Raw genomic sequence first — 69,687 nt, forward strand, 5'->3', positions numbered from 1 at the left:
TAACCAAATTTGATACTAAGATAAAAGTATACCAAAGTTTGACCAAAATTTGCAATCAAGACCGATCCTCTATACAAGGCCGGACCAACCTTAGATATACGGTCGGACCGTCCTACAAGCCGGACAGCCGGTTTGACGTTTGGCATAATGGCGGACTGATCTTAGGTATGTCTAGTTGAATCGATGGACAAACTTCTGAGTTTACGTCTAATTTAAATATTTCTTATATTTTTGTTGTTTAAGATCAGGATTTCTTGAGTCCTAGTTGATTTCTAAGCCTAATAAAATGTAGAGAAAACCATGTAGATGCAAGATCATCCCCTCCTATAAACATACTGGCTAAGGCCAATTGAAACAACCAACATTCAATCCTCAAAATCAATCTATTATCCCTACCTCTATATTCTACTTCTCCCTCCTTCTTGCTTCCTCTATGCGATATATTTACCACCCAATCCCCTAACTGCTCATTGTCTCTTATCTCTATGGCGTTTGAGGACATCCTATAGCTAGCTGAACTGCCGAGCTCATGATTATCCTGGTGAGGTCCCTCCTAGGTGTTCATTCGGTGGCATCTACGTACGTCGCCCTACACCAACACACGTCTACGTGTGACCGTGTACCACTATGGTTACACATAATGTGCTCAACATGTGGCAATACTATTTAATGAAGAAAGTACGAATTTCCCCCCTTAAACTATAGCGGTCGACCGAATTACACCCAGAACCAAAAAACCGACATTATTCACCCCTAACTATGCAAACCGGACAAATAACCCCCCGACTCAATCTGTAGTGGTTTTGGTCCTACGTGGCAGTCCAGTCAGCATTATTTTAAAAAAAACGGTGGGCCCCACTTGTTAGTTTCTCACCCTATCTTCTCTCTCTCTCTCCAATCCCTCTCCTCACTTCCATCACCAATTTTCCCTCACCTTACCTCTAGCAACCACCGGCGGTGGTGAGCTGAGGACGGTGACGCGTGGGGACGGAGCCAGCAGGGAGTGGCGGAGGGGGACTAAGGACAGCGGCGCGTGGGGGCGGAGCATGATAGGGGCGGCAGAGGGGGGCCGAGGACGGTGGCGCACGGGGGCGGAGCCACCTAGGGCGGCAGAGGGGGGCCGAGGACAATGGCGGGTGGGGGTGGAGCCACCTGGGGCACTGCCGATGGTGGTTCCGGCTTCTACAGCCACGCGACAGCGGGTCTTCGTTGCAGGAGGAGAGGAGCAGCAAGTGACGAGTGAGACGAGGGTGGCGAGATGGGACACAACCTCGGCTTCCATCGAGGCGCAGAAGGGGGGGCGTGGCAGCAGGGGGACACGGGTGTCGCCTCCTCCTTCTAATGCGGTGGCTGGCGGCCGCCCGAGCGCCGCCGCCGTGGTGTACGAGGAGGAGATTGAAGATTACGACGACGAGCTCGGGTGCGGCTGCTACAGCGGTGGTGGTGGGGGACTCAGAGCGGAAGGTGGAAGAGGTTTTGTTGTCGAAGGGTCTAATTCGGTCGACTGCGATAGTTCAGAGATATAATTCACACCTTTTCTTTATTTAATTAACGCCAACAGTTCCATCGCGGCTGACGCCTACACTATACGTATCATTGAGAGCAAGTATAATAGGAGGCTGTAAACCGATTAAATACTGAGGTGGAGGAGAGAAGAGAGGAGAAGCGGGCTGTAAACTTACAGCCAGCTTGGACATGCTAGAACCAAAAACCCTGTGAGAGAGACAAGTGGGCCATGTATTAATTTTAAAGAGTTAACTATTATATGGGTGGGTCGAGAAAAGACTACAAATAACCTTACAGCTAATAAGACGGTTGTATTATTAATCTTGCTCTGATGCTTTGACTTGAAATGGATGGCGTGGCCACGAACGAAAAAAAAGGGGTGTCGTTGCTGCTGCTGCTGCCGCCATGCACGCATGCCTGCACTGCAGTGCATGTGCATGCAAAGGATGGAAACAAGTACGAGGGGCACATGGAAGAAAATCGGCCAAGAGATACGTTTACCCCCTTCACAGCTGCCTGCCTTAGCCACTCACTCGCCCATGCATATGCATGCATGCACGCACGCTGATAAAGATATCAACGAAACGGAGGGAGAGATCATGCCGATGAGCATGCACTCACGCGACCAAGTACAGCGCCTGCCGGCAGGCTTTGTTCATCACTTGGACTCCAACGTAAACGCTCGTAACACGCGGACCCTAGCTTGTCCCTATAAAAATACATACGCACCCTCTATTTCTATTTCTATAAGTTTATATTTCGTTCCATAAAAAAAATCAACTTCTAACTGTGAATCTAAATATATATATGCTACACCTAGATTCATAGCTAGAAATTGTTTTTTTATGGGATGAAGAGAGTACGAAATAAGATTGGACCGGTATATTTTAAGATTGAACATGGTTACCATGAGCGCATCACTATTAACTACCCCTACAAAAATAACTAGTCGTAGATACCAAAGCACAGGTTCCAGTTGAGCTATACTTTCTTTATGATCTTCCTTGTTGATATACTACCTCTATTTTTTTAACGTACGATTCTGTTAATTTCATACATCTATCATTCGTCTTATTAATTAAAAACATTATATAAACATTAATTATTTTATTGTAGCTTGTTTTATCGTAACTTTACTTTAAGCAATTAAGATTTGCATTGTTTTTCATATTATGAATTATCATATTCATGTTTAAAAGTTAACAACTTAAAAAAAACGACGAGTTTCATCCATTGGTTGGAAATTAACTTACGTAGAACTACTATACAGCTAGAGCTTGGCGCCTTCTCGAGCTTTTTTCCCGTGCTGGCTAGCTGATCTATCGCTTTTAGGTTGATCGATCGGTCGATCAATCTCGGCCGTCGATCGCACACTGACGGCCGTGGAGCGCCCGTGGACTCTGCCTCGGGATCCGGAGCCTGCCCAACCTGCCCAAAGTGGTAAACTCCATGGCCTGTTGCTCGCTAGCTTTCACAAAAGCTTGGAGAGGCAATACTTTAATACAGTGGTAAGTAAAATTAATAATACTATACTAGCTTCAATAGTATAGTCCACTACTACCTTCAAATTATCTATATCCAATGTAATAGCCAATTCATACAATAGTTGCTTACTATACTATTATACCTGGTCCCACCTGTCATACACACATTATATTTTAGAGTCCGTGCTGCAGCGGGCTACAGATCTGTAGCCCGCTGCTATTATCTCTCTTTCTTTATCTCTTTAAAATTTATTTATAGCTGGCTTATAGCCTTCTATTGTACCTGCTCTTAGAAGAGAGGGATTAGTTTAACGACGTGAAGTGGGGGCGCCGACCCTGCATTGCATTGCATGCGTGCACGCACGCAGTGAGTGCAGGTTGCTTGCATTGCATGGGACGAGTAGGAGGAACTTTCGCCTTATCCACGTACTCACCCCGTCCCTAAAAAACAAATCTAAAGCTGAATATGATACATTTTAATACAATAAATTTAGATATAGATATGCTCACATCTTATACTAGATTAGTTGTTTATGGGACGATAAAGGAGTATCTTGTAACCACATGATCATGTTTATATAAACTACTCTCTCTGTCCTTTAAAAAAAACCAACCTAGAACTTAAATAGGACATAATCTAATACAACGAATCTGGACAGACGTTTATACAAACATTTATAAAGATTTATCGAATTAAATTATATATACCACATCCTATTCTATATTATATAAAAATAATATCGTGATTGTACGGATCCACAACGACCAAAGTCCATATTTTAGTAGTATAAGGGGGTGTTTGGGAACTAGGGACTAAATTTAGTCCCTCTCACAAAAGTATAAGTCTCTATGGTAGGGACTTATGTTTTTGTGAGAGGGACTAAAAGTTTAGCCCCACTTTAGTTCCTCCAACCAAACACCACCTAAGACATTACTTTTGAAATTTTCCCGACAAGGCCATTGATCATCATGATCGCACCCACACAACATTACCTACCTGTGTCGCAGAAATAATTTGGACCCGGCCCTGCAATTGCATGCATGGCCATGCATACTATACTCGTAACAGTTGTTCTATATAGACAGTTGGATTATTACTACTCCTATATATAAAGATGGTGAACCAGTACACTTGTACTACACACGGATGCTAGCTTGGCATAAGCAATTAATTAGTAATAGCATCAGGCGCATCAACTAGCTAGCGTCCATATATAGTATCCAATTAGGCAATTGATCTACACGTACGGTCCAGATAATTAATCCGAGAGATAGATCAGCTATATATAGAGAGAGAGCACTGCGTCCAAGATTGATGATGGCATGGGCTCGGTTCTCTGTTAGAAATCAGATCTCACCTTCAAAATTAATTCAAATATGGAATTCAACTCACCATTGTCAATTTCTGGTTGGCTAGCTATGTGGCAATTGACATTGATCGATCAGTTCGTCAAATCTAGCTATAATATTAATCCAACAAAAACAGTTTAATTAAGAGTAAACTATGCCAATGGCACATGAACTTACACGATGGATGCAAATCCAATACCCGACGCAAAATGCGTGTGTGTGAAGGCCGAAATAGAATATGCTATGGAAACTCTTTTCATAGACAATCACAAATCTGGTTTCCCTTAATTAGGGCCTTCACAATGCAATGATGTGGCGTTCAGCCCCACACCCTCAAACCGAATATTCGACGACACTAGAGCAATATGCGTCGCCAAATAAAGTTCGCGGAGCCAAACGCAGCCACTCGGTTTTTGCTTCGCTCAAGGGGGCTCTCACCAGGGAGAACGGTTGGGTGGCCAACGTTGTGGGCTGGGTGGTTTCCGCTGTTCTCAACAATTTTTAGACCGGTCTAAGGCCACATGTATGCATTGCGGACATGGTATCCAATAGAGTACCTAGGGCTACATGGCACTCCAGGTCCGGCCAGCCGGTGGCTTGCACTGCTATCGCCCTTATGGCTGAGCAACTGGCTTCGAAAATGATGACCATTTTCGTAGGTATACTTACCTCTAGGTGGTTAGCTTAGTCGCTTTTTGAAATTAAGCATGTCGTAGCCACCTAACAAAACCATTTCTGTAGTAGTTGCACCATCATCGCTAATGGTGAAGCAGACACTGATAAGTATAACATGTGACAAGGGTATTAGGAAGGAATGATTTGGTTTTTGATAAATCACCATCCATCTCATATATGCAGGTAATTTTCAGGGCAACATATTGGCTCCGATACTGGGCGCAACTACAAAAGTTTGAAGAAGACAAAGAGTTTATAAAAATTGCATGTTGCAAGCTTGAGACAATAGTTATGCAACTTTTGTCAATTATAGTTGGAGATTCACAAATAGATTTCAATAATGTGTTCTTCTTATTTTAGTTTAGTTACTTATTTTGTTCATTGGGTGTTTTCAATAATTTGTTGAACTACACTCTTGTTTGAGTGCTATTCTGTAATAATTGGCTGTAGCTCTCTTGAGTAAATGCCGGAATGTTATATTCCATTATCTTAAAAAAAGGTATTAGGCATATTATATATTTGAAAATGACTCTAGATACTTGGTTTATATTTTGTCTTTTCTTTATTTTATATCCCTGGTTTTTTTTTATTTTTAAACAACATCCTTTTATACCTTATGTCTGAATGAACATGTAATGCCTAAGGCAGCAAGATCAACCATGATGTACTATCTTGTTCTTGGTTCACACATACTATGCAAGTTTATACACCAAAAATGAATGTCTTGCATATTTGGGTACTAAATTACACCTACCTATCAAGTTTGTATTCGCACGTACTACATAAGTTTGTACACCAAAAATGAATGTTTACATGTTCCAATACTAAATTACGCCTACTTCGTATACCACTAATGCAATTTACTTTTTATAGATTCACAGAATTGGTGTGCTTCAATTAATTTCTACAAAGAACAGAACAGAAAACCCTATATATCTTCCAAAGCAGAGCTAGCAATTATGACAAAATTGACGTGAAGGAACTTTGCGATTAATTTTTAAAATTAACTAGTAAACATAAAAAAATAAGTTCAAGACATTAATTTGAATAATAACAATAACGGCGCACAATTAAATCAATTTAAAAGCTAGCTGTTTGTGTGTAGTGGATCGGAGGGAAAAGCCATCAAATAGTATACATCCATGGATTGGAGCGATATGCTTCCCTTTAGTACATACTCCCTCCCTACTCGTAAAGAAAGTCGTTTTGGACAGCGACACGGTCTCCAAAACACAACTTTAACTTCTTGTTTCTATGAAAATATTTATTGAAAAGTGATATATGTATACTTTTATAAAAGTATTTTTCAAGACAAATCTATTCATATAATTTTTACATTTTCAAACTCAACAGTTTAGGTTTGACTTAAAGATTGTCCTAAACAACTTCCTTTACGAGTATGGAGGGAGTATATACGAAGAGATGAACAGGGCTGTTTGTTCCCAAAAGAAGCTATAGAAGGTATAGCATCCACGATCGACCAGCAGGGGCCAGGGGGAGACAAATTAAAGTGCATCACCGGCCGTGATGTGTAAAACACTTGAGATGTTCCAAATTGACTGGCGATTTGCATGGTGAATGCCATCAAAAGTATAGGCTCTCTCTCACTTGTTTCAGGTATTTGTCCCAAGACATATTAGAGATAGCCCCATGTATATCAGTATATATATATCTGGGCATGTTAGCTTTTCGTAGAAAATAATGAATAAGTTGGAAATATTCTTTTCGAGGACTTGGGAAAGTTTAATTAGTAATTGGACACATGCTTGCACGTATACTGTGTCATGTGCTAGCTTGTTCAAAGGGCACACTAACTCATGGCCTGGAGGCAGCAGACAGACTAATTTGAAGTGATCCACAAGGATGGTTAGTTATAGTAGTATACTACTTCCTTCGTTTCACAATGTAAAACTTTCTAGTATTGCTCATATTCATATAAATGTTAATGAATCCAAACACTATATATGTCTAGATTCATTAATATCTATATGAATGTGAGCAATGCTAGAAAGTCTTACATTATGAAACGGAGGGAGTAACTAATTAAGCTGCTCGTATGAACTGCCACTGATTCCTCCATCCTGTAGTATAAAACAACAAAAACTAAGCCAACCAGAGGGGGTGAATGGTTGTACCCGAAAACTAAAACTTTTAGCGGAATTAAAAGTTACCCTCAATTCGATGACACGTGGTCTGACCGAAGTATATGCACCGATCTAACAGCCTGGAAGCAGTCGGTCTGACCGAGCTAGTCGCTCCAGTTTGACCGCCGAAATGAACCGCTGTCGTCTGTAGCTGCCGCCAGCCTGACCGCCGTTACCCCGCCGGTCTGACCGGTTCGATGCCGTCGGTCTGACCGGTGGTGGATCGCCGAACCCAAGCAAACAAAAATCAAAGATCTTTCAAAGTAGATTGTAACTTTATTACTTCTCTATGTGTTAACAAAGTGCAACAACAACACTCCTCACCAAAATCTCGACTAAACTCAAAACCCTAACTTATCTCTCAACACAACTCCTCTAAAACGATACCGGTAAGCCACACCCTTCCTTTCTATTTATACCCGAGGTAGGCATCCTAAAGCCACGAACCAAACTTGTACAAGAAGTCATAATCCCCTAGGAAACAAGAATCTAACTTTACAAACTCCAATAGTACCAAATTTGGACTTCTTCCAAATTCGACTCCGCATCCCATACGCACATAATATCTCCATCGTTTGCCATATGAAATCTTCACCAACCACGTGCATTGATCTTTACCCTAAGCATCCCGCATGATATCCTGATCGTCCAGACGTCATCTTCTCCCAAGTTGACTCCCGATCCATCACTGGCCACCTACACATGCATTAACCAAGAAACCATATTCCGAGCACAAGCTATCTCCAACTTGACTCATTGTTAGTAAACAACAGTATTACATACGCATAGTATCCATCTACAAGTCATAAACATAAATTATCCACGGATATCTAACAAATCAACCCGAAACCGAAACCGACACAGAGTCGGCCGGTTAGATCGCGGGCTGACCGATAACTAGCCCTTGCCCGGTCTGACTGGTCCAAACATCCAACAGTCCCTGTTCATCACCTGCAAATCCAATCATCTCTAAAACCACTTTACCAATAATCTCCAAATATTAAACCAATAATCTCAGATGCCAATTGTTCATCACAAAATAAGAATCAAACACAAGTAGATAATCCCTATTATTGATTCATGGCTGACACAAGAAACTTCCAGATGGACCATTATTTTAAAAATGGGAAACAACTTCAAGCAGAATATATAATATACATATATGTGCTAACAGTACGTACAAGGTTCTATTATAATATTCACTCTTTTTTTGACAGTGATTATAATATTCAATCTTGACCTACAAAGCGGCTCATCAAGCTGTAGTTCACGGCAGAAAATTAATAAAAGCAAAAGTAATCCTTTTCTATATAATTGCCCCCACGAAATTACGAAAACACCCTTGGCCCCTGCACCATATAGACCCCCCACCTGCTCTCGCCGCAGAGCTCGCCAACCCTAAACAATCAAAGCAAACTCTCACAAATCACGCATTAATTTCACACACAGATCATCAGTTGCATCCATCGCAATGCAGTACGGCGCGGCGGCGGCGGAGCAGGCGTGGTACATGCCGGCGGCGGCGATGGTGGTGGCAGCGGCGGCGGAGACGGCGGCGGAGCGGGTGGAGAGGCTGGCGTCGGAGAGCGCGGTGGTGGTGTTCAGCGTGAGCAGCTGCTGCATGTGCCACGCCGTGAAGCGCCTCTTCTGCGGCATGGGCGTGCACCCGGCGGTGCACGAGCTGGACCTCGACCCGCGCGGCCGCGACCTGGAGCGCGCCCTGGCGCGCCTCGTCGGCGCCGGCGGCGCCGCCGCTGCCGCCGTGCCCGTCGTGTTCATCGGCGGCAAGCTGGTCGGCGCCATGGACCGCGTCATGGCCGCGCACATCAACGGCTCCCTCGTGCCGCTGCTCAAGGAGGCCGGCGCGCTCTGGCTTTAGTATAGCTCTAGCGCCGCCGTCGCTGCCGCGTCGGTCGCCGGAGTTATCGCCGCCGGTGGCCGTCGTCGTTGTAGGGGTAGCTAGGTTGATACATCCACAGAGAGTTTGTGCGAGTGTGTGTGTGTGTGTGAGAGAGAGAGAGGTCGGTGTTTTTTTTTTGCTGCACTACGCCTCCGCCATGAGTGTGCGTGTGAGAGAGCTAGCTAGTTAATTAGTGCATGCCTGCACGCTTACACCTAGTGTACTGCTTATTTTCATTTATTTTCTTCGATTCTATCAGCTTGGCTTGATTTGATTTTCTCTATTAATTTCATGTTCTTTTCTGACTTCGATCAGTTATTCTTATTCAGTGCCAATGTATGCATGTGATATATGGTAAAATTTTTGGCTAATTTATTACATTTTGGATTTCATATATACATGTAGTTTTTATAGACTTCCATTAATTGATTATGGAATCTATTTGATTAATTTCTATTCCATATTTCAAATAGAGAAGGGACATATGCATGGGAATTCGTCTCATAACGTTAAGTTTATTTTATTTAACACATTTACAACTTATTAGCTGTGTCTTTTGACAGAGACCGTAAATATGACGAACCATTTCAGTTATTAAATTCCCTGCATTAGTATTATATAATTTTAATTTCTGCTGCTAACTGTACTGGTAGCTAGGACTGATCATATCTGGATTTTTCACATTTTGATCCTTTTAAAAAACTTATTTCACAAATAGACCCCTGAAAAAACTTATCTCAGAAATGGTCCTTTTTGGGGCGCCAGAGTGGCTGGCGCCGTCATCCAACGGGACGGCGCCAGCCTCTCTGGCGCCGTCCTCCTGCCACCGTGGCGCACGCGAACCGACGTGGCAGGAGGAGGGCGCCAGCCATGCTGGCGCCGCCCTAGGGAGGAGGGCGCCAGCATGGCTGGCGCCGCCGCCTCCATTCATGTTTCTCTGTATGGAGTTGCAACGGTGTCATTTTTATTTTATTTTTTCGGATGTTTTTTCACACTCAGGATCACGATACAACCAACCACAAAAAAAAATTAAACTCGAACTACCACTTAGCAAAGTCTGAAAATATCTAGCATACCACTTAGTCTACTTTGCACCTTCACTAAAATTAGACCATAACTCCTTTAGTAAAACCCTTTGATCAGCATGTTAAACATAATGCACTCTACCACTATATGAAATTACTTAATCTAATTCAAAATATAACCACATAAAATGACATATATAAGTTAAACAGAACATAGAGATGCAATTTTTTTATTTTTATTTCATTTTTTTTGATATTTTTTTCACACTTAGGAGAACATAGGAACCAACCGTATAAAAAATAAACTCAAACGGACAAAATATGTGACATGTAGAATTTTCCAAAACTCTACCGAAACGGACAAAATATGCCATCTATTAAAATAGGCGTAACTTTCTCATACGGACTCGGAATCAGGCAAATAATATATGCACGGACATCTACAGAAAAAGTTACATCCGATTCTCCCCCGCTTTGCCGGGTTCGGCGATATTAAAACCTCCAAATTCCGCTTGCAAGATTGTGTTTTCGAGGAGAGAAGTTTTTCGGTGGAGCTTTGGAAAATTCCACATGCCACATATTTCGTCCGTTTGAGTTTATTTTTTACGTGGTTGGTTCCTGTGAGTTCCTAAGTGTGAAAAAAATATCAAAAAAATAAAATAAAAATAAAAAAGTTGCACATCTCTCTCCTCTGCACTAGTTCGGAGAGAGGAGAGGAGAGGAAAAATTCTACATGTCACATATTACGTCTATTTGAGTTCAATTTTTCTATGGTTGGTTCTTGTGTGTCCCTAAGCGTGCAAAAAATATCAAACAAATAAAACAAAAATAAAAAATTTCGGGGGGGGAGGGCGCCAGCCACTCTGGCGCACTCCCCCTAGCCACCTCAGCATCGCCCCGCCACGTCGGCGGTGGGACGACGCCAAAGAGGCGGCGCCGTCCTGTTGAACGACGGCGCCAGTCACTCTGGCGCCCCAAAAAGGATCATTTTTGGGATAAGTTTTTCTAGGGATCTACTTGCGAAATAAGTTTTTCAAAAGGACCAAAATGTGAAAAATCCACCTGATCATATGTTATTATGTTAATACTAGTCCACTTAACAAATGTAGCATGTACCATGTAGCACATATATAAATCAAGGCGAAATGAAGCTTAACCACTAATGTGTCGTTGAGCTGATTTTTTATAAGGGCAAGTGGGGCTTGTTGCTGGGTGTGGTCGGTGCATGCCTTGCTTGCTCGAGAGCTCGGAGAGTGCAGTTTCGGCCGGGGGCCAAGGTAGAGAAAGAGAGCTATACTAAGCTCAGCTCCTTTTTGAGGCAGCAGCATGCAGATGCAGGCATCTTTTTTGCATGAGAGCTAGAGCTGTATCTTTATTTTGTGCTTTGCTCGAGACAACTAACTTTACACTGTTTGCAATATTGCTTCCCTCCCTTTGCATGTCTGCCTGCCCCCTGCTCACTGCTAGCTGCTGGCTCTTGTTGCTTAATTATAGCTTAAGCCCTTATTAACTTAATTAGTTAATTGCCTTCTTTACTAAAGTGTACAGTTGGGCTCATCTAAGAGCAGGTACAATAGCAGGCTATTAGTCAGCTATAAACATATTTTAATGACATAAACGATGAGAGAGAAAAGCAGCGGGCTACAGATTTGTAGCCAACTATAGCACGGACTCCAAGACACAATTTGTGTATGACAGGTGGGACCATATATTAATAGTATGGTAAGTAACTATTGTATGAATTAGCTATTAGATTGGCTATTGGTGAATTGGAGTTAGAAGTGGGCTATACTGAACTCTCTTATTCTGAAGACCAAGATGGTACGGATACCAACAATCTATGCCTGAGGAGGAATTAGAGGCCGGCCAATTGCTAGATAGGCTCGATAGGTCAGGTTCTTCTTTTATTCACGAAAGGCACACCTGTATGCGCGCGCACACCATTGCACATGCAACCTGCACATATGCTTGTATTATTCAAAGAGACGAAAACTAGCGGTAGGTTGAAAACCTCGCTAAAATCCAATTGAAAACGTACCCACATGTCTCTATATATGGATGTATTCAAAGCTATCATGTTTTACAAATTACTTTTCAAAAAAAATAATGATTGGGAGTCTTTTACCAACATAATATTTTCTTATGTATTAGTCATCTAAAGTGGCACAAATAATTGGTTAAAATTGCATGTGATATTTTAAAAATGACACTTTAATAAACTTTATAACACCTTTTATTTTTTATTTCCATATGTTAACCCAGACAATGTGCATGTACATATATGTTTCCTATATTAGAATATTTGATGTTTGTGTAGGATCTACCAAATGCTATGTTTCAAAAAAAAAAAACTTCTGATCGGTGTCGATGTTAATTTAATGGGTTAAAAATTTTATGAGTAAATTTCACAAAATTATAGATACTGTGATCAAACAATAGCAAAACTACATATTCAAGATGTTGTGTCATAAAGTTATAAACTTGGCACTAAATGTATCACAAAGTTTATAATACCCCCATCATAAATCTACAGTTCAACGATAAATTTAGTATTAGATATGTAGTTTTGAGATATAACGACTTAAGTTCTGTAATAGTTTGATCAAAGTATCTCTAAATGTGCAAAATTTACTTAAATTTTGTTGATAGATAAAATAAAAATCGGTTGCTTGCTTGATGCATGGATGACCCCATAGATTAAAAATGTGATTTTTCTTTACATGTGGGCTAGCTTGTTAACTTTGTATGATCCCCTGATAGGAATAAGTCCACTTTGACTCCCACAATTACAAGTGCAATCTGATTCATATCCCTTAACCAAAATAAAGATATTTTGACCCCTCAAAAATGACACCTCCAGTGGTTTTGAAGGTGGTTTTCGCTGACGTGTCGAATTGACTTGTCTCTGAGTGTGACATGTCATTACAATAATAAAAATAACATGTAGGACCGTTTCCTCTGTACTCCTCGTTTCTGGTCTCTCTCTCTCTCTCTCTGTGTGTGTGTGTGTGTGGCCAGAATGACAATGACGCCAACAAGCTAGAGCGGGGCAAGGGCGGTCGACGGCTTTGGCAGGCACGGAGCTAGGTTGCCGGCATGACCCGAGGAGGAGCCGTCTCCCACTAAGGAGTCCAAGCGGCGGTGATGGTCGAGGAGAGGGATCCGCGACGGGGCTCCACCCAAGACGGAGCGGTGGCCTCGAGGTGCAGCGAAGGCGTGCCCTCGAGACCGAGCAGCGGTCGACACTGATCTACGGCTCATTGTCCCTCGAGGCGCACTGATGGCACAACTTGAGGTGGAGCGGCGGCGGCTCGGCCTTGAGGGAAGGGAGCTCGTCAAAGCCCCTGAGCCGGAGCAAATTAAATCCACTCACCCTACTGGCAGGGCGGCGGAAGGTTGAGGAGATGGTGTGCCCACATCGCCGACCACACAATGAAGTGGTCGGAGAAGAGGAAGAAGGACCCAATCACCCACGGGATCGCAACATTCCCTACCACGAAGTCCGGCGCCGCCGCTGCCACCGCGAAGCACACCACCACCGACCCCTTCGCTCCCTCAACCATCTTTGCTCGCCACCGAAATCCCCTTCGCCCCCATCTCGCCGCAATCCCCTTAGTTTGCCCATCGCTGCTCACCACCCTACTAGCTACTGAGTCGTCCGCTCACCGGCAGTCTGGCGCCGGATCTCGTTCACAGAATTGATGGAAAACTCGTGGAGGCGAGCAAGCAGCGGAGGGTGTCGATGGTGCCGCTGAACCAGGGGCGTCGTGTGGGAAAAGGAGGTAAGGAGGAGAGCATAAAGAGGAGATAACACTGACACGTGGGACCCACATGCTGACTCAGCTGGTTTGACCATATCAATGTGCTACGTCAGTAAAAACCGCTCTCAAAACAGCTGAGGGAGTCAAATTACACTGGTTTCAATAGTTGGAGGGTTAAGATATATGGTATTGTGGTTGGAGGATACGAATTAAATTGGAGCTATATTTGAGGGAGTCAAAGTCGACTTATTATTCCCTGATATATACACGACATAGGCCCACGCTGGATAGACCTGCCCTAGTCAACCAGGCCTGGCCTGCTACCAATATATGGCCCAGAAAGGCCTGGCCTGCTTGTCGGCTTGTGTAACCTGGAAGTTCAGAAATAAATTAAGTTCGATACCTCTTATGTTGTTCCTTTTTTTTTTCTCTTTCTTTCTTATTATCCTAGAGTTTGACTAGGACTGTTATATGACTTTGACTAAATGTTATAACTGGCGTAATTGTTACACACATTTTTTTTCTCGCAAAAGAAGAACTAATTGTTACCGAGAGTACTAAAAGATCATTGTATTGTGATTTTTTTTTCTTGCGCACAAGATCAGAGAGAAGGTAATTAACAATCCCGTCACTAGAGAAAAGAAGGAAAGCTATGGCACATGTATAATTTTTTATGTCTCTCTTTTTCCTATAAGATCTAGTACTCCTTATTAGGCCTCTCACAGTGCAAGCTATGGGGCCCGTACCCCTAGCCCAAAAAATTGGCCCAAAGACACCCACCCCACAGTGCAAGCACCCATATATGCGTGGCTTAATTGGATGAAAGTACTGGTAAAGGTATCAAGCCCACAGTGGGCGTGACCCTACCACGAGGACACGGGGGGAGCGCAACGAAATTATTTCCTCATCTACCCCTTCGCCTTCTCGGCTTCTCCTCCCTCTCCTCCGTCGTCGACTCCTCGTGCTCTCCTCCCTCTCCTCCCTCGCGGCGGACGCCGGGGATGCCGCCGCCGTGCGCCTCGCCGTTGACCGCGCCGCCCGCGCCGCTCGCTTCTCCTCCGGCGCGGACTCGGGAGTGGCGGGGGCAGCTGGAGTGGATAATGCGGCGCCAGCGGGCGGCCGGCGGTGGGAGCGGACGGCTTCTCCACCTCCACCTCCAGCGCTGCCACGCCTCCTCGCCTCCCACGCCGCGGCGGCGCGGCCTCCTCCCCGTCGACCGCGTCGGCTTGTCCCTGTCGACCGTGAGCTCGCCTCCTTCCTTCACGCGGCGGCGGCGAGGAGGAGGAGGTGGTGGTGGGGGAGTAGATCCGGCGGGTGGCCACCAGATCTGCCTTTCCCGACTGCGGGGCGGCGAGGGTGGCAGGAACAGACGGCGGCGAGGACGAAGCGGCCGGCAGCGAGCCTGAGGGCGACGGGGAGATGACTCCGATGCCACTAAGCTCGGGCTACGACACGCCGATGGAGCCCGGGCTTGGAGGTGGCGGGGTTCCCTGGGCGTTCTGGCGGCCGACGGCGTGGTCCTCGTCGGCGAGGTCCTCTTGTATGATTCCTCTTTGTGTTCTTGTGTGATTCCTCTTGTGTTCTTGTGTGATTTCTCTCGTGTTCTTGTGTGATTCCACTCGTGTTCTTGTACTGTGATTCCTCTCGTGTTCTTGTGTGATTCCTCTTGTACGATTCCACTCGTGTTCTTGTGTGATTCCTCTCGTGTTCTTGAGTAGTCCTCGTCGGCGTGGTCCTCTTGTGTGATTCCTCCTGCAACATCGGGCACGGGAGCAGCGAAATCGGTGGCGGGAGGAGGGGATTTGGGCGCGACTTCTTGCCGATTTTTCTAGGGCGAATAGGGGATTTCGCAAGGGGAATCCCGCGCGAGAGAACGGGGAGCGAGGGAACAACTCCCACAGCGCGCGCGCCTCGCGTCGATTCCTCCGCGCCCCCCCCTTTTCCAAGCAAGGTATTGCGCCCCCTAGTTTGGTCACGAGCGCCCTAGTTGAGGCGCGAGTCCGAGCGACACGGCGGCAAAAAACCAACGTGGCACAACTAAGACGCGGTCCAGCTAGACGCACTGTGAGAGGCCTTATGAGTGACGATGCCTCCATGCTCAAGTCATGACAGGTAACTAAGTTCTTTCTTCAGTTGGAAGTAATTCACACATGCTGATGCACTCTGCACTTCGGCACATGTATGTACATATAAATCAATGACAAAAAGATGTTTGCTGTTAATTTTAGGTAAAAACAGCCAGAACCACATAATAAGAACAAGATATAGTTCGGCGTCTGATCTAATTAAATTAGGTGGTCAAACTGTTTCAATCGATGAAAGATGACACATTGACTAAAACGAAGTGAAAGAAAAATTATTGAAGCATTGAAACGTTTTCTTTATAAAATAAGAAACAAATCCAATATATAAACTGCAAACATGATGAAACACTTAAAGAAAACATAATGCCGATCGTATTTCTGAGACAAACATACTAAAAATGGTTAGCAAGAGAACAAGGTGAGCCAAAATATCATTAGTGTACTAATATTTGTTAGAAAAAGAAAACGATAGGCAAACAAACGATAAAAAACAATATATCAATCACAGAAGACACGAGATTTAATATGAAAAATCCTCCCAAAGCAAGAGAGAAAAAACCACAAACGCTAGCCAGCAAAATACCTTCACTATATCAGGTGAGGTTACAACGCCGCACGGCGGCTTACGAGAGGTATATATATGGTGGAACACCGGAACCCAAAAAGAGATGACGGCCCAAGCCTCCGGCGACGGGCCTCCGCTTCACTCTGACAGAAGCTGACCTTTATTAAGTGCAAATAAATTTAAATCACAACTCAATAATATTTATAATTATATATAGCTAACTATCATATGTGAATGTTATTACCTACAGGTTACTGATGATATCACGATGGTTCTACTTATTAGCCTTTTTCTAATATCGTTTGAGAGGTTATTCCGACTTTACTCATTCTAATTAATTACAATTAACGCTTCTAATCACCTACCACAACATGTGAATACTACTACCCACATCTCTTTCTGCGCGCTTTCTTTACCACCCTCACACCCACGGTTTTCTTCACCTACGAGCACGTACAACCTTACCCAACCATAACTTACCCCTATAAAAAAAATATCCTCCTCCTCCTGATATTAAAAATATATATTTCCGTATCTTTCTCATAACTACAAATTATCTGATTCAGATTTCTTCCCCCGTTTTCTTTTCACTAACTAGATCGGTCTCTTCGAATATAGGGATTTTTAGAGGATTTTCAAAAGAATACTGTAGATATGAAATATTTTCTTTCATGTTGTTCGGTTGAATCAACCCAAAGGAAAATCTGAGCAAAAATTACTTTTCGATGGAATTAATAGGGAAACAAAGGAAAATTCTCATCCACTCCTACTTCATTTTTCTATTTCCCACGTTTTTCCTTTGTTTATCCAAACACGTGTTTACCAATCCTAGCTACATAATTTCTGTGTTTTTAGTCCTCTATTTTACACATATATTCCTATCATATTTCTATGATTTTTCTATTCCCGTGTTTTTACAATCCTGTGATCCAAATAAACCTTAAATGTTATACTACTTCTGTTCTCTAGTAGATAACGTTGTTAATCTTTAGACACACATCCGACCATTCATCTTTTTTCAAATTTTTTGTGTAAACACATAAGATATAAATCATACTTAAAATACTTCTAACGTTAAACAACTCGCAACAAAAATAAACGATGATTACGTAATTTTCATTTAACAAAACTAATTGTCAAACTTATATCAGAAATCAACAGCGTCATCTACTTCCTCTGTTTCAGGTTATAAGACGTTTTGACTTTGGTCAAAGCCAAATAGTTTTAAGTTTAACTAAGTTTTATAGACAAATAGTAATACTTATAATACTAAATTAGTTTCATCAAATCAAAAAATGAATATATTTTCATAATAAATTTGTCTTGGGTCAAAAATGCTACTACTTTTTTCTACAAACTTAATTAAACTTAAAGCAGTTTGACTTCGATCAAAGTCAAAACATCTTATAACCTGAAATGGAGGGATATAAAATATTAGAATCACACGACATTAATTATTAATAATTATATAAAAAAATATAATCCCCCTCCTTTGAAATGACAACGAAGTCCTACCCTCTCTAGCAGTGGTAGTAGTAGTACTTGCCCTCCCTCCTCTTCTTCTTACCAACCCCGACTCCCCCGAGAAGCAAAGCCTCCCTCGTTGAGGCGACCACGAGCTCCCCCCCAAGACCACGGCGCCCCCGCAGGCGGCGTCCACCACCACCACCACCTCGATCCGCGCCGCCGCCGCTGGTGGGGAAGGCAGCTAGCCGGCGAACGCGCGCGGAGGAGAGGTGGAGGGGAAATGCGGGTTCGTCTCGGCGCCGCGGGGCGGAGCCGGAGGTGATTCTGTTTTCTTGGCGAGGCGGAGGCGGAGGTGGAGGCGATGGGTTGCTTCCCGTGCTTCGATTCGAGGATGGGGGAGGAGGAGGAGGAGGAGCTGTACTACGGGAAGGGGGGAGCGCGCGGCGGAGGCAATGGGGGTGGCGCTTTGTCGGCTGCTGCTGCGGCGGCGTCGTCGTCCTCCGGCGTCGGCGGCGGTGGGTGGGAGGGGACGTCTACGGCGGCGCCGCGCGTCGAGAAGATCTCCGCAGGTGCGTTCCGTGCGTGCGTGCGTGCGTCGGGCCGAGCCGTGTGTGAATCGGTCGCCGCCGCCCCCCCCCCCCCACCCCATTCGGGTTGGTAGGATCGGATCCGCGCGTGCTCGCTCTTGGCTTGATACTTTGATGCTCTGCTAGTACTCTGTTACTTCTCCTCCTCTTGGTTGGTCACGAACTCGCGATGAACTGGTTGGTACTTGGTTGATCCTCGTGATGGGATTGAGAGAGAGAAGAAAAAAAAAAGAAGACGACATTGAAAATAGCTTTGGTTTTGTGAGCCCTTTAGATCTCCGAGAAATAGCGAGGGGAGAAACAACAAACACGAATCTTCGGACGAACTCTGCAACCTTTTTAGTTTTAGTATAGCTCATTGGATTGGATTGTATATATATGTACGCGCAATTCTTGTTTCAATGTTTAAGTCTATTATTAGTCGCTTTTAAAAAGCCATGATTTGTGTGGGATTATGTGCAGGGGCTAGGGGGAGAGGCAATGCCACCGTGAAGAAGGAGCTCTCGGCTCTCAAGGATGCCAATGGCAATGTCATCTCCGCGCAGACGTTCACCTTCCGCCAGCTCGCCGCGGCGACGAGGAACTTCAGGGAGGAGTGCTTCATTGGGGAAGGAGGGTTTGGGCGCGTTTACAAGGGCCGGTTGGACGGCACTGGCCAGGTAAAAACTCATCTTTTTTTATTTATTTATTTTTGTTGGCTCTGACGCTTTCTTGCTAAATTGCTGTAGAGGTAGTGGTACTGAATTTGCTTGGTTGTACCGAAACACGTCATTGATTTGTCTAGGACATTCAAGAAAATCAGTGTTTGCACTTGAGTGAGAGGGATCCCCACAAGGGAAAAAAAAGTCCATGCCGTTCAATCATACTAGCAGATCCAATTTATGTTGGCCTCAATTGTGAATAGTGTTTAAACTGTTCATAGGCCCTTCTGTTCATTGAAATTGAATTGAACAAGATGGATCACATGAAACAGCTGATGCATGCCCTTTTTTAATTTAATATTAAATATTATAAATCAGAATTCACAAAATTATGAGATTAGGTGCAGCACTTAGCTGAAAACTTTGATGCATCCCTTCTGCAGATTGTTGCTATAAAACAGCTCAATAGGGATGGTACTCAAGGAAACAAAGAATTTCTAGTGGAGGTTCTCATGCTTAGTTTGCTGCATCATCAAAACCTTGTTAATTTGGTTGGTTATTGCGCCGATGGAGATCAACGCCTTCTTGTGTACGAGTACATGCCCCTCGGATCATTGGAAGATCATTTGCATGGTAAGACTGTTCTTTGTTTATTTATGTTGCTCTGGTGCATAGTAATGCCTCTGTACAAGTACTGCACAAATCTGTGCTACCTGTTGTTTCTCACATGTTTATTGGAGCAGGTTGTCAATCTGCCATGCTGTCTGTCCCGCATCTGTCTGTTATTTCATTTTGTCCATGTGCATAGTTCTTCCTATGGTTGTGAGACATTTTCTCTCCCAGCTCCAAAGTCCTTTTGTCCATGCGATTGTGCATAATGTGCAGTGTCCAGTAGGTTTTTCTCCATGATAGAGTGTGCCCCTTTTGGGGGTCCATAGGATTTATAACTACCCCTCATACTAGAGCATTTTACCTAACTGCAGTTCCCAATCTTTTTCTTTTTCTGGTGCTGCCTAATTATAGTAGGGTGAACTGTTCATATTTGTACATTTATTCTCCAGACAGTGTACCGTAAAATCAACTTTTTGAGACATGTTTCACAGCATAATGTTCTTTTCTTGGTAATTCTCCAGTAGAGCAAATCAGGAAACTTTATCTTTTTTTCTGTTTTGACTATTCAAAGTTGGATGCCATTCGTATGTATGCATTTTTAGCAGCAAAAGTTGCTGGTGCCCAGAGGACCCATTGCCCCCCTTTAACGAAATCCGACTAGTCCAACATGATGCAGTGTAATTTCAAAATAAATCATAAATGCAGACATAAAGTGTGTAAACCTACACTTCTTTAATTTCAAGTTCATTTTAGATGCTAAGATATTAAAAGAAAGGGACAAACAATACTGTTATTGCATGATGAACCCTACTGTGCTGAGCGTTTGTCTGTTTTGTATCTTGACATATAGGGCAATTTGAAATTGAATTTTTGCAGCTTTTGAAACTTTGTCTGCTATTATGTGATTTATTTTGGAATATTTGAAACATCGCGTCATGTTGTATTTGCAAAGTGGAACGCCAGGTCCCTTGGGCATCAAAACTGGCTAACTTTAGTATTGGTGATGTATCCAAAAAGTCCAAACCACCCATTTGCCTTTTATAACATGCATGTCTTTTTCAGAGGCAGTAAAGAATTTAACCTTCAAATTTTAATTTTCTTCAGGTTAACTATGTTACCTAACTGATGGCTGTTAGCTTTCCCGCCAAGATAGTAGCTTGAAATGGAATTGGAGCAATTATTAGGTGTACAAGTCTGCTCACTTATGGACCAACACATTCAACTAATAAAGTCCATGTTTCCCACATATTAGTCCATATTGGTATGAAATTATAAACCGAACTAAAGTAACATGGGTCAATGGGTACCCGTGGGTCGGCACGCTTGGCAAATGAACAGACAAAATAGTAACCCTGGTACGCTTTGGGCAATATTGTGCCCATAAAGTACATTGTTGAACTATAACATTTCTACAGGTCTAGCTATGTAACAGTATGCTGCGTATATTTTCTTTTGGAATAGTACCCCTGTGAATCTGTGATCCATGTGTTGAGTCAGTGTTAATAAAAGGGACCAGAATTTTTTAACAAGTGTTGCAAGTAGGCGCGGACCCAGGATTGGCCCAAGGCCTGGGCCAGTCTATTGTAAGTTGGGCCTTGCATGGACATTACATAGTGGAAAAAAATCCCAGTCATAATGGGCCTCCAATCCTAGGCACGCCCCTGGTTGCAAGTAGAGTTCAGTAGGTTTTCAAACATTCTGCAAAATATGTGTTTGTATGATACCTTTCAGACCTTATTCCAAGTGATTGTGCATGTGTAGTAATACCTTGAGCAGTGAAAATATTTTTTTAACCTACTGAATTAATTTTCACTTGTGGAAAATACCTGATGCAGATCTCCCTCCTGATAAGGTTCCCTTGGATTGGAACACTAGGATGAAAATCGCAGCAGGTGCGGCTAAAGGTCTGGAGTACCTTCATGACAAGGCTCAACCACCAGTTATATATAGGGACTTCAAGTCATCAAATATTCTATTGGGCGAGGATTTCCATCCAAAGCTTTCAGACTTTGGTCTTGCTAAATTGGGTCCCGTTGGTGACAAGTCTCACGTCTCTACACGTGTGATGGGAACATATGGATATTGTGCTCCGGAATATGCTATGACGGGACAGCTTACAGTTAAATCGGATGTTTATAGCTTCGGAGTAGTCCTGCTTGAGTTGATTACTGGCCGGAAGGCCATTGACAGTACCAGACCACATGTAGAACAAAACCTTGTCTCATGGGTAAGCTATTGTGTTTTTCTACTTTCTATATTAGCATCTGATTATCTTAACTTCTGGCATTTACACTGTGTTGACATCAGCCATCACTTTCTTCAAAAGATTTATTGGGAAAGTGGATGTTCTAATCATTGTCAGAACTAAATGTAGGGTGTGTATCTAGAAATAGCTACTTGATGTCTCTGTTTTGGTAGACAATGTGATTGAAGCAAGCACGTCCCTACAATATATCTTCCCAATTGTATATTGAAATGTTGGAGCTGATGTCAATAGAAGTCATGCCAAACCCAGGATATGATTTTTTTTTTTTTTTGATCTGCTAGTTCCTTGTAGTGCATTACTGCTTTTACGCATTTGCATATGTCCATATTGCTTGCATATACTTGTGTATTCGATGATAAAGATCATTTGGTATTTTCTGTGCAATGGTTGCTGCTGTTCTATTTTTTTTTTGGAATTGAATGGATTGAATGTAGTCATCAGTGATTATACTCGGTTAATTTGCAGGCGCGACCTCTTTTCAACGACAGGCGGAAGCTCCCAAAGATGGCTGACCCGGGGCTGGAGGGACGATATCCGATGCGCGGGCTCTACCAAGCGCTCGCGGTGGCATCAATGTGCATCCAGTCGGAGGCCGCGTCCCGACCTCTCATCGCCGATGTTGTGACCGCGCTCTCCTACCTGGCGTCCCAGAAGTACGATCCCAACACGACGCCGTCCTCAAAGAAGGCCGGCGGTGGCGAGGCCGGGAGGGCGCTGTCCAGGAACGACGAGGCGGGCAGCTCCGGCCACAAGTCGCCGTCGAGCAAGGACTCCCCCCGGGAGCAGCAGCTCCCGGGGATCCTCAACGACAGGGAGAGGATGGTGGCGGAGGCGAAGATGTGGGGGGAGAACTGGCGGGAGAAGAGGCGCGCCGCCGCCACCACCTCCAGCAATGCCCAGGTGAGCCTGGATTCGCCTACCGAAACCGGTTAAGCTGGCTACCCCCGCCATTGGTGAAGGTCTCTGGGCAATGGGCATGCGTTGCTGCTTGAGCTCATCTTGTGATCTTACTAGACTGGGTGTTTTTTTGCTTTCAGTTGGCAGGGGTCAGCTGAAAACGAATTGGGTGGTGATTTTTCCTTTCTTTTTTTTTTTTACTGTTTGGTGTTAGAATGTACATTTGTAGTGGTGAAACAACAAGAACTGAAAAGGCGAGAGAGTGGGAGGGGAGAAGAATTTGGGTGCTTTGTACTGTGGATGTCATGGTGCCTGTAAATTCTCGGAAAATTTTGCATCAACGAGGAACAAATTTGTCGGACCTCAGTTATTTGCTCTGATGTCAGACAAAAAGAAAGGAAAGAAGATGTTGTACAACTAACAACTGATAGAGCTAGTACAAATGTCGGTGAGTTTGGCCATTGTGGTCGTCGTCATCAACCATTTCAGAAGCCCTGGGCGCGGCAGTAGGTCCGGCGGCCGCGCTCGTTGGTGTCCCCGTCGGCAGCGGCGGCGGCGGCGGCGGCGAAGAGGAAGCCGAAGCCGAGGTATCTGAGCAACCGGAACGCCCCCGTCATCAGGTCGCCGTCGTCGTCGTGGTGGTGCTCCGGTTGCTGCTGTGGTGGCCGCCGCCGCCTCGGCGTGCCGTCCCGATGAGCAGCCTCCGTGATCGTTGTCGCCGCCGGTGGGACGTCGTCGGCCATGGCCTGTCGTTGCGGTGCTCGTCGGAGATGGACGGATTATTTGTGCGATCGTCTGGAACACTGGAATTACCGACCGACGACGACGAGACGACACGAGAATTAAGAGGGCGCGCAGGTAGTAATAACGTCGTTGAGGCTCGCGAGTCCGAGTCGGAGTCCGGCTCAGGTAAGGTAGTTTGGTTGCGTCATCGGGCCCGGAAGGCCGGAAAGGGAAAATGGGCCGCGTCGTGATCGATCGAAGGTTCCGCGCGGGTGATTTTCTTTTTGGAAATAAGTTCGCTCTAGTTCCCTCAAATTTGTCACCGAGTCTGAAATTCACCGTTCCTAAACCGCAATAACAGATAGGAGGCGTATCTCAACTCCCAAAACTAGTACAAATAAAATCTTAAGGCGGTTTGGACTACGGTTTTGGCTGACGTGACGCCTACGTGGCATTGATGTGGTACTTAAAGTCAAAAAAGTGGGACCCACATGTCAGTTCGGTTAAATTTTAAAAAATATCTTCTTTCTCTCTCTCCCCCTCTCCTCTCTCTTCCCAATATCTCTTTAGGCCGGGAGCTAGCGACGAGCGATGGAGGCTGAGAGGTGGGTGGTGGGTGGCAAGGAGAGGTGCGATGGGCTGGAAGGCCAACGAGCGCCAAGGGGAAAGAGAGAGGCGTTGGTCAACTCCGTTCATCGACCGTAGCGTGCTCTCCCTTACATTCGTCTCATGTTCTGCATGCGTCGCCGCATCTTCTCAGAGTCAAATCTCGTCTCTTCTCCTTGCTAGATCCCCAAAACAATAGCAAGCTAGGGGAGCAGGTCCGGCGTAAATCCCCAAATCCATATGGGTCAAGGACGGTCTCATAGAGGAGCGGCCAAGCGCATCTTGGTGGTGCTGCAGCACATAATTGGTGTAGCACGTGCCAAAGGGGTCAGCGGGGACGACGGTGAGGCTGACGGTGGTGAGTGTGAAGCGGCGCGGAGAGCCTCTGTGCTTGGAGAAGACACCGCGGGAGGGAAGCAAGTTGAGGAGTCGCTTGATGATGGAGGGGTCCAGGTGGCCCGCGTTGGCGCCTCCGACCAAAGCTTGGTGGGGACACCGAGACGTATGATGGCGGTGAGCGCCATGGGAACGGAGATCATGTTCGCTAGCTCCATCATCACGAGGCGGGCCTCCATGGGAAGAATTTACCGTCTCGGTCGGCTGTTACGGCCATTTTCAAAAGTATCACCATGAGTAATTTGGGAGCGACTGGAAGGAGATGATAGAGAGGAGAGAGGGGGTGAGGTGGAGGGAGTGAGTCCCACTTTATTTTTTTATGTTTCTCTTTACTGACATATGAGCCCATATTTTTTATTTTTATTTACTCTTGATTATAATGTCACGTAAAAGTCACATGGGACGAGAACCATCTATCCATGTAGGCATCTTGTCAGTTGAAACCACCTTTTAAACCGTTTTGAGACTTTATTTGTAGTAGTTTTAAAAGTTATGGGATACGTTGTTCTCATGGTATTTTGGATTAGGAACGAAATTGAGGGGACCTATAGTGAACATATTATTTTATAATATATACTACCTCCATATTTTAATGTATGACGCCGTTGACTTTTTGCCCAACGTTTGACCATTCGTCTTATTAAAAAAAATATGTAATTATCATTTATTTTATTATGACTTGATTCGTCATCAAATATTCTTTGAGCATGACATAAAATATTTTCATATTTGTATAAAAATTTTAAATAAAACGAACAGTTAAACGTTGGTCGAAAAGTCAACGGCGTTATAATGGAGGGAGTATTTTTTTTTTCACACCGCGCGGGAGCGAATGAATCTTGTTGGGCTGAGGGAACGTGTGGCGTGCCTGCTCGATCGAATTAGGCACGGCCAAGCCGCTGAACAGCCGAACAGGTATCTCCCGCATCTATCGACAGGTGGTCTGAATTCAGAGTGCCGGAACGACGACGTCGCCGTCAGCCGAACCGGATCAGATTCTGCACCCTTCTCGAACGAAACAATATCACCGCGAGCTTCCTCCACGTCGTGGAATCGCATCTCGTCGTCGAATATTCCCCTTCTTCCATGTCCTACTTTGCCTACCTAGGCTGCCGCACTATATATAAATACTCGCTTCCCCGCTTCGCCGCGCGCGGCCTCCTCCCTCCACAGCTTATAATTCACCCGATCCCAACCAAAACGCCCGAGTTCTCTCGCTCACCGAAGCATGGCGCAGCCCAAGGCCGCCTCCGCCGCCGCGCAGCTCAGCCTCGCCGCCTCCGCCTGCATCGCCGGTACGATCGATGTGTACTGTTCGATCGAGAATGCTAGCTTCATCGTTGTTGCCGAGTTGCGGAGTTGGCTGATCGATCGTACGTTTCTACGCAGGAGCGGAGGCGGCGGCGATGGTGGGTAGGGAGGGGGCGCCGGCGATGGTGGCGGCGGCGGCGGCGGCGGCGATGGTGGTGATCGGGCACCGGGGGAAGGGGATGAACGCGCTGGGGTCGGCGGACCCGCGGCTGAGGGAGGTGAAGGAAAACTCGCTCCGCTCCTTCCACGCCGCCGCCCGCGTCGCCGGCGTCTCCTACGTCGAGTTCGACGTCCAGGTCAATTAAATCAATCTCATTTATTAATTAATTCGTTAACCTCCTCGATTAATCCCAGTAGTAGCGAATAAATCATACTATAATTACACGTGAATGAAGAAAATAAAAGAGAGGAGTGAAAAAAAAACTACTCATAAATTTATATAAGTCAGTTACAACACGAACGGGGGCCCACCTGCATCTCAACGAGCGACATGCGTTTCTGTTGCCACGTGGACCCATGGTAGCACGTGGTAGTCCAAGCAACTGACACGTAAGGTCGCTGACCAGTTGACTAGTCACATACAGCCAATCCGAGACTCCTGCCGGTCCATGATCCAGGAGGGTGTAGAGCGTTCTTCTTGTTGGCCTCTTTTTTTTTTTTTTGGTTACTTTTGAAGACAGGGGCATCGACCATTGTTCAACTGAACTTAAACCAGATGGTAAATTAACCTTCTTTTTTTTTCTGAAATCGTTACTTATATGCTACTCCCTTCTCTCCGTCCCACAGTATAACAGATTTTGAGTTTTTATATGCGGCGTTGGACCACTCGTCTTATTTAATTTTTTTTGCAAATATAAAAAACGAAAAGTTATGTTTAAAGAAATATAGATAATAAAGGAAGTCACAAATAAAATAAATAATAATCTTAAAAAATTTTGAATAAGACGAGTGGTCAAATATTGTAAGTAAAAACTCAAAATCTCTTATATTATAGGATAGAGGGATTACTATATGATTGCGCTCTGTTGCATAAAAATTATGAATCGAATTACCGTGTTTGAACTTGCAGGTGACCAAGGATGGGTACCCGGTCATCTTCCACGACGACTTCATCTTCACCGAACAAGACGTAAGTACGAATCAAACTCGAACAAACAATCTTGTAGTGACTAGCTAGTGACGCCATTCCTCTGCAAATCATGCATTCTTCTTAGTACATAAACACAATTCTCTGCAAATCCATTTTTAGATATTTTTAATTTGATGATGATGCTGACGACTGTCAACATCAAATTTCAGGGCGAAATATGCGGGAGACGAGTGACCGATCTTCGCTTGGACGAGTTCCTCTCTTATGGTCCCCAAAAGGATCAAAGCAAGGTAAATACACTCACACAAACCCAATCGGATCATCTTGACTTAAACTTACTATTGCTAAACAGTTTCGGTGAAAGATAAAAGCTAATTAAGCTGCAATACTTTTTGCCGATCGAGTTCAGGCTGGGAAGCCATTGTTCAGGAAGCTGAACGACGGCAGGGTGCTGAGATGGGACGTGCAGTCGGACGACGCGCTCTGCACGCTGCAGGAGGCGTTGGACGGCGTCGACCGCCGCGTCGGGTTCAACGTCGAGCTCAAGTTCGACGACGACGTCGTGTACCGGGAGATGGAGCTCACCGGCATCCTTCAGGCCATTCTCAAGGCATGTTGAGAGCTTTCTTTGCAGTGCCACCACATCTCCGAAGATGGGAAAACTGTTTTAAATTCTCAGAGGAGATGTGCCTCTTGTTTGTCTAAAAACCATCTAAGTAGTTGTGAGAAATGCTAAAAATAGAATCCATTCCCGAAGATGATGCAAGTTGCCTATCTGGATATCTGACTGGTGTTCCCTCTTTGTTCAGGTCGTCTTTGAGCATGCCAAGGAGAGGCCAATCTTCTTCTCCAGCTTCCAGCCCGACGCCGCGCGAATTATGCGCAAACTGCAAGATAGATACCCTGTAAGTAATTTCACTATCTACATTGTACTCTGCAAGACAATTAGACATGTTAGTTTATTACTCCCTCCGTCCCTAAATATTTAGCATCTTTGATTTTTTTTTTAAATATGCTTGATCGTTCGTCTTATTCAAAAACTTAAGTAGTAGTAGTATATTTAACAATAAATCAAATGATAAGAAAAGAATTAATAATTACTTAATTTTTTTAAATAAGACTAACGGTCATACTGTTTAAAAAAGTTAATGACGTCAAATATTTAGGGACGGAGAGAGTAGGTCCGTAGAATTTCTCCATACATGTTATGTACTCTTTCTGATTGCGAAAGAGGGAGTGAAATGACATATATTTGTGACCGGAGTGGTTTTATTAATGAGCACTTTACCATGGCCAATATTTTCAGACGATGAACAATTGAACAGTGAGTGAGTGACCGACCTGCCTAACTTCGGTGAAATGAAAAATCTTCAGGTGTACTTCCTGACGAAAGGAGGGACGCAGGTGTTCGCCGACGAGAGGCGGAACTCGCTGGAGGCTGCCGTGAAGCTGTGCGTCGCCGGCAGCCTGCGGGGGATCGTGTCGGAGGCGCGGGCGGTGCTCCGGCAGCCGTCGGCGATCGGCCGGATCAAGGAGGCCGGCCTCTCCCTCCTCACCTACGGCCAGCTCAAGTGAGTGCCGTCGTGATCATGTGCTTGTGTGTGGCTGCAGCTGACGACGACGACGACGACATTGATGATGTCTTTGCTTGCATTTGCATTTGCATAATGCAGCAACGTGCCGAAGGCGGTGTACTTGCAGCAGCTGATGGGGGTGGACGGCGTGATCGTCGACCTGGTGGCGGAGATCGCCGCGGCCGTGTCCGAGTTCGCCGCCGCCGCCGCCGCGGCGGTGCCGGTGCCGGAGCGTGATTCTTCTTCTTCTTACATGGACGGTGGTGGAGATGTGGGGTTGCTGGAGATGACGTCGCCGGCGGCGAGGACGACGGCGAGCTTCTCTCGGCGGGAGGACGTCTCGTTCTTGCTGAGGCTCACACCCGAGCTTGTGCAGTAGTAGCGTGATTGATGCTGACTGCCTTCTTGTATATAGCGGTGTATATAACTAACACTGATGATGTGTAACCAGTGTAATCCCCCCTCTGTTTGAGATACATCTAATGTTGTCTTGAGAGGGCTTCTATAGGGCTACTAGAGAACGGGATTATGTCCAAACGGGACACTTTAAGAAAGACTGATGTCATCCCACGTATTTACTTTCTTCCTATAAATTTAGAATCATCCTGCTCTACTCCACATGTTCGGCGCCCCTCACGTCTGGAGCTAGCTAGCACCTACAACGATGTAGGTAGCAACACTAGTCACAACAGTAGCAGCAAGGGGTCGAACCGAGGGAAAGGAAGAAGAAGAGAGAAAACGTTGGTACTTGATACTTGATACTTCACAGGTGTCGACCCTGGTACCTAAGGCATACCCGTGAATACTAGCGATGCCGCAGGTATACTAAGTTTAGCACTGTGGGTACCAGTCATGGTACCCGCACGTACTGGATCTGATACATAGGTATCAGCTATGATACCAAAGATACCAGACATGATACCTATGGGTATTGATTGTGGATGATGTATTGGACGACGTACTTACACACACTTCGGCAAGGAGCATGATGGCTCACCAAGTCATCATCATGTGGATGCCAAATGAAAGCTCTAGTTCCACAAGTTTCATTGGTTGCATCCCTCCATCATTATCAACAACATGTGCAAGAAGGAGGCCAAGGAGGTTATTGTTACATTTATTAATACCATTTATTAGTAAAAACAATTTATAAATAAAAGTTTTATATATGTATTTTCAGTGACACAAAAGTAAATGCTGCAAAATAAATCATGATGAAAAAAACATAAAATCAACTTTAAAAATAAGTTTTAAATTCGTAGTTCATATCTACTATTATAAAAACTGAAAATCTTTTTTTCCAGTAATTTGATACGTCATCCGTGTTTGAGTGAGTTTTTAAGTTCATTCGCTTTTAGAAATACAGATTCCCGTATGAGTCGGTTTTTAAGTTCGTTTTTTTTTTGAAAATATAAAAGGAATCGTATAAGAAATCTCTTTTTTTAAAAAAAACTGACATGCTAACTTTCGTCTCCTAATTGTAACTAAAAAGAATCCAAGCGAATTCCCATGGTGAATTTCACCTTAGCTAAACCGTATAAGATTAAAATATCATTTACTCATTGTAACGCACGTGTATTTTTTCTAGGAAGCATAAATATAAGCCAAACCATGAGAACGATATAAAAAGGATATGGTTGTTGCTGAATTGTTTAATTTTCGTAGAAAGCCTGCGGTCAAAGGAAGAGAATTGAACATTCGTCGCAGAGAGGAATGCACTGCCGCGTGGAAGAGAGGGGACAGAGGGAGGAGAGCGCAAATGGGAAGCTAAGCTTGGGGAGGACACTGACAGGTGGGCCCACCATTTTGGAAGAAACGGACCAGGCGCATGCGCTCCCCCTCCCCCTTCCTCCACAATCCAGATCTCCATTATTACTACCTCTCTCTTCTTCTCCCACAAGTCAGAGAAGGAAGGATCCAATACTAGAAAAGGGAAAAAAAAATAAATCAAAATCCATTCCCCTTCTCCTTCCCCAAACACGGTGTGGTCTGCACGCGACTCCTCCCCCCTCCGCCGCCGCCGCCGCCGCAGCGAGACCCCGGCGAATGGCGTCCCGCATCGCCTCTCGCCTCCTCCGCCGCTCCAACGCGGTGAGCCTCCCCCCCCTCCCCCCTCTCTCCGCTCCGACTCGCGGCGTGCGATTTTGCATTCTTCTCTCTCTCTCTCTCTCTCTCTCTCTCCTTTTTGTCTTGGGGAAGACGCGGTGGCTAGGGTTTGAGGTGGGCCGACGCGTCGATGCGGTGGGCTCGATTCGAGGGGCGATCTCCCGTTTTTTTCCCCTTCTCCCGACGGCTAGGTTGATTGGGATTTTTTTTAGGGGTCGCATCGGGGTGAGGTTGATTGGGATCCGACGTGGCGGTTGGAGGATGGATGCGCGCTACGCGCGATCCGCGAACAGGGATAGAAATTAGGGTGGGGGTGGGAGTTGAGTAGATTAGGGTTCCAAGTTCCGATATGTTTGGTCTTGTTGTGAAAAACTGTGGTCGTCGTATGAATCTGTGATGATATGTTTAGCCCCCCTTTTTTTTTTCTCTTGTGGTAGTAGCTTTCCTGTGTACTAAGGAGGGCATCAGGTTCACATGAGATGAGACTCACATGCGCTGAGTTAGGCGTTAGATCAGCGATTTTGTTTTCTGGTTAAGGATACTTGTTGATTAAATGCGATTTATGCTTACCCTGGGTTATACCGCTGTCTGTCGATGTCTATGTACTCATGCTATTGCTATGCCCCTCATCGTTGCTGCGTGCTCTATATTAGAGATCAGTATGGCTTGTGTGGTGAGTTTAATGGTACTGCTAGAGGCGCATTCGTATGCACAATAATTTGGCATTTATGTCATTGAAGAGTGCAGCAAAGCTCAGTGTCAAACTTACTATGCTCAGCAAAAGTATAAGGAGATCATTCTTGTTTATGCCAAATAAGCGTCCAGATCAGTTTGACTTCTTTAGAACTTACTCCTTGTTAGTGTTCAGTTCAATGGGAGCATACACAAGATTTTAGCAAAACATCTGCAACTTTGAATTTTATGGTGACATTTTGGGTTTGAATACTTGTTGTGCTCTAAGGTTCAAACCGAAAAGGCTTTAAACTTTGAACACTTTACTGCTCCATTCTGCCAACCTGTGGTCATGGAGAAATAGTTTACCCCCAGTTCTTGCACTTGTAATTCACATATGCAGATATACAGAATATACAGCAATGTATTTAATTCTGCATGTTTATGGCATCTATTACTTTGTGTTCGTTAGCTTCTTTTTTTTTTGTCTTACTCTGTATTCTGATTTGACTTGCAGACTCTAGGCCTCATCAGGAGTTATTCACATGCCAGGAACTACAGCAGTCAACTTTCAGGTTATTGATTGACATATTCTATATTAATTGTTAGTTGTTTCTAGCTTTGGCTCTAATATGTAGGTACTTTTTTCAGCTCTTATTCCAATTGGTTCCCAGAGCTCAAAGCTTACAAGGTGAGTATTAGATGTATAATTAATTATGTGCTGTAAACATTTGTTTCAGTCCTAATGATTCATGCACTAAATGATCGCCTCTGGTTGAATCTCTTATAGAAGACGCTATTACTTGCCAAATGCCTCTCCGTACCAACTCTGGAGTAGGTCATTTGCATCTGACAATGGTAAGCTGCACCTCCTTTATGAGGCAGACAATGCTTTATAAAATTGTTCCTGCCCTTATCGATTGTTTTTGTTCATATAGGAGACCAGGTTGAAGCTGTTGTCCCTTTCATGGGTGAATCTGTAACTGATGGAACTCTTGCTAACTTCTTGAAGAGTATGATTTCTCTCTCTCTCTCTCTCTCACACACACACATCAGGTTCATTTGCTTACAATTAACCTTCCTTTAATACAGAACCTGGTGACAGAGTTGAGGCTGATGAGCCCATAGCACAGATTGAAACTGATAAGGTACAGTCATTCAATCACTTTCTGTTCTGTCTGAATAGACATGCAATTTAGCACTCATGGATAGTCTTTTAAAATGTATCATTGCCTTTCTGTATTCCAGGTTACTATAGATGTTGCTAGTCCGGAAGCTGGTGTTATTGAAAAGGTGAAAAACATTGACCTTCTCAACTTGGCTGCTTTCGCCATCATATTTCACTCCGAAGCTATTTTTTTGATCGTGCCTTGGTTTCCAGTTCATTGCTAGCGAAGGTGATACTGTTACTCCAGGCACCAAAGTTGCTATCATATCAAAGTCTGCGGCACCAGCTGAAACACATGTTGCTCCGTCTGAGGATTCAACCCCAAAAGAAACGCCTCCAAAAGCTGAGGAGACAAAACCAAAATTAGAAGAGAAGTCACCAAAAGCAGAACCTCCCAAGATGCCTCTGCCACCCAAAACCTCCCCTACAGAACCACAGCTCCCTCCAAAAGAACGAGAACGGAGGGTAAGATCAACTTTCATCATCAATAGGTTGCACAGATTTTTTTTTTTACAGGTACAAGCATATCTTTAACCATTTTAATTTGCAGGTGCCAATGCCAAGGCTCAGGAAGCGTATTGCAAACCGTTTGAAGGATTCACAAAACACATTTGCAATGCTGACCACATTTAATGAAGTTGACATGTAAGTTAACATGATGTCATTTATCTTTTAGTTTTTTCTTTATCATCACCCAAATGTATATGGTTTTAAATGGTGACATTTGGCCCCTAATTTTGATTTATCTTTTAGTTTTTTCTTTATCATCACCCAAATGTATATGGTTTGAAATGGTGACATTTGGCCACTAATTTTGAGGAGTTATAATATTTGCCCAAGCATGCTGACCATTAGCCATGTTTTATCAGGGTAGTTGGGTGCATAATTTTTGGTCCCTGCCTACCAGCTTGCAATTTATGATAAACTGAATAAGGTGTCAAAGTACCGTCACAACTAATCTGTGCAGTATCACAGGCCAAAATTCTATTGTTTCATAAAAGGACATGGCATATAGGCATTTGTTTGATTTTGCTCTACTTCCGTTTACCTAGAAATGGTAGAATCTTGCATGGCGTACTACTAATTCTTCCTAGAAAAGCTTGGCTAGATATGCTTTTCTGTTTTGTCCCCTTACCCTGTTAAGACAATACAATGCAGGACTAATTTGATGAAGCTGCGGTCTGATTATAAGGATGAGTTTGTCACCAAGCACGGTGTCAAATTGGGTCTGATGTCCTGCTTTGTCAAGGTACTGACCAATCTTGTGTACTGCTGAAGCTGAACTATTGCTTGGTAATTTTACTAATATATTCAATGTGCTCGTTCCATTTGCTTTGTCAGGCTGCTGTTACAGCACTTCAAAACCAACCAATTGTCAATGCTGTCATTGATGGTGATGACATCATATACAGAGACTATGTTGACATCAGTGTTGCTGTTGGTACTTCCAAGGTAACTTGATACGTACTAGTCCTGTGTTGAATCCAAAGATCATCCTCTGATTGGGTTATAAGACATACATAGTCACTGTCATGTACATATCCATTTTAGGGTCTTGTGGTGCCTGTTATCCGAGATGCTGATAACATGAACTTTGCGGACATTGAGAAAGGGATAAACGCCCTTGCAAAGAAGGCTACTGAGGGGGCACTCTCAATTGATGAGATGGCAGGAGGAACATTCACCATCTCTAACGGTGGTGTTTACGGAAGCCTTATCAGCACACCTATCATCAACCCCCCACAGGTCCTTTTTCATTTTTGCCACTTGCAAAAATTGCCCTCACTAGGTTGATATTCATTCATCTGACACAATGTATATATATCTAATGCAGTCTGCTATTCTTGGAATGCACTCCATTGTACAACGCCCTGTGGTCGTGGACGGCAACATTCTCGCGAGGCCAATGATGTACCTTGCGCTGACATATGACCACAGGCTGATCGACGGCAGAGAAGCTGTCTACTTCCTGCGCCGCATCAAGGACGTGGTTGAAGACCCACGGAGATTGCTCCTCGACATATAAACTCCGCGCGCGCCACCAATCGCAGCCTGAGAGCTGCTTTGTGCTTTGTCTGGAAAATAATACTGCAAATTTTTGACTGATACAAAGAGTTGCTTTTCTGAGAAAGACGAAATTTGAGTTGAGGATACCGTGAGGGGGTCTCTCTGACAATTATAGACGAGAGCACCAAATCCGAATCTTAAATCTTATATATCAGCGCTTATTCCATTTTGGGATGTAGTTCCCTAAACAATTTGCTTTTAGTTTCAATGCAAGAGCAATAGATCATGCATTTTTTGTTTGATATTCTGCGCGCTAAGCGATCTGTGGTGCCTTGTACTCTGTTTTGTTTTGTTGTTTATCTGGAGTGAGTTTCTATCCGGTTTTGTTTTCTTGCTCGATCTGACCTAGTGCAGCCATGATTTTCAGCTCCCAACTTTGATCATTCGTTTTATTTGAAATTTTTTTTAAAAAAATTAAAAACATAAATCACGAGTAAAATACTATTTATGTTTTACCATCTTATAACAACAAAATTGCTAATTATAAAAAAATTTTAAATAAGACGGACGATTAAAGTTAGACGTGGAAACTCATGACTGTATTTATTTTGGAACGGATGTAGTATTATTTTATTATCTTTAAACCTATTTAAGATGATCATGAGTTCAATTAACAGCTTGATTCCAAAATGAACAGAACAAAACGAGATGGCTGCAGTTTACTGTCCCATTTGCTTCCACCACACAGGAATTCCGTTTCCCATCTCTCAATGTTTCAGTCGAAAGTTCAACTTCTCACTTCCATTCTTTTATTCATTTTTCCCCTAAAAATCTTCACCTGACTCAATATTTTTTTTCTCCACTTTTCCCCCTCGTTTTTTTTTCTTTTGCCTTCCATCCCTTATAAAATACCAAAACACACAGACATCAAGCATTTCCAAGAAAAGATATAAACATATCAAGCAGAAGACAGGTAACGTTATAGTGATACGTGCTCCCTCCTTCCCTAAATGTTTGATAGCGTTGACTTTTTTAAACATGTTTGACCGTTCATTTTATTCAAAAACTTTTGTGATATGTGTAAAATTATATGTATACATAAAAGTATATTTAACAATAAATCAAATGATAGAAAAAGAATTAACAATTACTTAAATTTTTTGAATAAGACGAACGGTCAAACAATTTTAAAAAAATCAACGGCGTCAGACATTTTAAGATGGAGGTAGTATTTGGTTAGAGAAGTTGCATTGAAAAGGGGTGCAGTCATGTACGTGAACATGTCATGTTTTCCTATCAATTGAAACTTTGGACAAGAAACCTACATGAGAAACTTAAAAATAAAAAAGGTTGCTGCTTCAGTGAGAGCAAAATGGAATCCACATGGAGCTGCTTTCAGCAAGGGAGAGCTACAAAATACAGAGACCTAACAACATAGTATGAACCGCTTTCAGCAGGATGCTACTTCCATTCAAGAAAGTATACAACACCAATTACATTCTCTCAAGGAAGATCAGACAATGATTTACCAAAATGCCAGCAGGCGTAGTTTAGATCCTAACACTACCCTTTACCCTTTTGGCTTTGGATGGGTTTTGCCCCAATGCCGCCACAAAATAAACTATCAATAATTTCAACAGTATTTTCCAAAACTTAAATACGCCGGGGATCTGAAAGAGGTGCAGGTTTGTGTAATAGACAAGCCACCAAATTTTGAAGCCTCAGGGCTCAGATGGCCACCCAATCTTCAATCCTTAACCTGCAAAACAAAGCCCATTTAGCGCTACTAGTTTCCTTTAACAGGGAAAAGGATTTTTGTTGTGGTTGGATACATATCAATCTATACACGATCAATTATAATAATAGAAAACATCAAGTAAATGCAATGGATTTTTGATAGCTCATATCAGTGTCAGGCTGGATGCAATATCAGGAAAACGGGTATCCTATAAAAGCAAGCAAAACCAAACAATAATCTAGAAACATTTTGCTTAGTAAGAATAAAATGCAAAATGACCACAAAAGCACCAATAGAACAACTCCACAATTTACGGAAGGCCTAAAGTCTAAATAGCATCTATATTAGGCTAATGTGGGTGCAAAATTAGTTATAATGCAACCCATCTGTTACCTGTTTGTAGTAACCTAATAACCATTTGGTATCCTTAAAGGGCTAAACCCCTACTGGGTAACTGGGGCAACTGACAAGATGCATAACACAAATTGCTATTCCAAGTGTATGTGACATTTTACTCAGATAGACACATTCCCAATAAAGATGCTGGAAATTGGACAAGCTAAACATCATGTATTAACAGCAGTACATCCACTTTGACAAGATTCTCATATCAATCAGTATATATTGATTTATCAGCCAATACAGATTGTAAGCTACTGGCAAGAGCTATTGTAGTATAAGATTCCTTGTGATTTGTGAAGACCGCACAATATTCCGAGCCAAACTAATTGGTGATAGCATCCTTACCTACTTAGATTTATTTTTTTCCCCAAACAATGAACACACAATAACCATATGGCATGTTTAAGAGAAGGACAAAAAATTTGTAAAACGATCCAAAAGTCGCCTGGAGCTGGTTCCCATCAGGAGCCGGATATCTCATATTTCCTTATGCAAATTCAAACATGAAACAAGAATTTTACTGCATGCAAGCCCACAATTACTGTTTCTCCATTGGATCAGGATTCATCATTTAAATTATATATTCCATTTGACCCACTTTTCAAAAACTTGCATGGCCTATCTCAACAATATTCCTTGCCATGAACGAGTTGACAGAAAGGAAAATTTCACAAGAACTTGTCATGTATAATAAGCAACAAAAAACCAATTTCAAACATTATCATAAACCATAACTCATTGCCAAATAAAGTACAGCATACCTCATTGTGAAACATCAGAATCTCTAGAAGACAAAGCTTTGGGAATTTCAACAGATGTCTTCGCACTTGTGGCAGTCGGCATGGATTCACTGTGAGGCTTTGCAGTTGTACTGGATTTGACTGTGGATGACATTTTTCCTACAGTAGTTGAAGACTCAGATGGCATGTTTTGAGTTTGACTGGAGAAACTAGAGGCCCTGGCAGGAATTGAGGTTTTCTGGAATCTAGAATGGTTAGTCGAACCAGGAGAGGCTGTTAACCACATAAATCTTAGTGTATGCCCTTTACAAGATTTGCCACCAATAAATGCTTTCTCAGCAGATTGTCGTGTCGTGTATGTCACACAAGCTGAGCAACTCAGAGAAGGTTTTAAGGTAGCATCATGGTTGTACGCTTCAGTGTCTTCCAGAACAACAGATGAAAGCTCCCCAAATGACATGAAGTGATCTTTCAAGACAGATTCCTGTAAACAAAGTAGTATTTGACATCAGAACAAAAGAAAACAGCTTTCAATCAACCACATCAACAGAACAACACATAACACAACAGAAACAATAAACACAAGTAACACAGATACCGAGACCTTAAATTTCTTTTGACATCTTACTCTGTGTGGAAATAAAGAATTTTAGGGCCCCTTTGAATCGCAGGATTGAGAAAACGTAGGAATAGGAAAAACGTAGGATTTTGATAGGAATGTAAGTGTAAAACAAAGGATTGCAAAACACAGGAAAAATACAGGAATGACCGTTTGATTGAACCACAGGAAAAACACAGGAATTGGATGAGAGAGATAGACTCAAAGGAAAGTTAGCAAGAGGTTGAAGCTCTTGCTAAATTTCCTCCAAAATCTCTATAGGATTGTCCATTCCATAGGAATTTCAAAGGATTGGATAGGATTCAATCCTTTGTTTCAAAGGGCTTCATAGGAAATTTTCCTATAGGATTGAAAACCTCTAAAATTCCTATGTTTTTCCTCCAAATCAAAGGGGCCCTTAAATATAATCGGATCCACATGCCACTATATATAACATTTCTGGACTGACTTATCAGTTCACCACGTGAATAATATTTCCTCTGGTCATGAAAACTGACCACTAATTCCTATTGTAATATACTTATAAAACCTGAAAACTATGTTAACTGTGGGGCAAAAAGTTGTAGATATATGAAAAAGTGACATGTTTTTGTGACTGGAGGAAGTACATGAATTCATAATTATATGTAGCGCAGAATATTAGCAGTTGCAGTCTTGCAGACAAATTCTTGCAAAATCCATAATCAAAGAACGAGAAAAGAAATGACCTCTATGTTTAATCAGATAAACAGACGACCATGCCAATTGCAATAGGTTGAAGAGTGCAGGGGTATAAAAATTAAAATACAGTAGGTGACAAAGCTAAAGGGTGAGAACTGAACTGCCAGGAATGGAACAGAACACTTCCAATATTAGCAGTAGAGGGACCATTATTGATACAGAAATGTAAATCATAACATAGGACGAAGCACACACTAAGGTTAAGTGCTGCCATTCATTATATGAAAAGGATACCGGAAATTCAGAAATGGTGGGTGTCCCATTCATCCACAAATGAGGCATAATTTAATATATGTTGTGATTTGGATAATATTGACTTGCACATACGACAAAATATTATCACTTCTCTTGGATATTGAAGGGCAGGGAAGGATGTTGGGTAGCACACTTACATCTGCGATTTCAGGTGGCAAAGGTGGAAGGATTCGAAATGACGTGGTCCGATTGTCAAGCTTAAACCTATTCTGTGATGGTACTAACAGAGGACTTGTCTGCTTAGTAGCTACAGCTGGTTTCTGTGCAGATGTTGCCGATGATTTGTGGGAAGATGAAGCCAGCTCTCCAGAAGTTCTGTTTTGCAGTGTACCAGCAGCATCTCGAGGCCCTTCTGTCCCGGTGTTCATGGACTTCGAATCAGTAACTCTATGTACATCATTAGAAGCAACTTCTTTTCCACCAGCTTCTGCCTGTTTGGCTGAATTTGCTAAACCCTTCTGCAAAATAGTTGTTTAGTTATTAGAAATCATAAATTACGACAGCAAAAAAATGCAATAGACAAGAAAAATCTAGTATCAGCAGTCAGTCTTCCAGAAATTACAATAGCAAAAAAAATGCAATGGTTGCAAAGTCTATTACCAACAGTCAGTCTGCCCACTAACTAATGAATAGTAGGTTCCACTGACAATGTGAGTAATGAGATTAACAATATCGAATCAACCAATACTTGGAAAAAGTTACATACTTGCTTTGCCAGTTTCTCTAACTGCCGGCGGAATTCATCACGCTTCTGAGCTAAGATCTCCTGCTTTTTACGAAGTTCTTCCAAGAGCTCAAGACTTTCTTGCCTTTTGGTGTCAGGAGGTAATGATTTTACACTATTTGCAGGAAGCATTTTATGGCCTGTACCAGGACCTGATGCTTCAGCAGAAGATCCAGAACTGGCTCTTGGAGTTGCAGATTGAAGATTTTCCTTGCCTCGGTTGGAAGAAGATGGCTGTGGGACAGAATTGGCCAGGGCAGCAGACATATGGGAAGATTTTGCTGGGATTCTACCCTCTACCTCATCAGGAATCCTATCTCTATTGGCCCACCATAGCTTTATAAAGCGGTTGCCCATTACAGCGTCTGGAGCTTTAAGGGCAGCTTCAGCCTCTTCTCTTTTAGAGAATTGAACGAAAGCTTTTTCACTGTTAGATGGAATATAGATATCTATCACCTGCCCAAATTTCTGGAAGTGCGAAAGAAGGGCCTCCCATCTATTGCTTTCTAGAGGAATACCATTTACATAAAGTGTCCGGGATGCTTTATGAGAAGCCCGGTTACTTTGCCGGCCCACATCTCCAAATATTCTCGAATTGGATTGACCATTACTGTCTTTAGCAGAAGCAGGATTGACATGGACAGTGCTAGGAGCCATTTCATCATAACTTTCATTTCTTTTGTTTCCAGTGGCGCTAGTTGAAGTAGCATTAGCTGTCTTGCCATGCCCTAGTTTTTTTGATGCTATTCGCCCCCAAACAGAAGATTTTGAGTTCTGTGAACTATCAGCTGCAAGAACCTGATTTCCCTGCTCCCGAGCTGCTTCATAGCCCAAGGATTCAGCATTCCATACTCCATCAGTATGTGCAAAACCAGCAGATGCATCAGGGTGTTCGTTGTTCCAGAGAGGCTGATCAGGATCATATACATCAGCATCAGAAACAGCTAAAGCAGTGGTTCCATTTAGCTTCAGTACATCATTTGTCACAGCAGATTTGATGTCTTTTGCAGGAACACCTTTACTGCCTCCAAGGCTTGATGTGTTGACAGGAGCAGTTCCTGGTTCATTTTGGATTCCTAGTCCTTGAGTATTTGGAACTGTGACGGGAAGATTGAACTGTGACAGGCTCTGCAAAATATTTTAAGAAATCATTCTATTAAACCTCAATTTTGACATAAGAAAGAAAATTCACTCTAGCAGAGCATGACCACAGGAACCTTGACTCATAACACATAAGCACGGTACATCAAATCTATTCAGCTAACTTGAGTTAAATAATAATAATAAAAAACAATACGCAGCATCAAAGATGAAGCAAACATGCTAGGATTAAATCATAGTATTATACAAAGATTCCTGACAAGATGTTAAGAACATTAAGTAGCAGTTCAATTTATCAGCAATAAAACTGCACTTAGTGAACACCTCTCAAGGCTACAATAATGTTTGACAACAATGGCACTCATGACTGAAAATGTGAAGCAATAGATCAAACCATATTAATATCGCATATATCTCACACAGCATCTTAGAACAATATGATATGATGGAAGTTGGAATACTAAAAAGGACAGTATTGTAAACATGGATACAATTCATAAAGGTATATGCAGATCAAGAAATATACGGACCTGCATGTCTTCAACAACAATTCTATTCAGACCGTGCTCCATGGGGCACATATCCCCTCTCAAGCAAAATCCACGCTCCTCAAAGTCTCTACAACGTTGACGAGGCATGCCAAGATCAATTAAAGGAGATATTGCAGGCTGAATAGGGCCTTGCATTCCAAGTGGATGAATTGGATCCAGCATTCCATTAGGCATTCCAGGCATAAATCCATATGGACCCCAAGAACCATTTTGTGCACTACCACCACTTGGCAATGCAGGACCCATAAATAAGCTAGGATGAGTTGGTGGTCCTTGAGAGGCCATCTGTGATGCAAAGTCAATCATCTCAAGTGTGTTAAATCTTGGTTCATGCTGAGCCCAGGGTGCACCATTCCTTCCTCTTCCACGTGTCATAGGAGCGCGAGCAGCCACAGAAGCTGATGAATCACGAAAGGATGGATTAACTCGAGGTGCCCGACTATGAGCCCCTGCTCCAGGGCGCCTCTTAAATTTCGGAAAGAAATCTTTCTGTGCTTCCCCATGTGAATCAGCTCCACCAGAAATTTTGTGTCTTTTTTTCAGAGGACCCCCTGGAGATTGCTCAGTATTCTCATCAAAAGATTGAGGTCTCGCCTCCCGCTTCCGGTGCTTGTGGTTACGATCATCGTCATCATCATCACTAATTTCAAAGTCTTCATTATCTGTAGCAGCTTCAGAATTTGAGGAATTGTTTTCGTCCTTTGGTGAAGGAACTTCTATTTTATCAGCATCCAATGCAGGAGATGAAGATTCTTTGATCATCTTCAAGTTTCCCAAGCCCACAGCAAACTTTACATCTAGATTTTACTCGCTGTCTTGGCCAAACAATGTAGGTCAACCCCCCCTATTTGTCAGTACATAAGGCAGTAAAATAAATAATGAGCAACAGAAAATAAAGCCAACCATAAGAGAGTAAAAAGGGCTAAATGTCTTTGTAATATACTAATATAGAATGATAAATGGCAAAAGTAACATCAACACAGTGCAGTTTTCTCTTTCAAATTACTACCGCTGAAAGAACACAGTAAGTCTCTAGTATACAAAGCTCACTTGAACTAGTAATTTAATTATGAGAAAGAAAAAAAGGCAAGTTCATGAAACCAAGCATCATATTTAGAGTAACGGTGGAAGATATTTTAGGTTAAGGCTCATTACGATGCGTATATGGTTTTTGTAATAAACCCTTCAGCACCAAAACAAATAGCACAGTGAGACGAGTATATTCAAGCTCTCCTAGTTTTGATTAAAAAGATATCTTTGTAAAGTATCTAGATTAGCAACATGCCAATATCAATCATATGAGTAGTTTCTCATTCAAGAAATGCCCTTCTATTTGTCACCTAACGAAGCAAAATCACCAAGATAGACAGTATTTCCGAACAGACAAACCAATATTTGGAGCTCTTGTCCAGAATAAGCTATTCATGATTCAATCCGATACAATCCCATATTAGCCCAAATTCACATTAATCATTGAAAAAGCCAACTGTCATATATAATGTGACAGCCATCTTGACTTCAACTACAGTGAAAGCAAAACAAAAACCAATGTGGCAGATACCCCGTGTAAACATTCTTCTTTTACAAAATTATGTAAAAAGAAAAGGACTATGTGATGCTAGCATCACTCCGAGGCATTTAAATAGCGCCCATCAGGTACAGTTGAACAGCTCATTCTCCCGACCGAAGAAACTAACTAAAAGTTTCAGGCCCCCATATTCCACAAAGACGGGTAGTGCGCCAACGATCAGACCCCCCATACCCAAAACACGTTTCATCAAAACAGCTAAACAGCGTTCCGATGCGCCTCTCACTACGGACCTTTTACATCCCCTCTACACCGCTAAACTAGTTAGCCCCAAGGCGACCACACTGACAGAACGGGAATGGAAAACCCTCTCTAACTCAGGCATTCCCGCAATCATCGATGACAGTAAATAAGCTCTAGAACCACACGGGGGGCAGAGAGGGCCCTAACGGGTGTGGCACCCGGTGAACCCTAAGCTCATCAGAGGCGGACCTCCCTCTCATGGGGGCGGCGGGCATGGCAAGCCATGGCGGATCTAACATGGGGGCGTAGGGGGTTCAGTCGAACCCAAATTTCTCTAGAACGCAAGCTAGGGTTAACACGAATTCGAGCCCAAAAAAGAAGAACAAAAAAAACAAAGAGGACGTGCGATGCTCACCGGGACGCGGCGGAGGCAACCCTGCTCGGTCGCGGGATGGATGGGGGATCGGCGGCGGCGGCGGCGGCGGCGGCGGGCGAACTCGCGAGGAGTCGGAGTCGGAGTCGAGGGCGAGCGGAGGGGGGGAAATATCGCGGCTCGACGCAACCGCCCGCAGCACCCCCGCACGATGATTTCCGATGATTTGCACAATTGCGCTTACACAGGATACCTAAGAAATATGAGAAAATGATATTGGCCTTTTGTCCTTTTACTTACTATATACTCCCTAAGATTTTCTAGCATTATATATATTAATAAATGTTAATGAATTTAGATACATATATATATATATATATATATATATATATATATATATATATATATATATATATATATATATATATATATATATATATATATATATATATATATATATATATATATATATATATATATATATATATATATATATATATATATATATATATATATATATATATATATATATATTTTCATTATCATTTATATGAATATGAGCAATGCTAAAAAGTTTTACATTCTGAAACGGAGGAAGTAGGTGAAATCCCGCGCATTGCTATGGGAATTTAGTATAATAACAATAAAAAAATAACGTGTAAGATAGCTAGATAACATCAGATTAAGTAAGTTAATGTGGTTTATGATAATTTAAATTTAAATAGCATGTAGAATGTTGATTCAAACGTAAAAAGTAAGGTATGACTTTATGGAAGAAGAAAATTAGAGAGATAGTTTGGACCGTAGATTAATCATCTAAAGGCTAAAAACAATGTAATATGTCTTAATTAGAGAAAGATAATTTGGACAATAGATTAATTATTTAAACATTAATTAAGTGAGGATGAACTATATAAGTATATAACATATCATAAAACATAATAAAGATATACATTGAAATATTATGTGAATTATGTGGGATGATAATTTAATATGCTTGTATTTTAAAAGCTCTTAAACTATAAAAACTATAAAATTATAGATAATATAGCATGTTTGCATGATGTTTAAATGTGATGATTGTTAGTGGATGATGATGTGTCATCTTTGCATGTTATAAGTTTAAGGAGTTAGTGGGTTATAACTTATATAGTAAAATAGGATATGCTGTGTTCATTTAAACTAAATATTTTTTTTATCAAATAGATAATCAATTGCTTTCCCTAGTTTCGAGCATTGAAAACTTATGTTCCAATATTTCAAATTTATAGTATAAATGTATGGAATTTAAAATGTTTGAATTTTTTTATTGAAAAATATGGTTTATAAAACCGTGTGGTTATCACGTGCGGTAACATTTTTAATTTTTTTAAACCACGATATACCTCACGGTAACTACGTGGTTTTCGTGGTAACCGTCAAACCGTGGTATAATGGTAACCCCACCTCAAACGGTTTGGTAAACCTGGTCTCGATAAATATTAGTTACCATGTAAATGGACGACCATTGAAAATAATAACCGTTTCTCTAATTGATTCAGACCAAGATGTTTATCAGCTGAACGTTCTATGCTTAAAGGATTTTGAGTGAAGCTGAGAAAGAGAGGAGGTTACTCACTAACTACACATATAAGTGAAGAAATTATTCACATTTGTTATGTGATATGCTCCTATTTATCAATAATTTAATAATATTATTAAAATATTATAATTGTAATATAAATTTGTTCTTTACCATAGTGCAAGGTAAAACTAAAAATTTGTCACAAAATTCTTCTACTATTCCACCTTCTTCTTGTTATTCCATTTTTTTCTCTATTTTCGATAATAATATTGCTAGCTCTAACCATTAGATTTTGCAGCCGAACACTCCCGAATCACGATAGATCCCAAATCCATGTTGCGCTGCCCCATGAGTGGATGCAGATGAAAAAGGGAGGGTCCCAAGAGAAGGACGGATGAATACCTCCAATTCGATTTGAGCCGAGATGCTCCACCGGCCAGAGCGGAGGGAAGAACGCCACAGGAAATAGAAGGCGAGGTCTACGGGGTTAGGGAGGAGAGGAGTCCACCCCACGCCGTGCCCTCTTCGCCAGTGCTCACGCCGATGTAAGGGTGAAGGCTTGGCGTCTCCATAAAGAGAGAAGGGAGAGATGGAGGAGAGTTAAGGTGAGGGTTTCCTCAGCGAAAACAGAATAGGGAGTAGAGGTGAGGGGTGGTGTATTTTGGTTATCCATTTTCTCTATTTCTAAAAATACTTTGAAACTATAACAAATGAAAGAAATTTTTTTGTGAAGTTGTGTATGGTTTATTAAAAATGATTTTATTCATGCAACTTTAACCATATATATATCATGTAAAAATAATCGATATTTTTACGAAAACTATAACTTTACCAATAATAAGCTCACCGTGATAGGTCAAGCTCATATATGGGTGGGCCAATACGTCAAAACATGTTACAAACTACTTTGTTTTTAGATAACAAAATAAGGCGCTATTGTCACATTTTTTGTGAAAATGACCGACAAAAATAATACAACTCAATAGCATGGCATCGATAAAGGAGGCCTAGGAGGCTAGGACGCGTTCTAAACTGTGTTCCGGCTTGGCTACTTGCTCAATTTTTGTTACACATTTCTTAACCTGCAAAATGTTACGTTACATGTGGAAGCTTTGTGTACAAAAGTTGCTTTAAAAAATCAAATAAATCTATTTACAAGTTTTTAATAACTAATACTAAAGCAATCATATGCTAATTATATTTCATTTTTAGCTTACGGCTAATCAGTTGTTTCAAACCACAGTTTAGAATAGCTTTAAGCCTTGATGAGCATCAGTTTGGTACCAAAAAGTAGAGAGGGATCGACAACAAGACAAAAACAGAGAAACAATTGCCGTCGGGAAGAAGAGGAGAGAAAAGAAGATGGGTAATGCGGAGTGCTATTTTCGTTGTTTTTAATATATACATGGATGACGAATGGAAAGAAAAACTTTTTAGGATTATGTTAAATGAAAACCAGCTTTCTTGTTCTTTTTCTTAGAAAGTTATTGGATGTAGACACCACTTTCAAATTCTTGGTGGATAATATGGTGATTATGTTTATTTTATTAGTTAAGATAATAATCACAATACATGTAGATGTTTTTTTTGTGTGTTTTATTGCACTCTAGTAATTGATATAGGCTATTCCTTTTGCCTCGAATTACCGCCTTTGGTGCGACATATAATGAACGCGGGATAATGGGATAGTAATTTTATATAGTTAAAAATGTATTGGTTTTGTTATCAATTTAATATAGTTTGTTGGCAAGGAATAAAAGAAACGGATCCTAATAGTGGTGGTGGGAAGGGGATGAGGTAGTTGTGCGGTCAGCAAAAGGAGTAATACAGCGCGCCAATCAACTCATGTGTCCTAGTGATATGGGACCAAGGCACACGGAAAAGTGGGAGTGAGCCCTTTTCATCGTTAAAGGTAATTTCACTTGCAACCTTAAAGGTAATTATTTCATACCATGTATGTTGATGCGGGAATATGTTTGAATATAACATAGGCAAATTTAATGCTTTCTTACTCGGCACGTTGATTACTGTTAATTACAGGCATCGTCAATCCAGTAATAGAAACAATTTTGATGAGGTAGCTAAACGCAGTGGCTGCTCGTGGTTATAATTATATATACATCTAATTTTTTATTAGCATATGCATATAAAATTGAACATGTAACGCTATCCAAAATTGATGTCATTAGTGTCCTATTGTTTGCTAGATTAAGTAATCTTTATAAGGGTGGAGAAGAGATTAATGGTGTTATTTTAATTGGTGGGGAAGTGGAGGGTATTTTTACCTAACAAGTAGTACCACAGAAACAATTTTGATGAGGTGGTTAAACGTGTGGCTCCTTGTGGTTGTAATTATATAGAGAAAAGGACATAAAAAAATCCCCACCCATTAAAGGAAGGAAGTAGATTCCACTACATTGTGGTTTGTACTTTGCAGGGATTTTTTAAGATAATGGAAATTATCTTGATGGATAACGAGAAAACTAACTGAAACACTCTAAAGACAGAGATAACACCATCATAAAAAAATCATACTGCTAAACATATTCCTCCTCAAACTTGAAAACAAAGTTGCCAAGATCAACGCCCGATCATGGTGCTGGACGAATATTGTGCACATCACCGCCAACAATTTGATGTTGAGCCAAAGCGAAAGGTATCATCGGAGAGTAATTGATTTGCAAAACAATTGTGTAACCAAATCTTGCCACTACCATGGCTATCGAAGTCGATCGGACGAGGAAACCAGCGCTAAAGATGACACATCCTGCCATTGTTCTTGTCGGTGTTGGCCGCACTCACGAAGGTCACAACCAAGACTAAGGATGGCGACCACAATGAGACAATGGCTAGAACCTAGTCATGCAACGCGAAGAACTGCTGATGGACGTAGCACAACCACACCCGAATCCTTATCCCGACCTTGTACACCACCAACAACGGTCCATCGTCGACCGCTGCTGAGGGCTCACTAGCGCTGAGGGACGACGACGAGAGGAGCCAATCCACGAGAGCCTGAACGACGACACCACGATGAGGTCTTCTCACCTCCACCGTAAGTAGGTTTGTCGTCGTTTGATGGTGACAATGAGAGATATGATTGCCTTCTTGGTGGATCACCAATCCTTGTGAAAGCCTTAGATCATCGTGTAGATCCCCTTGGGGTGATTGTATTTTGTAGGGCTAATATTGGTTCGTAGGACTAGTCACTGGTGGAGAAACCCTTTGTACTCCCGGTTCGTAACCCCCCTTTAGTCCCGGTTATCCAACCGGGACTACGAATCCGGGACTAAAGATCGCTATCTTTAGTCCCGGGTGAAATAACCGGGACTAAAGATGATCTTTAGTCCCGGTTGGAGGGTAGCGGCAGTCCCATTAGGTCTCCTTTTTTTTTCATTATTTTTTAGCCAGAGTTTAATCCCTATATTTTCTCCCAAATCAAGTGGGATGCATATTCCCAAATCAAACCCCAAATCAAAGTAACATCCCAAAACATTCACATAAAAAATCTTAAGTTACTTGTACACACAAATCAAATACATCACAAATCTTAAAAAAATACACACAAACCAAATACATCACATATTATACATCTCAGATCCATACAACAAATCACAAAATTATACATCTCAGTGAATCACAAATTGTAAAAAAAAAAGAAAAAAAAGAATGGATGCGGTAGCGCCGCCTGCCGCCGCTCGCTACTCGGCCTGCGTGCGGCCCCGTCGGCCGCCCCGCCGGGCGCGGCCCCGCCTGATGGGTGCGGGAAGGGAGGAGGGGGAGGAGGCGGCCCTCGCTAGGCATCGGATGGGAAGGGAGGAGGGGGAGGAGTGGGCCGGGATGGGAGGAGGAAGGGGAGGAGGGGGAGGAGGAGAGGGAGATGGATCTGAGGAGAGGAGAGGCCGGTTGTGGGGGAGAGGATAGGGAATAGGGATTATATACTACGCGTGATTTTAGTATCTTTACTCCCGGTTGGTAATTAAAGTGGTGATCTTTAGTCCCGGTTTGTGACACCAACCGGGACTAAAGATCCCCGCCCCTCTGACAAGGGACTAACAGGGGATGAACCGGGACTAAAGATCATCTTTAGTGTTACCAACCGGGACTAAAGATCGTAGAATGGCTATGGGGTTTTAAACCGGGACTAAAAATCATCTTTAGTCCGGATTCTTTTTATAACCGCGACTATTGTGGTTTTAGGGCGACCGAGCAAAGATCAGTTTTCCAGTAGTAGTAGTTTGGGTTCTCTAAACTTTGATAGATAATTAGCTTGTTTATTTAAGTTTTCGCTTCTGGGCTGGGCTGAGAAACTGCTTACAAGAACAAATTTATTTTTAATTAGTAAATTACTTATGATTATAAATCTAACATTTATATTATTTATATAAAACATAATTAGATAATCCCAAAACTACTGTTGGTCAATCCTTTACTTAATTGGAGATGAGAGAGATAGCAACAAATATGCCAAGTGGGTGGCAACTGCATAGTACATTGCACACAACATTGCATATTAATTTTGTAGAAATGACTAATGGAGTCAACTTTATATATAAGCCATGATAAACAAATGACAGTTTTATTCTTTGTAGCATCCGTGTACTTAATGTCCAAAAATCAAACTCTTGCCTTTTATTAATTAGTATGGGTGAATAGCTAATTTAATCCCTCAAGTTTCACTGAAGGCTTAATTTGGTCATTCTAAGTATTTGTTTTGGCTTAAAATCATCCTTAGGTTTACTTAATATGTCATATGGCTATTTTCTAGTCAACAATTCTGTTAGAAAATATCTCTTTTGCCCTTAACTTGTATACAACTATACACTAGAGAAAAGAAAATCAAAATGAATAAACAATATTGCATATGTACTTCACATTATTTCAACACGTGTACATGAAACTTAAGCCTAATGGCTATTGTATACACTTGCAAGTACATAATTTATTTTTGTTTAACATAAATTGCTATGCATCATTTATAAAAGGAATTCATTGCATGTAATTTTTTCTCTCATATATGTGAATGAGGGGGTATAAGTGTCGTTTATTAAGAGAGTTGTTGGTTGTGTGGGTTTAAGGATAAGTTTGAATTAAAATAAAAACTTGAAAGACTAATATGGACAGATTGAAACATTAAATACTAAACTAATCCTTGCGTGAAACTTGGAGGACCACTTTAGCACATTAAGAACTAAACTAATCCTTGGATAAAACTTGGAAGACCACTTTGGCAAGACGGCATGACAAATATTTGACATGACAGCGATGCTCCAACACTGTAATTCATTGTCACGGATAAATAAACTGCTCAGATCCTTTCCTTTGGTCCCACTGATATTATGATTTTGCTAGCTGCTGCTGTATCTGTAGGAGAGCATACCTTTCCAATTTGACGACCAGAGAAAGACAATGAAAAGGTTCATGTGCTGCATATCTAATGGGCCTGTTTCAAGCCCAATTGGCCTAATTTCAGGCCTGTCCCTGAATAGCACTATACAAAAACATACACCAAAATCGCCAGCTATTATGCAGCAGTTTACAGCTCACAGAAAAAAAAAAGTGTTCGCATCACATTGATATACCTAAGAAAAGTTCATGCATTCAGTATGAACAGTTGTCAAAGCAGTAGTGAAGATGGAAAAAAAAGGGGACCATGCTTCATGGGTTATGTTTTCTGTGATCCAATCATTGCAAGGACAAACAATGTAGGTATCGATGACAAAATTTGACTGCTATAGATGAGAAGAGGACACAAAATCGCTCAGCAGTTCACTTTGACATTTTGTGACTTGCTGGCTAACTGATTCTCCACCGTTTGATATATTCCCACGAAAACTCAAAATTGCCATTTTGATAAAACTGGCGTTTTTTTGGTCTAAAGAAGCCCAAGGGCAAGTAAAGGAAACTCATGGATGAGGAGCAAACAAAATTCCCATGAAATGGTTCATATGGCCATGACTTTTGCACATAAGGCATGGGCTTACGCTTCCATCTTGTCGAAAGAATCCAGCAGATGCTCGATGTCCGGGGTTACAATCGCGCGCTTGCTGATCTCTCCCAAGGTGCAGCAGTGCTTTTCTCTGGCGTTAATTGCCGCAACCTCCTGGACAAACATGCAATTTGAACCCGGAGAGACCTGCACGGTTGTTTCAGTTTTGATATAGCATGGGGCCATGGAAAACATAAAGATAGAATGCTGGGGCATAGAGTTTTCATACTCACATCAAAGAGTGAATCTCCGATCTTCATCTTCACTTTACCGCTCCTATATACAAGTATCTTCCCCATGAAACCTTCTGGAAGGTCTTTGAGCTTAGAGCCAAGGACTTTTGGTGGCCTTGTTCCTGCATGCATCTCCTTAGAGCTTGTGCTTGTAGGTTCAGCATCCACCCCATCGCCTTTATCTGTCTCTGCGACTGAGTCTGGCTGCTTTGGTAATGGAAGAGATGCAGGCATCTGGAAGAAAAGCAACTGTGCTTTGTCTGACCGATGCTGTCAAATGTCAATACATCAATCAGCAAAACGGACTTGCCTTCGCCACTTTAACAGGTCTAAAAGTTAAAAGGCTAGGATGCATATGCTACACAGAGTACAATTCTATTTGCTTTTAAGCTACACTCCAGTTACCAGAAATGAAACATTGAACTTAAACACCAGGACACACCATTAGTCCAAGTTCTTCTGCTGTGGTTAATTCACCATCTTGGGCTCCGGTGGCAGAAGACTCTCCAAACTCCTCTTCATTAAGAATTTCTGGATTATGAACAGAAGAGACATAAGGTTTGGTTGAAGAAAATGATTCTACCTAGTCTGGAAGGACCAACAAGATACCAGGATCTCCAGAATACGGTCTCCTCAGTGGGAGAGTAACAGGATAGTCACTGTGGGTATAGTCCTGTGAGGAATCAAGTAAATAAGGAGTGGAAAGAAGGAATCCCACATAAGTGAACTTGATATCTTTATTTACTCACCCATGGTTCAACATATTCTTTTGGTAATTTTGAAGCTGATCCATCTGAATATGCATGTAAACAAAGCTTGTCAATATCCAAACAAAGTAATCCATACAGCTGAATAAGTAATAAAGATTATGTGTCCTTACAAAAGACAAGCAACGCTTGCAATACTATCCAGTTTGATGATATATACAGTAAAGTCAATATACACTTGACTACCAAGTGGATGGTTCAGCTAAAGATAAAACATTGGACACACATAATATCTTAATACCTGCTGAACTTTGCATGGGAAATGATCTTGCATACGACGAGTTCCCCTGTCCAAATGCAACTTGAGTACGCATTTCTACGATGACAACAAAGCACGACATCAGTAGCAAGTAAGCATGTAAATCAAGAGAGAAGGCCAACATCATCAGAAATACTCTGTACATTAATGGGACCTTTTACTACACAAAATAATGATTAGGCATGGAATGAATCAGTGAAATGCTATTTTGATGCATCCTTTGCGCATAACATTTCTCAGGGCATTCCAATGCATTAAGCATTCAATTATACTGCTTAGAATAGGATGAAAATCAAATCATACTCTTCTAACAGACCAGTGTTTTGCTTGCAACAAATTTTCATCCTCTGATACAACCGAACCACACACTTGTACTTGACCAACTAAGAAACCACTTGCAATTGTGCAGCAGATATAGTTCAAGGGTCGGTGTACAAGTTCTTTTCTTTTCTTTTTGAAAAAAAAAAGGATATGCATTGCCTAGTAGATTAAGATTGGTCATACAAGTAAAAACACTCATGTGGCCAGCTGAATCAGGAAAAATCCATTGAGCAATGAAAAATCAGTCATGCATGCTCAATTCACAGCCTTCACTATTCTTAACTACATAGATTGCAGTTGCAGGTTGAAAATTTAAAACCTCTGAGGACATGCATATTTGGCAAGACAAGTTAACTGATAAACCGATAACAACAGGGGGAAATAGACACTGGTCATGCTCGAATAATACAAGATTACACATTTACCAGATGATCATGAATAAATTGGAAAGGACGGAAAGGAACAGCAATTAACTAGTCTTACCCTTTTTCTCAGTCTTAAATTTTCTCACAAAGGGATCTGTGCTCTGCAAATCGGCAAAGTAATTCAAGATTTCACAAACACCAAACAAGACTTAATTAACAAGAAACTTTTTATGTACAGTATTAAATGACAAAAAAGATGAGAAATAAACACCTGCGATGTCTTAAGCTTCATCAACAGCTCTTTATCTACGGTTTCATCCTTGCTTTCCTCAGCCGGCTCCCTGTTGAATTACACAAACTCTCTCTCTCATTCGACAGCACATAACCTATTGTAATAGATAATCTCCCATGAAACATATCAGAGCATTATGGAAGAAAATATGGAGCGAATCACATACGTTTTCGGGACGATCTTTGGAGCTTTCTTAGGACGAACCTTGGGTGCAAATTTAAGCCCTCCCTTGCGTAGCACAAAAGGAAAAAAAATATATTAAAGATTACGGTAAGAACCAATTAGGCCACACCAATCAGGAAATATAAGGGAGGATTTTTAACAACCTTGCGAGGAGGGAGGCCATCCGTTTCCTTCTTCACTTTGCCCTTGCTATCCATCATACAAGAAAAGAAGCACAAATCCTGCGGAAAAAAAAACTCGCTTAGCTTTACATTACATTACACGATATGATGATCTCTATTGATTATTGAATGAACTTCCCCTGCAGATCGCACAGTTCATCGCAGAAACGAGATAATTGGAGGCCCAATCGGAGGGTCTAATCGGAGAGGGCCATGAAACCAATGCAGGTCCCAATGGATCCCCAAATTCGTGCCCAATGGATCCCCAAATCCGTGCCACGCCCAATAGACGATAGCGGGCCTAGGATTTTAAGGTTGGGTATTCGAAATAGGAAGAGGTAAAACAAAATTCAACCCAAAGCCTAACATTTGATATCTATAATTTCATATAGTTCTAACTAATAGTTATATAATGTATAACTGATATAAGCAGAATTGGCCATAAATTTAATGTGTTTAACATATGGAAGTACTAAACTACTGATTGACAATCGTTCAACATATCAAATATGATAAAAAAAAAATCTTACAACATGGTATTTAAGTGCCTTTTTTTTTTCTAAAAATAGCGGGATCATTTTTCCTCTTCATGTTTCAGATTAAAAATAATAATCAACGATATGGTATTTCAGTGCTACTTATTGAGTTATTATTGTGATACTTTGTGAAAAATATATGCACTACAATCTAGAGATTAAGTATATATCCACGAATCCATCAACATCACACCATTGCATTACACCATGGTTAATGCACAAAATTAGGCAGCCATTCACTACAATAAACAAAGTACATCTCTCTCGAGTTAAAATTTGGTGTATACTTGTCCAGTCTACAAAAATTAGACAACAAAGTGGGTTCAAATTTTCTCTTATATTGGACCACTTAAGCAGTTCAACAGGCAACGATCTAACAAATGTGCGATTCAATCTTCACATTCAACAAATTGGAAAGCGAGGATTGAATGGCTTACCTCTGGCAATCGACTGAATCGAATCAGAACTATTCGGCGAGGTAGCTTGCCAAGGGCGGTGGGGGCGCGCCGCGCGCGGTGAGCGGGCGCTGCAGTGCGACCAACAGGGGCACCGGGCCAACCAGCCAAGGGCAGGGGGTCACGGAGCGCGCCGGGGGAGAGGAGACCAGCAAGGAAGAACCGGCGGCGGTGGCGGCGGTGGGAGAGAAGCGCGCGGCGGCGATGGAGGCCGGGGAGAAGGAAGACAACGACGAGAAAAAGTAGAGCCTGATCGCCACAAACAAACACTAGTACTGGCATAAACCCTAGCTAGAGAGAAACCTCACTGGCTGCTAGGCCCGGCCCGGCCCACTCGTTTGCCTCTTGCAATCAAGGCGATTAGAATGGACACGGATGGGTGATCGTATTTACGGCTAATTATTTCTTTCGGTTATAGACGACGCGTCCGTCGACGGTAAGGCGCACATGATAACTTCGCCGATCTCAAAATATGTCGACTCGGTTTTTCGGAGATGCTCATAAGGTAACGTGCATGTGTGCCTTTGATAGGCGACGCGCCCATCGACGATAAGGCGCATATGATAACTTCGTTGATCTCAAAATATGTCGACTTGGTTTCTTGGAGATGCTCATAAGGGTAACGTGCATGTGAGCGCTTTTATTTTGACCGTGTTTCCTTTTTAAAAATAAAAGAATTGAATTGCATATATGCATAACACATATATTTGTACTATCTTCTTAAGTTCTTTGTGTCGTGTTGTTGGTATCATTGGATTTTGTTATGGAAGCCCCGGATTAACCACTACACTAAAATGCTACGGAGAAATTCGCCACAAAAATCAAATTGCAATATTACATGGGACTATCTATGTAACATTCGATAGAAAATTTCCTAGAAAATCTTTCAAATGTATCTACTCCCTCTGTTTTTTATAGCTGTAGTCATTGACTTTTTTAATATATGCTTGACTATTTATCTTATTCAAAGTGACTTTTATGACTTTCCTTAATTATTGGGGTTTTCTTTGTGTGTTATTTACCATTATGCACTGGTAGAGTGTCACGCCCCGATTTCGTTCGGAATGAAAAATCATTTAATAATGCATTTCTAGAATTTATGTTAAAAGTTAAAGCAATTAATCAAGTGGATTAATAAGTGAATTAAAAATTTCATTTAAAGATCTTGGTCGGAAAATATTTTTGTAATATTCTTTGTGCCCTAAAGTCCTCTCTACAATTTCCCGTGAATTTTCGGAGCTCAAGAAAGTAATTTTAATAGCACAAAGTTCATTTAATTAATTAAATAAAAAGAAAATCAATTAAAATTCTCATTCCTTGTCCTTGGGCCGCTTTTGGCCCAAGTCTCTTTCCCCCCTCACGGCCCGCGCACCTCCTTCCCCTCCTCTCTCCATCTAGGGCGGCCTCCTTGCCTCTCTCCCTCGGCCCGCCCCTTGCAAAAGTCTATCTGGCATCCCTCTCCCGGCCCCCTCTCTCTCCCTCATGTCCTTCCCCTACCTCTAGCCCGCTGGCAACCACCTCCCCCCTTCCCACGTCCCGCCGAATCCGGCGCCCTCCCGCACACGTGCCCGCACCCAAAGATCGTGGCCCGGTCCCCTCCTCGTCCTCCACCACTTCCCCCACTCCTCCCCGCAAAAATCGGCGCCGAGCCGCCGCCACTCCGCCCACGTTGTTTCCCCACTCCACCACCGGTTGCCGCCCCTCTCGACCACGATTCTGGTCTCCCGAGCCTATAAAAACGCTTCCCGCACCTCCCTCTCTCATTTTTCCAAGTTGCCCGAGCTCCCGCGTCCTCTCCCGTGCTCCCCACGCCGCTCCCGACCTCCACCGCTCACCGGTGAGCTCCGGCTGCCGTGCCGCGCCATCACCACCACCATCGGCTCCGCCGCTCCGCACCGCACACCGGCCGCCGCTCTACCCTTCCGATCCACCCCTAAGCCACCACATCCACCACGAAGCCGAGCCACGCGCCTCTTCCACCGCCTCCAGCCGCTCCCCGCCACCGAGAGAGGTCTCGCCTGGCCATGCTACCGCCACCCACAGCATCGCCGCGCCCTGCCGCACCTCGGTAAAAAGAAAAGGACTATGTGATGCTAGCATGACTCCGAGGCATTTAAATAGCGCCCATCAGGTACAGTTGAACAGCTCATTCTCCCGACCGAAGAAACTAACTAAAAGTTTCAGGCCCCCATATTCCACAAAGACGGGTAGTGCGCCAACGATCAGACCCCCCATACCCAAAACACGTTTCATCAAAACAGCTAAACAGCGTTCCGATGCGCCTCTCACTACGGACCTTTTACATCCCCTCTACACCGCTAAACTAGTTAGCCCCAAGGCGACCACACTGACAGAACGGGAATGGAAAACCCTCTCTAACTCAGGCATTCCCGCAATCATCGATGACAGTAAATAAGCTCTAGAACCACACGGGGGGCAGAGAGGGCCCTAACGGGTGTGGCACCCGGTGAACCCTAAGCTCATCAGAGGCGGACCTCCCTCTCATGGGGGCGGCGGGCATGGCAAGCCATGGCGGATCTAACATGGGGGCGTAGGGGGTTCAGTCGAACCCAAATTTCTCTAGAACGCAAGCTAGGGTTAACACGAATTCGAGCCCAAAAAAGAAGAACAAAAAAAAAAAAAAAGAGGACGTGCGATGCTCACCGGGACGCGGCGGAGGCAACCCTGCTCGGTCGCGGGATGGATGGGGGATCGGCGGCGGCGGGCGGCGGCGGCGGCGGCGGCGGGCGAACTCGCGAGGAGTCGGAGTCGGAGTCGAGGGCGAGCGGAGGGGGGGAAATATCGCGGCTCGACGCAACCGCCCGCAGCACCCCCGCACGATGATTTCCGATGATTTGCACAATTGCGCTTACGCAGGAACACTTGGGGGAGAGGAGAAATGGGCTGCCGCCGCCGTAGCCTCCGGGAGCAACTTCCGCCGTTGCAGCCTCCGGTCGCAGCTGCCGCCGCCACCGCCGCCGCCTCCTCCAAGCGAGGCCGCAGCTGCCGCAGCAAGTCAGAGCCGCCGCCGTCGCCTGTAGAAGTGCAGAGGAAAAGCCGAGGTGAGGGAGTGAGGAAAGAGAGAGATGAGCTAGGGTTAGTTCATGACAAATAGATGGGCCTTGGCCCGTAGCTAATTTCGGCCCAAAACTACAGCATAGCTGCCGCTAAATGAAGGATCAAATAGCGGCTATCTCCCGCTAACACCGGCTATTAGCGTCTCATGTCATGTAGCGGCAAATGTGGTATTTCTCAGCTGCTTCCTTTTCCAGCAGCTATCTCCGGCTATAGCGGCAGCTATAGCCGGCTATTTAAATCCTCGAGGATACCTAAGAAATATGAGAAAATGATATTGGCCTTTTGTCCTTTTACTTACTATACTCCCTAAGATTTTCTAGCATTATATATATTAATAAATGTTAATGAATTTAGATACATATATATATATATATATTTTTATTATCATTTATATGAATATGAGCAATGCTAAAAAGTTTTACATTCTGAAACGGAGGAAGTAGGTGAAATCCCGCGCATTGCTATGGGAATTTAGTATAATAACAATAAAAAAATAACGTGTAAGATAGCTAGATAACATCAGATTAAGTAAGTTAATGTGGTTTATGATAATTTAAATTTAAATAGCATGTAGAATGGTGATTCAAACGTAAAAAGTAAGGTATGACTTTATGGAAGAAGAAAATTAGAGAGATAGTTTGGACCGTAGATTAATCATCTAAAGGCTAAAAACAATGTAATATGTCTTAATTAGAGAAAGATAATTTGGACAATAGATTAATTATTTAAACATTAATTAAGTGAGGATGAACTATATAAGTATATAGCATATCATAAAACATAATAAAGATATACATTGAAATATTATGTGAATTATGTGGGATGATAATTTAATATGCTTGTATTTTAAAAGCTCTTAAACTATAAAAACTATAAAATTATAGATAATATAGCATGTTTGCATGATGTTTAAATGTGATGATTGTTAGTGGATGATGATGTGTCATCTTTGCATGTTATAAGTTTAAGGAGTTAGTGGGTTATAACTTATATAGTAAAATAGGATATGCTGTGTTCATTTAAACTAAATATTTTTTTTATCAAATAGATAATCAATTGCTTTCCCTAGTTTCGAGCATTGAAAACTTATGTTCCAATATTTCAAATTTATAGTATAAATGTATGGAATTTAAAATGTTTGAATTTTTTTATTGAAAAATATGGTTTATAAAACCGTGTGGTTATCACGTGCGGTAACATTTTTAATTTTTTTAAACCACGATATACCTCACGGTAACTACGTGGTTTTCGTGGTAACCGTCAAACCGTGGTATAATGGTAACCCCACCTCAAACGGTTTGGTAAACCTGGTCTCGATAAATATTAGTTACCATGTAAATGGACGACCATTGAAAATAATAACCGTTTCTCTAATTGATTCAGACCAAGATGTTTATCAGCTGAACGTTCTATGCTTAAAGGATTTTGAGTGAAGCTGAGAAAGAGAGGAGGTTACTCACTAACTACACATATAAGTGAAGAAATTATTCACATTTGTTATGTGATATGCTCCTATTTATCAATAATTTAATAATATTATTAAAATATTATAATTGTAATATAAATTTGTTCTTTACCATAGTGCAAGGTAAAACTAAAAATTTGTCACAAAATTCTTCTACTATTCCACCTTCTTCTTGTTATTCCATTTTTTTCTCTATTTTCGATAATAATATTGCTAGCTCTAACCATTAGATTTTGCAGCCGAACACTCCCGAATCACGATAGATCCCAAATCCATGTTGCGCTGCCCCATGAGTGGATGCAGATGAAAAAGGGAGGGTCCCAAGAGAAGGACGGATGAATACCTCCAATTCGATTTGAGCCGAGATGCTCCACCGGCCAGAGCGGAGGGAAGAACGCCACAGGAAATAGAAGGCGAGGTCTACGGGGTTAGGGAGGAGAGGAGTCCACCCCACGCCGTGCCCTCTTCGCCAGTGCTCACGCCGATGTAAGGGTGAAGGCTTGGCGTCTCCATAAAGAGAGAAGGGAGAGATGGAGGAGAGTTAAGGTGAGGGTTTCCTCAGCGAAAACAGAATAGGGAGTAGAGGTGAGGGGTGGTGTATTTTGGTTATCCATTTTCTCTATTTCTAAAAATACTTTGAAACTATAACAAATGAAAGAAATTTTTTTGTGAAGTTGTGTATGGTTTATTAAAAATGATTTTATTCATGCAACTTTAACCATATATATATCATGTAAAAATAATCGATATTTTTACGAAAACTATAACTTTACCAATAATAAGCTCACCGTGATAGGTCAAGCTCATATATGGGTGGGCCAATACGTCAAAACATGTTACAAACTACTTTGTTTTTAGATAACAAAATAAGGCGCTATTGTCACATTTTTTGTGAAAATGACCGACAAAAATAATACAACTCAATAGCATGGCATCGATAAAGGAGGCCTAGGAGGCTAGGACGCGTTCTAAACTGTGTTCCGGCTTGGCTACTTGCTCAATTTTTGTTACACATTTCTTAACCTGCAAAATGTTACGTTACATGTGGAAGCTTTGTGTACAAAAGTTGCTTTAAAAAATCAAATAAATCTATTTACAAGTTTTTAATAACTAATACTAAAGCAATCATATGCTAATTATATTTCATTTTTAGCTTACGGCTAATCAGTTGTTTCAAACCGCAGTTTAGAATAGCTTTAAGCCTTGATGAGCATCAGTTTGGTACCAAAAAGTAGAGAGGGATCGACAACAAGACAAAAACAGAGAAACAATTGCCGTCGGGAAGAAGAGGAGAGAAAAGAAGATGGGTAATGCGGAGTGCTATTTTCGTTGTTTTTAATATATACATGGATGACGAATGGAAAGAAAAACTTTTTAGGATTATGTTAAATGAAAACCAGCTTTCTTGTTCTTTTTCTTAGAAAGTTATTGGATGTAGACACCACTTTCAAATTCTTGGTGGATAATATGGTGATTATGTTTATTTTATTAGTTAAGATAATAATCACAATACATGTAGATGTTTTTTTTGTGTGTTTTATTGCACTCTAGTAATTGATATAGGCTATTCCTTTTGCCTCGAATTACCGCCTTTGGTGCGACATATAATGAACGCGGGATAATGGGATAGTAATTTTATATAGTTAAAAATGTATTGGTTTTGTTATCAATTTAATATAGTTTGTTGGCAAGGAATAAAAGAAACGGATCCTAATAGTGGTGGTGGGAAGGGGATGAGGTAGTTGTGCGGTCAGCAAAAGGAGTAATACAGCGCGCCAATCAACTCATGTGTCCTAGTGATATGGGACCAAGGCACACGGAAAAGTGGGAGTGAGCCCTTTTCATCGTTAAAGGTAATTTCACTTGCAACCTTAAAGGTAATTATTTCATACCATGTATGTTGATGCGGGAATATGTTTGAATATAACATAGGCAAATTTAATGCTTCCTTACTCGGCACGTTGATTACTGTTAATTACAGGCATCGTCAATCCAGTAATAGAAACAATTTTGATGAGGTAGCTAAACGCAGTGGCTGCTCGTGGTTATAATTATATATACATCTAATTTTTTATTAGCATATGCATATAAAATTGAACATGTAACGCTATCCAAAATTGATGTCATTAGTGTCCTATTGTTTGCTAGATTAAGTAATCTTTATAAGGGTGGAGAAGAGATTAATGGTGTTATTTTAATTGGTGGGGAAGTGGAGGGTATTTTTACCTAACAAGTAGTACCACAGAAACAATTTTGATGAGGTGGTTAAACGTGTGGCTCCTTGTGGTTGTAATTATATAGAGAAAAGGACATAAAAAAATCCCCACCCATTAAAGGAAGGAAGTAGATTCCACTACATTGTGGTTTGTACTTTGCAGGGATTTTTTAAGATAATGGAAATTATCTTGATGGATAACGAGAAAACTAACTGAAACACTCTAAAGACAGAGATAACACCATCATAAAAAAATCATACTGCTAAACATATTCCTCCTCAAACTTGAAAACAAAGTTGCCAAGATCAACGCCCGATCATGGTGCTGGACGAATATTGTGCACATCACCGCCAACAATTTGATGTTGAGCCAAAGCGAAAGGTATCATCGGAGAGTAATTGATTTGCAAAACAATTGTGTAACCAAATCTTGCCACTACCATGGCTATCGAAGTCGATCGGACGAGGAAACCAGCGCTAAAGATGACACATCCTGCCATTGTTCTTGTCGGTGTTGGCCGCACTCACGAAGGTCACAACCAAGACTAAGGATGGCGACCACAATGAGACAATGGCTAGAACCTAGTCATGCAACGCGAAGAACTGCTGATGGACGTAGCACAACCACACCCGAATCCTTATCCCGACCTTGTACACCACCAACAACGGTCCATCGTCGACCGCTGCTGAGGGCTCACTAGCGCTGAGGGACGACGACGAGAGGAGCCAATCCACGAGAGCCTGAACGACGACACCACGATGAGGTCTTCTCACCTCCACCGTAAGTAGGTTTGTCGTCGTTTGATGGTGACAATGAGAGATATGATTGCCTTCTTGGTGGATCACCAATCCTTGTGAAAGCCTTAGATCATCGTGTAGATCCCCTTGGGGTGATTGTATTTTGTAGGGCTAATATTGGTTCGTAGGACTAGTCACTGGTGGAGAAACCCTTTGTACTCCCGGTTCGTAACCCCCCTTTAGTCCCGGTTATCCAACCGGAACTACGAATCCGGGACTAAAGATCGCTATCTTTAGTCCCGGGTGAAATAACCGGGACTAAAGATCATCTTTAGTCCCGGTTGGAGGGTAGCGGCAGTCCCATTAGGTCTCCTTTTTTTTTTCATTATTTTTTAGCCAGAGTTTAATCCCTATATTTTCTCCCAAATCAAGTGGGATGCATATTCCCAAATCAAACCCCAAATCAAAGTAACATCCCAAAACATTCACATAAAAAATCTTAAGTTACTTGTACACACAAATCAAATACATCACAAATCTTAAAAAAATACACACAAACCAAATACATCACATATTATACATCTCAGATCCATACAACAAATCACAAAATTATACATCTCAGTGAATCACAAATTGTAAAAAAAAAAGAAAAAAAAGAATGGATGCGGTAGCGCCGCCTGCCGCCGCTCGCTACTCGGCCTGCGTGCGGCCCCGTCGGCCGCCCCGCCGGGCGCGGCCCCGCCTGATGGGTGCGGGAAGGGAGGAGGGGGAGGAGGCGGCCCTCGCTAGGCATCGGATGGGAATGGAGGAGGGGGAGGAGTGGGCCGGGATGGGAGGAGGAAGGGGAGGAGGGGGAGGAGGAGAGGGAGATGGATCTGAGGAGAGGAGAGGCCGGTTGTTGAGGAGATTGAGGCCGGTTGTGGGGGAGAGGATAGGGAATAGGGATTATATACTACGCGTGATTTTAGTATCTTTACTCCCGGTTGGTAATTAAAGTGGTGATCTTTAGTCCCGGTTTGTGACACCAACCGGGACTAAAGATCCCCGCCCCTCTGACAAGGGACTAACAGGGGATGAACCGGGACTAAAGATCATCTTTAGTGTTACCAACCGGGACTAAAGATCGTAGAATGGCTATGGGGTTTTAAACCGGGACTAAAAATCATCTTTAGTCCGGATTCTTTTTATAACCGCGACTATTGTGGTTTTAGGGCGACCGAGCAAAGATCAGTTTTCCAGTAGTAGTAGTTTGGGTTCTCTAAACTTTGATAGATAATTAGCTTGTTTATTTAAGTTTTCGCTTCTGGGCTGGGCTGAGAAACTGCTTACAAGAACAAATTTATTTTTAATTAGTAAATTACTTATGATTATAAATCTAACATTTATATTATTTATATAAAACATAATTAGATAATCCCAAAACTACTGTTGGTCAATCCTTTACTTAATTGGAGATGAGAGAGATAGCAACAAATATGCCAAGTGGGTGGCAACTGCATAGTACATTGCACACAACATTGCATATTAATTTTGTAGAAATGACTAATGGAGTCAACTTTATATATAAGCCATGATAAACAAATGACAGTTTTATTCTTTGTAGCATCCGTGTACTTAATGTCCAAAAATCAAACTCTTGCCTTTTATTAATTAGTATGGGTGAATAGCTAATTTAATCCCTCAAGTTTCACTGAAGGCTTAATTTGGTCATTCTAAGTATTTGTTTTGGCTTAAAATCATCCTTAGGTTTACTTAATATGTCATATGGCTATTTTCTAGTCAACAATTCTGTTAGAAAATATCTCTTTTGCCCTTAACTTGTATACAACTATACACTAGAGAAAAGAAAATCAAAATGAATAAACAATATTGCATATGTACTTCACATTATTTCAACACGTGTACATGAAACTTAAGCCTAATGGCTATTGTATACACTTGCAAGTACATAATTTATTTTTGTTTAACATAAATTGCTATGCATCATTTATAAAAGGAATTCATTGCATGTAATTTTTTCTCTCATATATGTGAATGAGGGGGTATAAGTGTCGTTTATTAAGAGAGTTGTTGGTTGTGTGGGTTTAAGGATAAGTTTGAATTAAAATAAAAACTTGAAAGACTAATATGGACAGATTGAAACATTAAATACTAAACTAATCCTTGCGTGAAACTTGGAGGACCACTTTAGCACATTAAGAACTAAACTAATCCTTGGATAAAACTTGGAAGACCACTTTGGCAAGACGGCATGACAAATATTTGACATGACAGCGATGCTCCAACACTGTAATTCATTGTCACGGATAAATAAACTGCTCAGATCCTTTCCTTTGGTCCCACTGATATTATGATTTTGCTAGCTGCTGCTGTATCTGTAGGAGAGCATACCTTTCCAATTTGACGACCAGAGAAAGACAATGAAAAGGTTCATGTGCTGCATATCTAATGGGCCTGTTTCAAGCCCAATTGGCCTAATTTCAGGCCTGTCCCTGAATAGCACTATACAAAAACATACACCAAAATCGCCAGCTATTATGCAGCAGTTTACAGCTCACAGAAAAAAAAAAGTGTTCGCATCACATTGATATACCTAAGAAAAGTTCATGCATTCAGTATGAACAGTTGTCAAAGCAGTAGTGAAGATGGAAAAAAAAGGGGACCATGCTTCATGGGTTATGTTTTCTGTGATCCAATCATTGCAAGGACAAACAATGTAGGTATCGATGACAAAATTTGACTGCTATAGATGAGAAGAGGACACAAAATCGCTCAGCAGTTCACTTTGACATTTTGTGACTTGCTGGCTAACTGATTCTCCACCGTTTGATATATTCCCACGAAAACTCAAAATTGCCATTTTGATAAAACTGGCGTTTTTTTGGTCTAAAGAAGCCCAAGGGCAAGTAAAGGAAACTCATGGATGAGGAGCAAACAAAATTCCCATGAAATGGTTCATATGGCCATGACTTTTGCACATAAGGCATGGGCTTACGCTTCCATCTTGTCGAAAGAATCCAGCAGATGCTCGATGTCCGGGGTTACAATCGCGCGCTTGCTGATCTCTCCCAAGGTGCAGCAGTGCTTTTCTCTGGCGTTAATTGCCGCAACCTCCTGGACAAACATGCAATTTGAACCCGGAGAGACCTGCACGGTTGTTTCAGTTTTGATATAGCATGGGGCCATGGAAAACATAAAGATAGAATGCTGGGGCATAGAGTTTTCATACTCACATCAAAGAGTGAATCTCCGATCTTCATCTTCACTTTACCGCTCCTATATACAAGTATCTTCCCCATGAAACCTTCTGGAAGGTCTTTGAGCTTAGAGCCAAGGACTTTTGGTGGCCTTGTTCCTGCATGCATCTCCTTAGAGCTTGTGCTTGTAGGTTCAGCATCCACCCCATCGCCTTTATCTGTCTCTGCGACTGAGTCTGGCTGCTTTGGTAATGGAAGAGATGCAGGCATCTGGAAGAAAAGCAACTGTGCTTTGTCTGACCGATGCTGTCAAATGTCAATACATCAATCAGCAAAACGGACTTGCCTTCGCCACTTTAACAGGTCTAAAAGTTAAAAGGCTAGGATGCATATGCTACACAGAGTACAATTCTATTTGCTTTTAAGCTACACTCCAGTTACCAGAAATGAAACATTGAACTTAAACACCAGGACACACCATTAGTCCAAGTTCTTCTGCTGTGGTTAATTCACCATCTTGGGCTCCGGTGGCAGAAGACTCTCCAAACTCCTCTTCATTAAGAATTTCTGGATTATGAACAGAAGAGACATAAGGTTTGGTTGAAGAAAATGATTCTACCTAGTCTGGAAGGACCAACAAGATACCAGGATCTCCAGAATACGGTCTCCTCAGTGGGAGAGTAACAGGATAGTCACTGTGGGTATAGTCCTGTGAGGAATCAAGTAAATAAGGAGTGGAAAGAAGGAATCCCACATAAGTGAACTTGATATCTTTATTTACTCACCCATGGTTCAACATATTCTTTTGGTAATTTTGAAGCTGATCCATCTGAATATGCATGTAAACAAAGCTTGTCAATATCCAAACAAAGTAATCCATACAGCTGAATAAGTAATAAAGATTATGTGTCCTTACAAAAGACAAGCAACGCTTGCAATACTATCCAGTTTGATGATATATACAGTAAAGTCAATATACACTTGACTACCAAGTGGATGGTTCAGCTAAAGATAAAACATTGGACACACATAATATCTTAATACCTGCTGAACTTTGCATGGGAAATGATCTTGCATACGACGAGTTCCCCTGTCCAAATGCAACTTGAGTACGCATTTCTACGATGACAACAAAGCACGACATCAGTAGCAAGTAAGCATGTAAATCAAGAGAGAAGGCCAACATCATCAGAAATACTCTGTACATTAATGGGACCTTTTACTACACAAAATAATGATTAGGCATGGAATGAATCAGTGAAATGCTATTTTGATGCATCCTTTGCGCATAACATTTCTCAGGGCATTCCAATGCATTAAGCATTCAATTATACTGCTTAGAATAGGATGAAAATCAAATCATACTCTTCTAACAGACCAGTGTTTTGCTTGCAACAAATTTTCATCCTCTGATACAACCGAACCACACACTTGTACTTGACCAACTAAGAAACCACTTGCAATTGTGCAGCAGATATAGTTCAAGGGTCGGTGTACAAGTTCTTTTCTTTTCTTTTTGAAAAAAAAAAGGATATGCATTGCCTAGTAGATTAAGATTGGTCATACAAGTAAAAACACTCATGTGGCCAGCTGAATCAGGAAAAATCCATTGAGCAATGAAAAATCAGTCATGCATGCTCAATTCACAGCCTTCACTATTCTTAACTACATAGATTGCAGTTGCAGGTTGAAAATTTAAAACCTCTGAGGACATGCATATTTGGCAAGACAAGTTAACTGATAAACCGATAACAACAGGGGGAAATAGACACTGGTCATGCTCGAATAATACAAGATTACACATTTACCAGATGATCATGAATAAATTGGAAAGGACGGAAAGGAACAGCAATTAACTAGTCTTACCCTTTTTCTCAGTCTTAAATTTTCTCACAAAGGGATCTGTGCTCTGCAAATCGGCAAAGTAATTCAAGATTTCACAAACACCAAACAAGACTTAATTAACAAGAAACTTTTTATGTACAGTATTAAATGACAAAAAAGATGAGAAATAAACACCTGCGATGTCTTAAGCTTCATCAACAGCTCTTTATCTACGGTTTCATCCTTGCTTTCCTCAGCCGGCTCCCTGTTGAATTACACAAACTCTCTCTCTCATTCGACAGCACATAACCTATTGTAATAGATAATCTCCCATGAAACATATCAGAGCATTATGGAAGAAAATATGGAGCGAATCACATACGTTTTCGGGACGATCTTTGGAGCTTTCTTAGGACGAACCTTGGGTGCAAATTTAAGCCCTCCCTTGCGTAGCACAAAAGGAAAAAAAATATATTAAAGATTACGGTAAGAACCAATTAGGCCACACCAATCAGGAAATATAAGGGAGGATTTTTAACAACCTTGCGAGGAGGGAGGCCATCCGTTTCCTTCTTCACTTTGCCCTTGCTATCCATCATACAAGAAAAGAAGCACAAATCCTGCGGAAAAAAAAACTCGCTTAGCTTTACATTACATTACACGATATGATGATCTCTATTGATTATTGAATGAACTTCCCCTGCAGATCGCACAGTTCATCGCAGAAACGAGATAATTGGAGGCCCAATCGGAGGGTCTAATCGGAGAGGGCCATGAAACCAATGCAGGTCCCAATGGATCCCCAAATTCGTGCCCAATGGATCCCCAAATCCGTGCCACGCCCAATAGACGATAGCGGGCCTAGGATTTTAAGGTTGGGTATTCGAAATAGGAAGAGGTAAAACAAAATTCAACCCAAAGCCTAACATTTGATATCTATAATTTCATATAGTTCTAACTAATAGTTATATAATGTATAACTGATATAAGCAGAATTGGCCATAAATTTAATGTGTTTAACATATGGAAGTACTAAACTACTGATTGACAATCGTTCAACATATCAAATATGATAAAAAAAAAATCTTACAACATGGTATTTAAGTGCCTTTTTTTTTTCTAAAAATAGCGGGATCATTTTTCCTCTTCATGTTTCAGATTAAAAATAATAATCAACGATATGGTATTTCAGTGCTACTTATTGAGTTATTATTGTGATACTTTGTGAAAAATATATGCACTACAATCTAGAGATTAAGTATATATCCACGAATCCATCAACATCACACCATTGCATTACACCATGGTTAATGCACAAAATTAGGCAGCCATTCACTACAATAAACAAAGTACATCTCTCTCGAGTTAAAATTTGGTGTATACTTGTCCAGTCTACAAAAATTAGACAACAAAGTGGGTTCAAATTTTCTCTTATATTGGACCACTTAAGCAGTTCAACAGGCAACGATCTAACAAATGTGCGATTCAATCTTCACATTCAACAAATTGGAAAGCGAGGATTGAATGGCTTACCTCTGGCAATCGACTGAATCGAATCAGAACTATTCGGCGAGGTAGCTTGCCAAGGGCGGTGGGGGCGCGCCGCGCGCGGTGAGCGGGCGCTGCAGTGCGACCAACAGGGGCACCGGGCCAACCAGCCAAGGGCAGGGGGTCACGGAGCGCGCCGGGGGAGAGGAGACCAGCAAGGAAGAACCGGCGGCGGTGGCGGCGGTGGGAGAGAAGCGCGCGGCGGCGATGGAGGCCGGGGAGAAGGAAGACAACGACGAGAAAAAGTAGAGCCTGATCGCCACAAACAAACACTAGTACTGGCATAAACCCTAGCTAGAGAGAAACCTCACTGGCTGCTAGGCCCGGCCCGGCCCACTCGTTTGCCTCTTGCAATCAAGGCGATTAGAATGGACACGGATGGGTGATCGTATTTACGGCTAATTATTTCTTTCGGTTATAGACGACGCGTCCGTCGACGGTAAGGCGCACATGATAACTTCGCCGATCTCAAAATATGTCGACTCGGTTTTTCGGAGATGCTCATAAGGTAACGTGCATGTGTGCCTTTGATAGGCGACGCGCCCATCGACGATAAGGCGCATATGATAACTTCGTTGATCTCAAAATATGTCGACTTGGTTTCTTGGAGATGCTCATAAGGGTAACGTGCATGTGAGCGCTTTTATTTTGACCGTGTTTCCTTTTTAAAAATAAAAGAATTGAATTGCATATATGCATAACACATATATTTGTACTATCTTCTTAAGTTCTTTGTGTCGTGTTGTTGGTATCATTGGATTTTGTTATGGAAGCCCCGGATTAACCACTACACTAAAATGCTACGGAGAAATTCGCCACAAAAATCAAATTGCAATATTACATGGGACTATCTATGTAACATTCGATAGAAAATTTCCTAGAAAAT

At 42.0% G+C, this 69,687-nt stretch overlaps 7 protein-coding genes across 10 annotated transcripts; 4 read left to right on the forward strand and 3 right to left on the reverse strand.

The window, feature by feature from the left end:
* The first annotated feature begins 8,561 nt into the window (after positions 1-8,561).
* On the forward strand, positions 8,562-9,437 carry LOC4335686 (glutaredoxin-C5-like). The gene has a single exon (NM_001419289.1). It carries the CDS (start codon positions 8,631-8,633, stop codon positions 9,036-9,038), a length of 408 nt encoding a protein of 135 aa, NP_001406218.1. The 5' UTR covers positions 8,562-8,630; the 3' UTR covers positions 9,039-9,437.
* An 8,625-nt stretch (positions 9,438-18,062) lies between these two features.
* On the forward strand, positions 18,063-23,330 carry LOC4335687 (probable serine/threonine-protein kinase PBL7). The gene is made up of 5 exons (XM_066309545.1): positions 18,063-18,530; positions 19,011-19,207; positions 19,633-19,822; positions 21,637-22,028; positions 22,533-23,330. Exons 1-5 carry the CDS (start codon positions 18,323-18,325, stop codon positions 22,998-23,000), a joined length of 1,455 nt encoding a protein of 484 aa, XP_066165642.1. The 5' UTR covers positions 18,063-18,322; the 3' UTR covers positions 23,001-23,330.
* A 2,492-nt stretch (positions 23,331-25,822) lies between these two features.
* On the forward strand, positions 25,823-29,229 carry LOC4335688 (glycerophosphodiester phosphodiesterase GDPD2). Its single transcript, XM_015779086.3, has 8 exons — positions 25,823-25,984; positions 26,079-26,296; positions 27,070-27,129; positions 27,300-27,380; positions 27,500-27,700; positions 27,900-27,995; positions 28,465-28,661; positions 28,764-29,229. Exons 1-8 carry the CDS (start codon positions 25,918-25,920, stop codon positions 29,041-29,043), a joined length of 1,200 nt encoding a protein of 399 aa, XP_015634572.1. The 5' UTR covers positions 25,823-25,917; the 3' UTR covers positions 29,044-29,229.
* A 1,312-nt stretch (positions 29,230-30,541) lies between these two features.
* LOC4335689 (dihydrolipoyllysine-residue succinyltransferase component of 2-oxoglutarate dehydrogenase complex 1, mitochondrial) lies at positions 30,542-35,003 on the forward strand. 2 transcript variants are annotated; one of them, NM_001419293.1, is made up of 13 exons: positions 30,542-30,755; positions 31,960-32,017; positions 32,094-32,133; positions 32,233-32,300; positions 32,381-32,455; positions 32,535-32,590; positions 32,691-32,735; positions 32,824-33,075; positions 33,161-33,255; positions 33,769-33,859; positions 33,952-34,062; positions 34,162-34,356; positions 34,445-35,003. In NM_001419293.1, the coding sequence occupies exons 1-13, from the start codon at positions 30,711-30,713 to the stop codon at positions 34,634-34,636; spliced, it is 1,323 nt and encodes a 440-aa protein (NP_001406222.1). In that variant the 5' UTR covers positions 30,542-30,710; the 3' UTR covers positions 34,637-35,003. The 2 variants fall into 2 exon arrangements, with proteins under 2 accessions (NP_001406222.1, XP_015636840.1); XM_015781354.3 differs by having other exon boundaries at positions 30,568-30,755; positions 32,236-32,300; positions 34,445-34,919.
* A 597-nt stretch (positions 35,004-35,600) lies between these two features.
* On the reverse strand, positions 35,601-43,843 carry LOC4335690 (zinc finger CCCH domain-containing protein 27-like). 2 transcript variants are annotated; one of them, NM_001419294.1, is made up of 6 exons: positions 43,654-43,843; positions 41,447-42,311; positions 39,798-40,943; positions 39,229-39,549; positions 37,519-37,981; positions 35,601-36,376 (listed from the first exon to the last, which is right to left on the reverse strand). In NM_001419294.1, the coding sequence occupies exons 2-5, from the start codon at positions 42,227-42,229 to the stop codon at positions 37,520-37,522; spliced, it is 2,712 nt and encodes a 903-aa protein (NP_001406223.1). In that variant the 5' UTR covers positions 42,230-42,311; positions 43,654-43,843; the 3' UTR covers positions 35,601-36,376; position 37,519. The 2 variants fall into 2 exon arrangements, with proteins under 2 accessions (NP_001406223.1, XP_066165249.1); XM_066309152.1 differs by having other exon boundaries at positions 35,959-36,376; positions 39,229-39,546.
* A 6,961-nt stretch (positions 43,844-50,804) lies between these two features.
* On the reverse strand, positions 50,805-57,808 carry LOC4335691 (uncharacterized). 2 transcript variants are annotated; one of them, XM_066309221.1, is made up of 11 exons: positions 57,401-57,808; positions 53,728-53,805; positions 53,568-53,629; positions 53,381-53,450; positions 53,228-53,270; positions 52,406-52,480; positions 52,147-52,190; positions 52,007-52,070; positions 51,840-51,928; positions 51,398-51,667; positions 50,805-51,311 (listed from the first exon to the last, which is right to left on the reverse strand). In XM_066309221.1, the coding sequence occupies exons 2-11, from the start codon at positions 53,782-53,784 to the stop codon at positions 51,156-51,158; spliced, it is 930 nt and encodes a 309-aa protein (XP_066165318.1). In that variant the 5' UTR covers positions 53,785-53,805; positions 57,401-57,808; the 3' UTR covers positions 50,805-51,155. The 2 variants fall into 2 exon arrangements, with proteins under 2 accessions (XP_066165318.1, XP_015637004.2); XM_015781518.3 differs by lacking the exon at positions 57,401-57,808 and adding an exon at positions 54,719-56,315.
* Positions 57,809-64,872: 7,064 nt separating this feature from the next.
* On the reverse strand, positions 64,873-69,637 carry LOC136356285 (uncharacterized). The gene is made up of 11 exons (XM_066310014.1): positions 68,787-69,637; positions 67,796-67,873; positions 67,636-67,697; positions 67,449-67,518; positions 67,296-67,338; positions 66,474-66,548; positions 66,215-66,258; positions 66,075-66,138; positions 65,908-65,996; positions 65,466-65,735; positions 64,873-65,379 (listed from the first exon to the last, which is right to left on the reverse strand). The coding sequence occupies exons 1-11, from the start codon at positions 69,084-69,086 to the stop codon at positions 65,224-65,226; spliced, it is 1,251 nt and encodes a 416-aa protein (XP_066166111.1). The 5' UTR covers positions 69,087-69,637; the 3' UTR covers positions 64,873-65,223.
* Positions 69,638-69,687: the final 50 nt, after the last annotated feature.

The sequence above is a fragment of the Oryza sativa genome, chromosome 4, assembly GCF_034140825.1.
Source record: "Oryza sativa Japonica Group chromosome 4, ASM3414082v1".
NCBI lineage: Eukaryota > Viridiplantae > Streptophyta > Magnoliopsida > Poales > Poaceae > Oryza > Oryza sativa.

What these genes read in the sequence shown, in the direction of transcription:
- LOC4335686 (NM_001419289.1), top strand. Translation starts at nt 8,631, where the DNA reads ATGCAGTACGGCGCGGCGGCGGCGGAGCAGGCGTGGTACATGCCGGCG.
- LOC4335687 (XM_066309545.1), top strand. Translation starts at nt 18,323, where the DNA reads ATGGGTTGCTTCCCGTGCTTCGATTCGAGGATGGGGGAGGAGGAGGAG. An exon ending in GGTTGGACGGCACTGGCCAG is followed by an intron (nt 19,208 to 19,632) that starts GTAAAAACTCAT and finishes TCCCTTCTGCAG; the next exon opens with ATTGTTGCTATAAAACAGCT. An exon ending in ATTGGAAGATCATTTGCATG is followed by an intron (nt 19,823 to 21,636) that starts GTAAGACTGTTC and finishes TACCTGATGCAG; the next exon opens with ATCTCCCTCCTGATAAGGTT.
- LOC4335688 (XM_015779086.3), top strand. Translation starts at nt 25,918, where the DNA reads ATGGCGCAGCCCAAGGCCGCCTCCGCCGCCGCGCAGCTCAGCCTCGCC. An exon ending in TCCTTCAGGCCATTCTCAAG is followed by an intron (nt 27,701 to 27,899) that starts GCATGTTGAGAG and finishes CTCTTTGTTCAG; the next exon opens with GTCGTCTTTGAGCATGCCAA. An exon ending in AACTGCAAGATAGATACCCT is followed by an intron (nt 27,996 to 28,464) that starts GTAAGTAATTTC and finishes AAAAATCTTCAG; the next exon opens with GTGTACTTCCTGACGAAAGG.
- LOC4335689 (NM_001419293.1), top strand. Translation starts at nt 30,711, where the DNA reads ATGGCGTCCCGCATCGCCTCTCGCCTCCTCCGCCGCTCCAACGCG. An exon ending in CAGAGCTCAAAGCTTACAAG is followed by an intron (nt 32,134 to 32,232) that starts GTGAGTATTAGA and finishes AATCTCTTATAG; the next exon opens with AAGACGCTATTACTTGCCAA. An exon ending in ACATTTAATGAAGTTGACAT is followed by an intron (nt 33,256 to 33,768) that starts GTAAGTTAACAT and finishes AATACAATGCAG; the next exon opens with GACTAATTTGATGAAGCTGC.
- LOC4335690 (NM_001419294.1), bottom strand. Translation starts at nt 42,229, where the DNA reads ATGATCAAAGAATCTTCATCTCCTGCATTGGATGCTGATAAAATAGAA. An exon ending in TAGAGAAACTGGCAAAGCAA is followed by an intron (nt 39,550 to 39,797) that starts GTATGTAACTTT and finishes ACTATTTTGCAG; the next exon opens with AAGGGTTTAGCAAATTCAGC. An exon ending in TGCCACCTGAAATCGCAGAT is followed by an intron (nt 37,982 to 39,228) that starts GTAAGTGTGCTA and finishes CTTTGTTTACAG; the next exon opens with GAATCTGTCTTGAAAGATCA.
- LOC4335691 (XM_015781518.3), bottom strand. Translation starts at nt 55,018, where the DNA reads ATGCCAGTACTAGTGTTTGTTTGTGGCGATCAGGCTCTACTTTTTCTC. An exon ending in CCAAAGATCGTCCCGAAAAC is followed by an intron (nt 53,451 to 53,567) that starts GTATGTGATTCG and finishes GTAATTCAACAG; the next exon opens with GGAGCCGGCTGAGGAAAGCA. An exon ending in CAGAAGAACTTGGACTAATG is followed by an intron (nt 51,668 to 51,839) that starts GTGTGTCCTGGT and finishes GACATTTGACAG; the next exon opens with CATCGGTCAGACAAAGCACA.
- LOC136356285 (XM_066310014.1), bottom strand. Translation starts at nt 69,086, where the DNA reads ATGCCAGTACTAGTGTTTGTTTGTGGCGATCAGGCTCTACTTTTTCTC. An exon ending in ATGGCCTCCCTCCTCGCAAG is followed by an intron (nt 67,698 to 67,795) that starts GTTGTTAAAAAT and finishes GTGCTACGCAAG; the next exon opens with GGAGGGCTTAAATTTGCACC. An exon ending in ACCGTATTCTGGAGATCCTG is followed by an intron (nt 65,997 to 66,074) that starts GTATCTTGTTGG and finishes TTCATAATCCAG; the next exon opens with AAATTCTTAATGAAGAGGAG.